General features: G+C 41.5%; 2 protein-coding genes and 1 long non-coding RNA gene across 6 annotated transcripts in view; 1 reads left to right on the top strand and 2 right to left on the bottom strand.

Moving 5' to 3' along the window:
• Positions 1-9,831: 9,831 nt before the first annotated feature.
• LOC115161120 (motile sperm domain-containing protein 2) lies at positions 9,832-35,695 on the bottom strand. Of its 3 annotated transcripts, none has more exons than XM_029711876.1 (16): positions 35,562-35,695; positions 35,247-35,303; positions 35,085-35,148; positions 33,306-33,458; positions 32,464-32,550; positions 31,666-31,820; positions 28,971-29,031; positions 28,224-28,262; positions 27,891-28,015; positions 26,992-27,162; positions 21,127-21,245; positions 13,982-14,075; positions 13,766-13,862; positions 12,849-12,978; positions 10,593-10,695; positions 9,832-10,351 (listed from the first exon to the last, which is right to left on the bottom strand). In XM_029711876.1, exons 2-16 carry the CDS (start codon positions 35,277-35,279, stop codon positions 10,208-10,210), a joined length of 1,575 nt encoding a protein of 524 aa, XP_029567736.1. In that variant the 5' UTR covers positions 35,280-35,303; positions 35,562-35,695; the 3' UTR covers positions 9,832-10,207. The 3 variants fall into 3 exon arrangements, with proteins under 3 accessions (XP_029567736.1, XP_029567735.1, XP_029567737.1); XM_029711875.1 differs by having other exon boundaries at positions 35,247-35,407; positions 35,562-35,602; XM_029711877.1 differs by lacking the exons at positions 9,832-10,351; positions 10,593-10,695; positions 35,562-35,695 and adding an exon at positions 11,917-12,474.
• A 16-nt stretch (positions 35,696-35,711) lies between these two features.
• On the top strand, positions 35,712-38,993 carry LOC115161121 (uncharacterized). Of its 2 annotated transcripts, XR_003869181.1 has the most exons (3): positions 35,712-35,916; positions 37,678-38,488; positions 38,577-38,993. It is a non-coding gene; the product is annotated as an uncharacterized LOC115161121 (long non-coding RNA). The 2 variants fall into 2 exon arrangements; XR_003869180.1 differs by lacking the exon at positions 35,712-35,916 and having other exon boundaries at positions 37,475-38,488.
• A 24,808-nt stretch (positions 38,994-63,801) lies between these two features.
• Positions 63,802-70,370, bottom strand: part of LOC115161119 (glycine receptor subunit alpha-2-like) — a 16,418-nt gene continuing 9,849 nt past the window's right edge. The window contains exons 5-9 of the mRNA XM_029711874.1: positions 68,392-68,474; positions 68,150-68,293; positions 67,726-67,940; positions 66,525-66,674; positions 63,802-65,684 (exon numbers count right to left, since the gene is read on the bottom strand). Coding sequence (XP_029567734.1) covers positions 65,406-65,684; positions 66,525-66,674; positions 67,726-67,940; positions 68,150-68,293; positions 68,392-68,474 — 871 coding nt within the window. The 3' untranslated portion in view covers positions 63,802-65,405. The remainder of the gene's footprint in view (positions 65,685-66,524; positions 66,675-67,725; positions 67,941-68,149; positions 68,294-68,391; positions 68,475-70,370) is intronic.

The raw sequence follows: 70,370 nt of genomic DNA, 5'->3' as shown, positions 1-70,370 counted from the left end.
TAACAGAACTTATATGGCAGGCAAAAACCTGAGAAAAATCCAACCAGGAAGTGGAAAGTCTGAGAATTGTTGTTCTTCTTTTGAATCTCTATCGAAACTACAGTGTCTGTGGGGTCATGTTGCACTTCCTAAGGCTTCCATTGGCTGTCAACAGTCTTCAGAAAGTTCTTTCAGCATTCTCCTGTCACTGGGCAGATAATAGTAGCTTAGTCAATCAGTGGACTGCCTGGGGACAAAGGGATTGGATATACGCGATCCCGCCGTTCCTTCTTTTTCTTCTTGAATGAATATGCTATTGTCCGGTTGGAATATTATCGCATTTTTACGTTAAAAATACCATAAAGATTGATTTTAAACAGCATTTGACATGCTTCTAAGAACGGTAATGGAACATTTAGACTTTTCGTCTCTGGTACCGCACTCGCGCGTTATGCCTTTGGATAGTGCTCTGTACGCACAAACAAAACGGAGGTATTTGGACAGAAATATGGATTATTTCTAACAAAAACAACATTTCTTGTGGAAGTAGCAGTCCTGGGAGTGCATTCTGATGAAGATCAGCATAGGTAAGAGAATATTTATAATAGTAATTCTGAGTTTAGGTGACCCCGAACTTGGCGGGTGTCTGTATAGCTTGCTGTGATGGCGAGCTATGTACTCAGAATATTGAAAAATGTGCTTTCTCCGTAAAGCTATTTTAAAATCTGACACAGCGGTTGCATCCAGGAGTAGTCTATAATTCTTTAAATAATTGTTATATATTTTGTCAACGTTTATAATGAGTATTTTATGTAAATTGATGTGCACATTCACCGGGCGTTTTGGTGGGAATACATTTTCTGAACATCACGCGCCAATGTAAAATGCTGTTTTTGGATATAAATATGAACTTTATCAAACAAAACATACATGTATTGTGTAACATAATGTCCTAGGAGTGTCATCTGGTGAAGATCGTCAAAGGTTAGTGCTTCATTAAGCTGTGTTTTGGGTTTTTGTGACACATGTCCTTGCTTGGAAAATGGCTATGTACTCTCCTAACATAATCTAATGTTTTGCTTTCGCTGTAAAACCTTTTTGAAATCGGACAATGTGGTTACATTTGGGAGAAGTGTATCTTTAAAATGGTGTAAAATAGTCATATGTTTGAGAAATTGAAATTATGATATGTTTGCTGTTTTGTATTTCGCGCCATGCTATTTCACTGGCTGTTGAATAGTGTGGGACGGTCACGTCCCACCTTGCCCAGAGAAGCTAGCTAAGGATAAAACTGTTACGATTTATACTGATAGCAGATACGCGTTTGGGGCGGTACACAATATGGGAACATTGTGGCAGCATTGTGGGTTCCTTACTTCATCTGGTAAGACAATTTCACATTCTAAACTGATCGCAAACCTGGTGGAAGCCATTCTCTTGCCTACATCCATTTCTGTCTGCAAGTGTCAAGCTCACACTAACACATCTGACCCTGTCTCTAAAAGGAATGCTATGGCTGATATGGCTGCAAAAACAGTTGCCTTGTTGATTGTTTCCCAACTCTCCAAATGGTTTCACTTCCTGTTTCTGCTGCAAATATGTTTGCAGATTGACCTGCGAACACATTGTAGCTATCATCCATAGCTTTAAGCACCAGCTGTCAGAGCAGCTCACAGATCACTGCACCTGTACATAGCCCATATATAATTCAGCCCATACAACTACCTCTTCCCCTACTGTATTTATTTATTTTCCTCCTTTGCACCCCATTATTTCTATTTCTAGTTTGCACTTTCTTCCACTACAAATCTATCATTCCAGTGTTTTACTTGATATATTGTATTTACTTTGGTATTTTTTGCCTTTACCTCCCTTATCTCACCTCATTTGCTCACATTGTCTATAGACTTATTTTTCTACTGTATTATTGACTGTATGTTTGTTTCACTCCATGTGTAACTCTGTGTTGTTGTATGTGTCAAACTGCTTTGCTTTATCTTGGCCAGGTCGCAATTGTAAATGAGAACTTGTTCTCAACTTGCCTACCTGGTTAAATGAAGGTAAAATAAAATTAATAAAATAAAAAATAAACTTAACAATGTTGTAAAGTCTATTTTTTCCCAGGTTTTCGGCTTTACCTGAATCAAAGGGAGGACCACTTCACAAACTTTAACCAGGTGATTGGCTGGTCATCAAGGACCTCTGCAGAAGGACTTGGCACCAACAGAGCTGGACTGGTCCATTCCAGGTGCTCCTGATGACTTAAACCTCAGTGAAAGTTGCAGAGAGGTCTATGTGGGTTCATGCCAGCCACTGCAGGAAGGTGCCCCACAACCCAGACGAGGATGTACCAGCTGATGTCCCATCATAGGCAACCCTAGATGCCATGGGAGAACCAGGACCGGTCTCTACGCATCATGTTGGTTGCTTTCGTGGTCAGTCTTCTCATTGCAGCTGTTGTATGGGCCCTAGGAGGAGTTGAACAGTCCAGAGCAAGAAGTGGCCACAATGCAACTGAAGTATACAACACCAGCATAGTCCCACGGCGGGACTGAAATAAAAGCCGCTCCAGCTCGAGCCAACGGCAGGCTCAGGACGGGAGTCCAGCAAACAATAGCTGCCCCGATATCAGAAGAAGCAGGAGGTCAATGCATCCACTTGACGAGCATCCCAGCCGGAATCACGAGGGAAACACTTGGTCACTGTTTAATCATACAGTAAAACCTGAACTGATGGTAGAAAACACCTCATGCTATGTATGTAGTATTTTTCCACACTCAGAGATCTCACAATTCTTACAGCAGTGGTTCTTAACCTTGTTGGAGGTACTGACCCCCACCAGTTTCATATGCGCATTCACCGAACCCTTCTTAATTGGAAAAATGGCTCTCTTCACCTTGAATTCAGCGAGCGTTGTGTTCTTGTATTGTCCATCTCCATGCAGCTTAAGGAAGTGTTCTCTTAGTTTTGCCGGTGCTAGACTAGAATTGCTCAACTTGGCATTGCAAATCATGCAGTTAGGACGCTGACTCTCATCACGTTCCGTTATACATGTGAATCCATATTGTACATATTCGTCCGACCACTTTCTTTTTTTGCTCGACATAGTTAGTATGAAGGGATTAAAATATTAAGAAAGAAATCACACGACGTACCATCACGACAGTCACAATTCGACTACTGAGCGCGCCAAATTCCCTGCAGCACAGATAGGCCAAGCGATGTTGCGTGATCACCTGCAGCCAATGATGGCCAAGCGGGGCGTGTCATCACGAATCATATGAGTCGGGTGTGTGTCTTGACCTCCGCCGAACCCCTGAGACTGACTCACCGAACCCCTGGGGTTCGATCGAACCCAGGTTAAGAACCACTGTCTTACAGTATTCAGTAGAGGTCAGCATTAATGACACTATGTGCACTGGAAGTGCTCTTATCAAATGAAACTTCATGGGGTAAACCTTCAAAGGCTAAACATTTTAGGGAAAAATGCATTAATGGTGATTTGTCAGCAACCAGAACCTATTCTAATCCAACCCCGGCGAACCTCATTCCGAACCTGCCATTGTCATAACCCAAGTAATATCTCCATACCACAATTCAATTAATCCTATCTGGGAATGTCAACATGTCAACACTATCTTCCCAATAGGATGTAGCTGGGAAAATGGAACATGCGCTTCTAGCATTCCCATTAAACTGAATTTGGGGTACACCACAATTCAGACAGAAGCAGACATTCGCTCTCCACATCAATATGGCTCAGCCACGTTTACTGATCATTATTGGATGTGGTGATAAGGCATATCTTTATTTACCAACAAATTGGACAGGGTTCTGTGTTTTCAGTAAACGAAACATCTCCATGATTGTAATGCATAAAACCAACTCCTCCATTACACGCAGATTAAGATGGGTTCGAAGGAGCATTATACAATTGAAAGACGTTCCAATTGAGTCACGACGATCCTCGAAGCGTAAAGTTTTGGCGCAGATGAAGTGGGCCAAATGATAGGTGACTATTGCTGTACATTCATACCCCAGGGTGAGGGTAACTTGACTAATGTAGAGGGAACATCAGAAAGAGCTCAGCGGTGATCTTGAAAAAAAAAACACCAACCAGACAACGATTTGAATCTGTTTGGATGGGTTCAGTCATTACTTGGTGTTATGGGAGCTACAATATTTAATTGGTTGATTCATGGCTTAGTTATCTTTTTTACAATAATGTAAATTATAACTTGTGTTAAGAAATTGTGCAGCAAAGCCGTTGAGACTATTCTCGCCATGCCATTACTGACCCCTGAAGGAGACGCCTAAGAACCATATTTACCTGATTTATTTCCTATGTCTGATTACATGTCTGATGAAGACGATGATAATCCATAACACCATGGTAAAAACATGAGTTAATGGTGCAGCATGTCCGTAGGCCATGCTCACGGTGGGGGCTATGTGAATGGTGCTACCAAGGTAGAGTTAAGGGCCTACCGTCATGGTGACCCTGTGGCAATATGGACAGTCTCAACGAAGCGATTGCCTTGTGTGTGGTGATAAAGTATGTACTGATGTTTGAATTCATATGTTTGTTTCCCCCGTCTGAGAATGTATTGCACTATGTGAAGGGTTGAAATTCAATGACAACAGAGGCCATTTACAATTGTAATACATTAAGTGTAAGAAATCTTTCATTTTCCCTCATGTTAATTACATCATTAGTCATGCTATCCCGTGTTTTACTGCTTAAATAGTAGTCTCTTGTTACATGCTAGTATTTTTCTAACCTGATACAAACTTGTCTTTTTGTGACAGTCATAAGACTGGGCATATGCAGTTGAAGTCGGAAGTTTACATACACCTTAGCCAAATACATTTAAACTCAGTTTTTCACAATTCCTGACATTTAATACAAGTTAAAATTCCCTGTCTTAGGTCATTTAGGATAACCACTTTATTTTAAGAATGTGAAATGTCAGAATAATAGCAGAGAGAATTATTTATTTCAGCTTTTATTTCATCACATTCTCAGTGGGTCAGAAGTTCACATACACTCAATTAGTATTTTGTAGCATTGCCTTTAAATTGTTTAACTTGGGTCAAACGTGTCAGGAAGCCTTCCACAAGCTTCCCACAATAAGTTGGGTGAATTTTGGCCCATTCCTCCTGACAGAGCTGGTGTAACTGATTCAGGTTCGTAGGCCTCCTTGCTCACACACGCTTTTTCAGTTCTGACTTTGTTGTCCTTAAGCCATTTTGCCAAAACTTTGGAAGTATGCTTGGGGTCATTGTCCATTTGGAAGACCCATTTGCGACCAAGCTTTAACTTCCTGACTGACATCTTGAGATGTTGCTTCATAATATCCACATCATTTTCCTCCCTCATGATGCCATCTATTTTGTGAAATGCACCAGTCCCTCCTGCAGCAAAGCACCCCCACAACATGATGCTGCCATCCCCATGCTTCACGGTTGGGATGGTGTTCTTCGCCTGCAAGGCCCCCCTTCTTCCTCCAAACATAACGATGGTCATGATGGCCAAACAGTTCTATTTTTGTTTCATCAGACCAGAGGACATTTCTCCAAAAAGTATGATCTTTGTCCCCATGTGCAGTTGCAAACCGTAGTCTGGCTTTTTTTATGATGGTTTTGGAGCATTGGCTTCTTCCTTGCTGAGCGGCCTTTCAGGTTATGTCGATATAGGACTCGTTTTACTGTGGATATAGATACGTTGGTACCCGTTTCCTCCAGCATCTTCACAAGGTCCTTTGCTGTTGTTCTGGGATTGATTTGCACTTTTTATACTTGCGTACTATTGTTTGTACAGATTAACGTGGTACCTTCAGGCGTTTGGAAATTGCTCCCAAGGATGAACCAGACTTGTGGAGGTCTACAATTTCTTTTCTGAGGTCTTGGCTGATTTCTTTTGATTTTCCCATGATGTCAAGCAAAGAGGCACTGAGTTTGAAGGTAGGCCTTGAAATACATCCACAGGTACACCTCCAATTGACTCAAATTATGTCAATTAGCCTAACAGGATGCTTCTAAAGCCAAAACATAATTTTATGGAATTTTCCAAGCTGTTTAAAGGCACAGTCAACATAGTGTATGTAAACTTCTGACCCACTGGAATTGTTATACAGTGAATTATAAGTGAAATAATTTGTCTGTAAACAATTGTTGGAAAAATGACTTATGTCATGCACAAAGTTGATGTCCTAACCGACTTGCCAAACTATAGTTTGTTAACAAGAAATTTGTGGAGTGGTTAAAAAACGAGTTTTAATGACTCCAATCTAAGTGTATGTAAACTTCCGACTTCAACTGTAGCTAAGATCTGTTAGGTGCGACAGAAGCCTGTGAGACATCCCGTGAGTTTACAATCATTAGGAAGACAGCTGTGTGGAACCTTGCAGAAAGGAGCACATTATAGTGTGAACTGTGACACAAGAAAGTTATACGGTTGAGCCCTCGTGCTATCAACCTTGGGCTATCTTAATCTGCACAGACAAACCAATCGCCTTTTACACTATGTTCCGCCCCTGTTTCCACACATCTGCTAAACTGCCACGTAGACAAAAGAGGTTGTACTTTTTCTAATAAAAGAAGAGACGCGACTATGTTTGTTAAGCTTTCAACTCTGTACCATTCTTGGTAATGGTTGTTCACTTCATTTTCGCAAATCTTATAATAAAGTTGTTGTTTGAGGAATCTACATTCTCTCTCGTCCTATAGAATTGCTACCACATCACACTCTCTGTAGCTGATGTGAGTATGACCTTTAAACAGGTCAACATTCAGACGGATTACCAGGACATGTGCTCAGTGCATGAATAGTTACAGCTGAAGTCAGAAGTTTACATACTCTGATTCAGAGGGGTTGGGTTAAATGCGGAAGACACATTTCAGTTGAATACATTCAGTTGGACAACGACTAGGTATCCCCCTTTCTATTTCCCCATTTTGAATTCAGTCTGTAAAAACCAAATGTGGAATAAGTCAAGGGGTATGAATACTTTCGGAAAGCACTGTATATGTACATATTAGCTCAATTGCCTCGACTAACCTGTACCCCCGCACATTGACTTGGTATCGGTACCCACTTGGCATTCGGGCTCCCGAGTGGCGCAGCGGTGTAAGGCACTGCATCTCAGTGCTAGAGGCGTCACTACAGACCCTAGTTAGATTCCAGGCTGTATCACAACCGGTCGTGATTGGGAGTCCCATAAGGCGGCGCACAAATGGCCCAGCGTCGTCCGGGTTAGGGTTTGGCGCAGGCCGTCATTGTAAATAAGAATTTGTTCTCACCTGCCTAGTTAAATAAAGGTTAAAAAATGGAAAATAATATAGCCTCATTATTTGTATTTTCTTGTAATGTATTTAGTAAATATTTTCTTAACTCTTTTTTTTCCTTAAAACTGCATTGCTGGTGAAGGGCTTGTAAGTAAGCATTTCACAGTAAGGTCTACACCTGTTGTATTCGGTGCATGTGACAAATAAAATTGGATTTGATTTGACTTCAATGACAGATCAAACATATAACCACCAGACAGCACATCGTTTTGAGGGGACAAAAGGCAAATCAGACACCAACAGCAGAACAAACTAGCCTTGGTGTAAGTCAGCGTGTCATTATAAGTGGTGCATGTATTTAATATTCTAAGTGTGATCCCCCTCTGTGCATTGGCTCTGTGGTTGATTGCTCTGCACTGGATCTTGTTATAGATACCCAGCCTTCCCACTGAGCCCCGTGAGTGAGTTCTGCCATCTCCTCATCATCAACAGTAATTGCTTGGTATTTTTAGGTTGCCAGCGTAGGGTAATTAAAACAAATAGAGGAAGATAGCACAGACAGAGATCTCCCTGGGCTCTCCAGGGGTAAGTGGGGAGAGGTCACGCACGCTGCTGTTTTCAATTAGGCACCACTGCACCGATGAGGCTTTTATTGAAGAGGGAGGGGGGTGAGGCTGCTTATGTAAAATAAGGGTTAAGAGACAAAAGAGGTTTCAAGCCTGCTTCAGGAGTGAGATGGTTATCTACTGTATCAGGATAGAGCTGTGCTCATGTTGGTGGTGCCTTGTTCATGCCAGCACACACTGTCTTTCAAAGCTACTTAGTATAACTCTACATGTCCCCCTCATAATATTCTACCATTGCACTGTACACATTAAGAAATAACCCTATTTTTAAAAGCCATTTTCAGATACAACCCATCAATACAACAGTCATGTTCAACAAAAGGAAAATGCTATTTGTTTAAACAACTAATTTGTTAAAGTTTATTCTTAAACACGATATGTTCATATATTTCAAATGAAATGTACATTAGGATCAGAAAAATTAACAACTAAATCTTCTACGTCATGTTACATATTGAAATAAATAGACCTCATATAGAATACCTTCAGAAAGTATTCGCACTCCTTGACTTTTTCCGAATTTTGATGTATTACAACATGAAGTACATTTTTTTTTTTTTATAAATACATTTAATTAATTTTATCACTGGCCTACACACAATACCCCATTATGACAAAGTGGAATTATGTTTTTACAAATTAATAAAAAATGTAACGATGAAATGTCTTGAATCAATAAGTATTCAACCACTTTGTTATGGCAAACCTAAATATGTTCAGGAGTACACGTGCTTAAAAAGTCACATAATAAGTTGCATGGACTCACTGTGTGTGCAATAATAGTGTTTAACATTATGTTTGTATGACAACCTCTTCTCTGTACCCACCCAACACATACATAAAATTGTAAGGTCCATCAGTCGAGTAGTGAATTTCAAACACAGATTCAACCACAAAGACCAAGAAGGTTTACCAATGCCTCGCAAAGAAAGGCACCAAAAACATAAAAGGCAGACATTTTTAATATCCCTTTGAGCATGGTGAAGTTATTAATTGCACTTAGATACAGGCGTCCTTCCTAACTTAGTTGCCGGAGAGGAAGGAAACCGCTCAGGAATTTCACCATGACGCCAACAGCGACTTTAAAACAGTTACAGAGTTTAATAGCTGTGATAGGAGAAAACTGAGGACGGATCAACAACATTGTAGTTACTCCACAATACTAACCTAACTGACAGAGTGAAAAGAAGGAAGCCTGTATACAATAAAAATATTCCAAAACATGCATCCTGTTTGCAACAAGGCACTAAAGTAATACTGAAAAGAATGTGGTAAATCAATTAACTTTTTGTCCTGAATACAAAGTGTTTGGTTTGGGGCAAATCCAATACAACACATTACTGAGTACCACTCTCTATATTTTCAAGCATAGTGGTGACTGCTTCATGTTACGGGTACGCTTGTAATCGTTAGGGCCGGGGAGTTTCAGGATAAAAAAATAAATGCAATAGAGCTAACCACAGGTAATATCCTAGAGGAAATCTTGGTTCAGTCTGGTTTCCACCAGACACTGGGATATGAATTCACCTTTCAGCAGGACAATAACCTAAAACACAAGGCCAAATCTACACTGGAGTTGCTTAACAAGACATTGAAGGTTCCTGAGTTGTTCCAGTTTTGACTTAAATCTACTTCAAAATGTATGTCAAGAACTGAAAATGGTTGTCTAGCAATGATCAACAACCAAGTTGACATTGCTTAAAGGATATTTAAAAGAATAAATGGGCAAACGTTGCAAAATCCAGGTATGGAAAGCTTGAGACTTACCCAGAAAGGTGCATCTACAAAGTATTGACTCAGGGGTGTGAATACTTACGTAAATTATATATTTCTATATTTAATTTACAATAAATGTGCAAAAAATTCTAAAAACATGTTTTCACTTTGTCATTATGGGCTATTGTGTGTAGATGGGTGAGAATGATATATGTTTTAATCCATTTTGAATTCAGGATGTAACACAAAAAAAGGTGGAATAAGTCAAGGGGTATGAATACTTTCTGAAGGCACAGTATAATTCCATGATCAGCAATAAAAATACATTATTGATTTCATTTCACGGTGTCGAGACTCTTTAGGTACGGTACCTTTCACAACACCCAGGAAACTATGAGGAATCTCTCTGGGCAACTCCACAAGCTCACTGCTACGGAACAGAGCAGCCCTCCTTCTCCATGATGACAGCCCTTGTAGAGAAGAGAGTCTACTCTCGTTTTATCACTGAGTCCAACACCAGCCCTCTTCCTGTTGGTTAAGCTTTCAGCTGCTGTAGTCTCTATGTTAGATGGGAGGAGGAGGTAGACCATGTTGTCAGGTCAGGAAGTCCCAGGAAGGTTGTAGAGACACAGAAAGGTGAACATCATGACAACAAGCACCAGACCAATCAGAACCTGCTGGACCCACAGATACTGGTCCAGCTTCTGCTCCAGCCGGGCGTTACACACCATCACACGCATCAGCTGCAGAGGAGAGCATTTGGTAACTTCATCTTACTAATGTATTCACTTTTCAGTTTCCCATATCAATTTGACACCATGAAAATGTATAATGCTTTTAATAGTGTAAAATGGGGGGAAAAAGAATATAAACAAAATAAATCAAAGTTAAAACACAGCTAATACTGTACATTGATAAATATTATATAGGTTAATGTATTCTTGTGGGTGGAGAAGCATCATCCAATAGGAGTGGAGAGCTCACCGTTGTGTGCAGGTCTGGGTGGCCATTGGCTCCTCCTTCAATTGGGCTGTCACTTCCACAGGTCAGGATGGGCTTACTGCTCTCCAGGATGTGACATCGTAATCTACAGGAAGGACAGGACACAGTCACGTCCAATGATGTGTATAAACCCTGGATGACTGACTGTGGGCGCTGTATTGAAGCCACCGCGCAGCCATCTTGGTACTCCTCCTCAATTATAAAAAAAGATTTTGCATTTATTAAATGTCTACATTAGTTTGACACGTTTATTCTATTAAAGACACCTTAATGCACGTGTCAAACTCATTCCACAGAGGGCCGAGTGTCTAAGTCTTAATTGAAAGGAAAAACCCAAAACCAGCAGGCACTCGGCCCTCCGTGAAATGAGTTTGACACCCCTGCCTTAATGCATACTTTTTTATTATATTATGTGAGCTAAACATAAAAATAAAAAAATGAAAAATGATATTTAAAAATGTACTAACGTTACTGTCCCGACTACAATTTCAGTTTATGTGACAAAACAAGCAAGTATAGTGTAGAGAACTACTAGCACAGCACCAGGACAGCAACACAATTAGACCCAACCAAATCATGACAAAACTAGAAGATAATTACTAGACACATTGGAAAGAATACAATTTTAAAAAAAGACCAAACTAGAATGCTATTTGGCCCAAAACAGAGAGAGTACACAGTGGCAGAATACCTGCACTTCCTAACCTCCTGCCAAATGTATGACCATATTAGAGACACATACTTTCCTCAGATTACACAGATACACAAATAATTTGAAAACAAACCCAATTTTGAACTCCCATATCTATTGGGTGGAATACCACAATGTGCCATCGCAGCAGCAAGATTTGTGACCTGTTGCCACAAGAAAAGGGCAACCAGTGAAGAACAAACACCACTCTAAATACATCCCATATTTATGTTTATTTATTTCCCCTTTCATACTTTAACTATTTGCACATGACATTTGAAATGTCTTTAGTCTTTTGGAACATTTGTGAGTGGAATGTTTACTGTTCATTTTATTGTTTATTATCTACTTCACTTGCTTTGGCAATGTTAACATATGTTTCCCATGCCAATAAAGCCCTTACATTGAATCACTGTACCATCTAAACCGCTGTGAAATATCTTTCCAAAGTAAAAAATATAGAATTTTTAGCTGTTTGAAGCTGGAAGTAAAAGATACAAAAAGGAAACTTAGCGCACATCTACCACTTCTTAGACTTGCTTTCAATGAGAATGACAGATCTATAACAAATATTTATATGTGAATTTGGTCAGGGCGCCCAAAAAGTTACATATTGCAGCTTTAAATACATGTAATTTTGCCCTTGAAACATTTGAAATACTGTAGAACTCCATTAATTACTATGGAAGACTGCTCCTACTAGGGATTGCCCATATGGTCAACCGCTGGCTTCAAAACCTCTCAATGGCCAATACATAGCATCAGCAATCCAGGGTTTATTTACGCCATTGGTCACATCAGGGAAGACTGAGGAGAGGGGATAATCAGCCTGCTCGGTCACTGACATACCCCAGCCATGCTGAGGCAATCTGTGCTGTACACTGCAAGACCACGATGGGTTTAGTGAATCAAAGTTATCTTGAGGTCATTATAGATGTTGATGGTGGCATATTAATGACTGCTTGCCCTTTGGCTCAAAAGGAATTGTTTTACTCATTTACATACACTGAGTTTACCAAACATTAGGAACACCTTCCTAATATTGAGTTGCACCACCCCCTTTTGCCCTCAGAACAGCCTCAATTCGTTGGGGAATGGATTGTACACGTTGACTCCAAAGCATCCCACAGTTGTGTCAAGTTGGCTGGATGTCCTTAAGGTGGTGGACAATTCCTGATACAGACGGGAAAAAGTTGAGCTTTAAAACCCCAGCAGTGTTGCAGTTTTTGACACAAACTGGTGTGCCTGGCACCTACTATCATATCAAAGGCACTTAAACATTTTGTCTTGCCTATTCACCCCCTGAATGGCACACGTACACAATCTATGTCTCAATTGTCTCAAGGCTTAAAAATCCTTCTTTAATCTGTCTCCTCCCCTTCATCTACACTGATTGAAGTGGATTTAACAGGGGACATCAATAAGGGACCATAGCTTTCACCTGGATTCATCTGGTCAGTCTATGTCATGGAAAGTGCAGGTGTTCTTAATGCTTTGTACACTCAGTGTATATTCCCATCCATGAGGAGGCATTGATGATGATGTACCTGTGCTCCATGATCTTGGTTTTGGGCACGTCCTTCCAGAAGTGAGCGAGCTCTGGTGATCCAGCATCAGTGTTCTGCTCCATCTCTGCAGCCATAACCAGGAAGCGGTCCTGCAGAGATGCCTGGTAGCCTGCACAAACACATCCATGAACTCATTGAACTCTGAATTATTTTTTTTATCTCAGTATATTGTTCAGTTTATGTATCTAGATTCCTACATTTGGATGGGATCATCTGTACAAAGTATACAGTTTAAACCCCACTGCTGTCAGAATACAATAATCAGAAGATAGATCTGAAAGAGCTAACTCTGTCACAGCTGTGAACAGAAAAAGTGAGGGTTCTTATCCACTAAACTCAAACAAATGAACAAGATATAGGCGATAGACAGTGGCTCCCGAAAAATGAATTAAGTTAAACCCAGAGAGAGAAGGAAACCCTCAAACTTTGGAATAATGCCAGAATTTGATTCTTCAAAAAACCCATATCTAGCACATCAGAAGCCATGACTGACATGTCCATGCTTGAAGGCCTCTGAACGTCTTATCAGCCAAGTCCCTGCATCCCTACTCAATGTTGGTCTCAAGTGATCAAGAGGAAAACATTGACCTTAGGGGTTTCAGCCTTCGACAGAGTACTGAGACTGGCTCAATAAAGTTAATTTACCCGCCGTTAGATTTCTGAAAGGCTCAGCTTAGGGGAAGATAAGAGATTATTATTTTATCACTCTTAAAATATGTATGTCAGGCAAAAGAAAGCTGTACTCTGTCAGCACTTTCCAAAGTTATTAGACTGAGACTGGACCTTTTGATTATTCTGAAGTTTCTTCTGGTGTATCTGGAAACATCCGAAGGAAGTAGATAAGAGGAGTGGGTGGGGAGAAAGAGAGAGTGCGAGAGATAAGTGCAGTACTCTACCTCCATGTAAGGACACCACTATATCCACAGAAGCACCCGGTTCACAGCAGCTGTTGCTGGGCTTCACTCTGTACTTCTCAGGTGCTGTGGTGCGTACCTGTGGAGGGAGACACTGTCAGGTCAGCTTGGAGATTGTTTATTTTCACACACATACACACACAGGTGCACACACAAGCACAGAGTGGCACGCTTGCACACACAGCGGCATGCACATACCTTGAAGGCCACTTGATTCTTGGACACATTATCGAGGATGATAAGACACTTCCTGTCTGACTCTTTGGACCCAAAGCTCAGCTCCTCTGCTGGACTGTAAGTAAGAGAGAAAATACATTACATTTTAGAGGAGAAACAGCACGGGCTGCATGAAGACAAGGCGGCCGGCAATGATTGAATTTGTGACTAACTTAACAAACTAATGTATTTTTCTTTACGAAGGCATTGGCCACAATGGCTATCTGGTGTTCAAAATAAGCCAATACATCTGTTAGAAGTCTTGCTTTACAGCGTGCTTTGTTGTTCCTCTTCGTGATATCTTAGCTTAATCGATCTGTTTGGCAAAGCTTCGTGAGCTTAGATGTTGCTTCCTGAGAGTGATTGCAGTATGATTACCCAGGGACTTGTAGATTCTGTTAGCTTCCATTGCTACACATTTACTAAACAGCTGCTGGATCACCATCTAGCTCAATATTCTAGCTAACACATGGCAGATTATGTCCATCTGTGCTTGCATGTTTTTTCTGCTTTAAATAAACAAAAAGCCTTGTACACTACATGGATACTACGTGTATTTGCCATTTATTAGACTCAATTGATGTCAATATGTTCTTTATTTGTTCTTTAGAATATTTTTCAAGGAGGTGCATTCCAGAGAAATACCCCCTGACTAACTGTATGTTCCCCGGGGCCAAACCCTCAGTCTCTGATGTGCTGTGCTCCTCCTGACCTATATGGAGCTGTCTGTCAGGCCCCTGGGTAGAAGGCAGGCTCAAGCCTAGCAGGCGTAGCTGAACCCATTTATGGGGAAAATGGAGAATTAAACCACATTATTACCCAGGTCTAGGGTGAAAACATCTGTGATCTTGCATTAAAGCTGTGAAATCTGGAGGAGCAGAGGAAAAATCCATGGCCTGAGAAAGTAGCCATGAGACGCTCTAATTCGCTCTCCAACACTCAGCGCACCAAATCCCAGCCCCTAACAGACCCCCCCCCCCCCCCCCCCAACTGCCTCAACAGGCTCAGGTTTAAGGGATAATTCTGTAATTTGATAATTCAGCCTCAGTGAACACTTCTCCACACTGTGCTGTGGACTGCTGCTGGCATGCTTCAGTACCTACTGAAAACTCAGTGAAATGGCCAACACGCTACAAAATTCCTGTGTAGCGTATATAAAAAGTCTAGCTGTACATTCCGTAGGCTACAGAGCTCTAAACAACAGATTGTTTTGTTCTTTGCCCCAGTAAAGCGTTGTGAGGAGCCCAGCGCTCCCCTGAGCCCGGAATGACTCTCTAGACTCCAGGAAACCTTTGACAAACACATTCTGAAGATCAAAGCATCCCCTCTTCCGCCCTTCCAGCTCTGGTTCTGCCTTCCTCGTGGACTCTCTGGAATCAGGGCTAACACAGCTCAGAGACATAATTGCATTTAAGGCTCTTATAAATCTATTTATCACTCTAATATGTAGCCCGTAGCTGTGAAAAATCTCACATCAAAGAGTCTTCTCTCCAAAAAACTGAACTGGACGGAAATGACTCAGGAACATAAGAATGATCTAATTTAACATCGGAATACCCATCAATGGAGGCAGCTCTCAATACTGTACCTTGATGGATTCTGGGTTCTAACTCCTTAACTTGGGATAGGGTTAATTATCAGGTATCCTATTGAAATATTGAGTGCTTAGGTTTAGAGGGTCTACACCAGAAGTTAATGGTTATCTGTAGGAGGAAGGTATATGGTGTGTGCAATTAAGCTTGGAATGGGCTGAGTTCAGGGAAAACGATCATGTGGCAGCATTGATAAGGGGAGAGAGCCATGGACTAGTGATGAAGGGGGTCGAGGATCAGGTCAGGTCACATTAAGGGAAGAGGAACCGTTTAATGCCTGTATCACTTAGTTTCCTGCTAGCAATAAAAATATACAATGTTTAGCGAGAAGGAGAAGACTCCACCCAAAGTGGGGTACAAATACCACCACTATTGTAAACATGTTTTTGTCTGTTCAGCTGTTCAATCCTTTGGGAAGAATAAACTTGGTTTAAGCTTTCACAGTGTCCGTCGAGTTCTTACTCTAACAATTAAAACCTAACAGTTGAAGTTGTCAGCAGGATTCACCACGATTTATAGTCAAACCAGGGAGTCCAGATCAGTGGAGCAGGAGCTGGCAACAAACAAGGTAGGCACAGTCCCTACACCAGTTTCCACTCATTTTGACATATTGGGGAGATGAGAATCGTAGGCTGAACAATTATAGAATACGGCCCTAGAAAGCCTGAGTTTATTCAGTAGGTCCATTGAGTAACGACCGGTCGTATGGTGGGTTCCTTTAGGGATAGGTCCCGAGTAGAGGTTTTCCTCTGTGAGATCCATGTAAAAATATGGTGTAGAGTAGGTTCCTTTAAGGATAGGTCCCAAGTGGAGGTTTTCCTCTACGAGATCCAGGCTGATATAAGGTGTAGGATGGGTTCCTTCAAGGATAGGTCCCAAGTGGAGGTTTTCCTCTACGAGTCCAGGCTGATATAAGGTGTAGGATGGGTTCCTTCAAGGATAGGTCCCAAGTGGAGGTTTTCCTCTACGAGATCCAGGCTGATATAAGGTGTAGGATGGGTTCCTTCAAGGATAGGTCCCAAGTGGAGGTTTTCCTCTGCGAGATCCACGAGTGACAATACAGTGTAGGGTAGGTTCCGTATAGGATAGGTCCCTAGTGGGGGTATTCCCCTGCGAGATCTGTAAGAGGGACGAAAGTCCCAGCTGCAGTGACAGTGAGGAAGTAGAGTATGTGGATAATGATAAGAAGGTTGCCTATAAATTCTGAAGGTAAGCCACATGCATGGTTAAAAGAAAAGCAATAAGATATTCGAACATTGTTTGAGTTACATGTATTAGCAGTAGCAATAAGGAGAGAGGTTGGTTTATGCCCTATGGGGAGGGGGAACCATGACATATTATGTGGAAATAGGAAGACAAGTGTGAATCATTTTGGTAATGTGTGTTATCAACAACAGTGATATTTGAGGCGCAATACTGGAATAAGACAATCAGTCATCAGTATTCTCCAGTAATACATTTGCAGACGCATAGTATTGGTTCTAATACAAGTTATTAAGTGACGTGACCAACTAATAGGGACAAATACCATAACCATTCTCCGGGGAAGTGGGTAGCTCTACCTTGGAAAATAGTTAATGGAAGGTGCGTATTGGAGACGGGAGTGAAGAAATCTAAACACCCTGGACAACATCGGGAGAGGTTTGGGACTAATAACTATTGATATGGCGACAGACGGCCCTGATTCTCTCCTGTAAAGTGGAGTTAGAGGATTTTAATAAAGCTATGGAGGCGCTGAAAGAAGTGCACAAGCATTCTACCAATTTGGCTCGAATATGGGAAAAATTTAGCAAACTGGATAAAATTGGGCAGCACTTCCCTGTTGACGGAAAATTCAAATCAAATAAAGAACTCAGAGATGCTGTTGTGGTATGGCACAAAGACATCAATGAGAAATGGCAAGCTCAATATACAAGTGTTCTGATGTCGGCGTTTTATCAACAGAAGAGTATAACTGAAAAAATGGAATTAGTAGATGTACTCAGCTACAGAAAGACTGGGTATGGGAGTACATTTACATTTACGTCATTTAGCAGACGCTCTTATCCAGAGCGACTTACATTAATAGAATTTGTACTTCGGCTTTGATGGCAGTTTTGAAACCTGTGATCAAAATGCAATTGTGGGGGTAGTGGATGAAATAGAGCAGGATGCTTTGAGAGTGGAAAATAACTCACTTCACAGTCGTGCGAGGGGTTAATACGGCCACAGGGAAAGTCACTAACTATAGTTTCAATTGCCAAGTTAAGACAAAGAAAAGTAGCGGAAAAACATCAAAGTGTAGGGAGACAAAGTCCTGTTTTAGGTGTGGGGCTGTTGGTCATTGGAAAAGGGAGTGTAAAGTAGGAACGGAGCCTGCTGCATTCGGAGGAAATGCTGCCATGCAAGCGTTTGCCTCTTTTTCAAAAGAGCAGCAACAAATCCTCCTGAAAGTAGCAGGACAGGAAACTTACACATAGCGGTGTATGGCCTCGGTACGATCGATAGTGGTTCATAGAGATTACAGTTTCTATGTGAAGAAAGACGTATGAGATCACGTTTAACACAACTTTTTAATAGATGCCAGAGATCAAATGTCGCAGATTCCTTATGATGAGAAATTGTCTAAATTTGCCTCAGTAAAAAAGTATGGATGAGGTAACAAATTTAAATTATCTGGCCAAACACTCCTTGCAACTCAGAAAACCTTGGGGGGGTTTTATTCTCATGAGACATTTTATGTTGTTTTATTATTAAATAGATTTAAATGTTATGTTGTCTTATTCTGAAATAGATTTCAGAATGGCCGAAAGGGTGGAGGGGTCACGAGGAATTAGCAAAGGGGTTACCAAACCTAAAATTAACTTTACTTTTTTTTTGTTCATGAACATGGCGGTGCGGTGGTTATGGAGAATCATGGGGAAAAGAGACCAGTGAATCGTTGGACTCAGTGGCGAGATAAAGTTGCCATGTCTAAGGGTAGTACATGCTAATAAAGGATACATAAACATTGGGGTGGATTAAAACAAACATTTCATGATTGGAGTAAGGACAGTGGATTTACCATGATCATTTTTGCTTTATAATTAATACTTTTGGATTGCTGATTACGATGTAGCATTGTGAATGCTAATGAAATCTACACTTTCTTTTCCAGAAGAGGAGGGGCTTTCATTATCCTGAGAAAGTTCTTCAAATGTAAATAGAGGCCTGAAGAATGCCGGTCTATAATCAACCTCAGGGTGAAGAATGCCGGTCTATAATCAACCTCAGGGTGAAGATTGTCAGTCTATAATCAACCTCAGGGTGAAGAATGCCGGTCTATAATCAACCTCAGGGTGAAGAATGCCGGTCTATAATCAACATCAGGGTGAAGAATGCCGGTCTATAATCAACCTCAGGGTGAAGAATGCCGGTCTATAATCAACCTCAGGGTGAAGAATGCCGGTCTATAATCAACCTCAGGGTGAAGAATGCCGGTCTATAATCAACCTCAGGGTGAAGAATGCCGGTCTATAATCAACCTCAGGGTGAAGAATGCCGGTCTATAATCAACCTCAGGGTGAAGAATGCCGGTCTATAATCAACCTCAGGGTGAAGATTGTCGGTCTATAATCAACCTCAGGGTGAAGAATGCCGGTCTATAATCAACCTCAGGGTGAAGAATGCCGGTCTATAATCAACCTCAGGGTGAAGAATGCCGGTCTATAATCAACCTCAGGGTGAAGAATGCCGGTCTATAATCAACATCAGGGTGAAGAATGCCGGTCTATAATCAACCTCAGGGTGAAGAATGCCGGTCTATAATCAACCTCAGGGTGAAGAAGGCCGGTCTATAATCAACCTCAGGGTGAAGAATGCCGGTCTATAATCAACATCAGGGTGAAGAATGCCGGTCTATAATCAACCTCAGGGTGAAGAATGCCGGTCTATAATCAACCTCAGGGTGAAGAATGCCGGTCTATAATCAACCTCAGGGTGAAGAATGCCGGTCTATAATCAACCTCAGGGTGAAGAATGCCAGTCTATAATCAACCTCAGGGTGAAGAATGCCGGTCTATAATCAACATCAGGGTGAAGAATGCCGGTCTATAATCAACCTCAGGGTGAAGAATGCCGGTCTATAATCAACATCAGGGTGAAGAATGCCGGTCTATAATCAACCTCAGGGTGAAGAATGCCGGTCTATAATCAACCTCAGGGTGAAGAATGCCAGTCTATAATCAACCTCAGGGTGAAGAATGCCGGTCTATAATCAACATCAGGGTGAAGAATGCCGGTCTATAATCAACCTCAGGGTGAAGAATGCCGGTCTATAATCAACATCAGGGTGAAGAATGCCGGTCTATAATCAACCTCAGGGTGAAGAATGCCGGTCTATAATCAACATCAGGGTGAAGAATGCCGGTCTATAATCAACCTCAGGGTGAAGAATGCCGGTCTATAATCAACCTCAGGGTGAAGAATGCCGGTCTATAATCAACATCAGGGTGAAGAATGCCGGTCTATAATCAACCTCAGGGTGAAGAATGCCGGTCTATAATCAACCTCAGGGTGAAGAATGCCGGTCTATAATCAACATCAGGGTGAAGAATGCCGGTCTATAATCAACCTCAGGGTGAAGAATGCCGGTCTATAATCAACCTCAGGGTGAAGAATGCTGGTCTATAATCAACCTCAGGGTGAAGAATGCCGGTCTATAATCAACCTCAGGGTGAAGAATGCTGGTCTATAATCAACATCAGGGTGAAGAATGCCGGTCTATAATCAACCTCAGGGTGAAGAATGCTGGTCTATAATCAACATCAGGGTGAAGAATGCCGGTCTATAATCAACCTCAGGGTGAAGAATGCTGGTCTATAATCAACATCAGGGTGAAGAATGCTGGTCTATAATCAACCTCAGGGTAAATGGATACATCAGCTTCATCACAAAAGAGTACAATTAGCTAACAGAGCAACCTTGAACTATGTTTTGCACAAAAGTGTCGCTTGATCACTACTACAACATTCATTAGGCCATCCAATTTGCATGATGGGACTACAGTCTGTTCCATGGTTAATATGGGCAGTAATCATCAGTGTGATCAATTAATTCCATTGATTATTACTGCAAATTAACTGCACCAACTGATTTCCACTCAATAGCAGACATCCTTTATTTCTGTTTAGATACAAGATTAATCGATCCATCCAGATACAAACGTATCGATATCTGGCTCTGGGCTTGAGTGTCAACAATACATTCACTCTAAGCTCTACAACGCCTTCAAATCCAGCATGTGGACATGGATTAGCTATAGCCTAGTCACTGTGCTACCAGTCGACTATTCTTTAAACCCTAGTCTCTTCCGACTTCCTAGAAACTCTTGTACATCTGCAACTACTGGATAAATAATAAGTTGAAAATTCCACCCAGAAGGCAAGGTGAAAGAACTACACCTATTTGATCCTTTCAGAGATACAGGTGTGCCTACCGAGTAGGGGCTAGGGATTGATTTGATATTCAGGAAGAGATGGCTAAGAGAGGGAGTTCTGAGAAGGTTGGCTTGAATACCTGACGTGTAGCAGAGGGGCCTTGAATGTGGTCAGTGGCTTCCTGGCTCCCTTCGGCCGGCTGTCTCCTTTGTCGTTGTCGTCCAGCTTCAGACTGCTCAGGCTCTCTGAGAAATACACCTGAAACAAGGACAACAGTGGCTTTGTGAGACAATGTTCATCAACACACTGATTAAATGATTCTAAGGTGCTTTGTTTGGAGAGGTGTTCTAAAGATACAAATGATCTTTATTCATTTCTAAATAAACTATTAAAAGCCTAACTATAGTCCATTTCAAATGATGGGGTGATTTTTTTTTTTTTTTTAAATAAGGCACTTTTGTATGACAGTTCACTTAATTTCACAATCAATACATCAATCCCCTTAACAATCCCTGACCCTTGTTCACAGTACAGTGAGGCAACAGGAACACTACAAACACATCCTGTGAGAACACAAAAGTCAGCTCTTTCACTTCAACTGTAAACTTTTGCCCAAATCCAACAGACTCCCTCATACACCCACTTGCACAATGTCACAAGACTATAGAACAGCTGATAAACACATGGTTTGTGCAATGTTAGCAGAAATTTGGGGAAGGACAGATGAAGTTGTGGTGGGACGAGCGTCATTTGGTTTCCATACCATATTGACCAAGGCCAGTCCCACAGCTTGTGTGAGGCAGATGGGAGATGGGGAGTACAGCAGGAGAGAGGATGTGAGAAGATGGGAGAGCTGATAGAGAGGTGACTGGGGTCTGCCTGTGATGCACGTACAAGCACTAATGAGTCAGATGGAGTGTGTCTTCTGCTGTGATAAGCAACATGCACACACACACACACCTCCCCCTTCAGCAGGCTGCTGCGACACACACCACACAGATGACACAATAGACATCAAGAGACTTTGAGCTGCTTCTGAAATGTTTATTTTTATTCAGTGTTCAAATCAAGTGCAATACAGAATTGAGTAAGATATGAGGAGAATGGGGATTCATGAGCTGCTGTTGAAAGATACATGACCATAATTGACTTGAATAGACTGCTTGGTTGATTAAATAAATACAAAATACAGCATTTCTATTGATTATATACACTGTATGAAATAACTACATAAAAGTAAAACTCATAAAATTAACTTTTAATTAAACATTAGTAAGACAACACTGAGTTTATCATTCTGGTTAGTCAAAACCAGGATCAAAATACTCAGTATTGAGATAAATCTTTGGCACTAGAACTACAAACCATGCATGAAGTAACATTAATGAAAACGTCTTAACATTAATATCAACACACCAAAACAGCCCAATCCTACTGGCTAAAATGTGAAAATCACAACAATTACAAATACATAAACTGGAATGAATAAGGCTGATCTAAGCAGGAGATACAATTTAGAAATCCATAGATCCAGAAATGTCTAAGAAATGTAGAGCGTATGAAACACTAGTTTTGATAATATGATTTGTAGGCAGCTTCCCCAACAGACCATGGAGTGACAGTCTGATCCTCTGGAGAGTATTGACAATAAGGCACAACACAGATTCTTTTTAAATAAGTACTCTCTCGTGTGAAAAGGCATCAATACACAGTGGAAGTGCTTACAATTACAGTTATAATATGGCATAAGGTAGTTGAGTATACATTGTATCACTTCAGTGTCAGTGCAAATGTGCTAAAAATAAAGGATTTCATGCTGGTGGTAGTAGAATACTATTTTCTTAGTATTATAAACATTAATACATTCATCATTACAGTACAGTTGATATTAATACAACAGTAATGATAAAATAAAGTGTACTTTTGGGTTAAAAGATCAGTACAATTCAATAAGGCATGTTAAGTATACACTTGGCACACATGCTTTACTTTCTCTACAAAGACATTATTGCCCTAATGTTATATTAAGTAAGGTAAAATACTGAAGTTGGATAAAATATCACCATGTTATAATGCTGGTCACAGGAACAGCAATCAAGGGAGCAAATGTTTCTTCTTCTTTTCTGATAGACTATTGTGAGTTATGTATCTGATAGCCTACTTGATTGGCTATGAATCTCTTCAAAATCATCACATTGTGATAAGTGCAAGACATTGTGGGGGTCATATTTTAAAATGTTTGGTCCAGGTCCATTTTGGGTTCAATCAAAGGCTGAACGTGTCCATGGTGGTGATTAGATGGCGGGGCTGGTACATGAGTAAAACCCTCAGACTGTCCTTTCAGAATGCAGAACCCTCCAGGAATCAGTGCTGCTGGTGAGGCAGAGATCATACAATGCCTTACCAAAACCAGCCCTTGGGTCAAAACAGAGAGAAAGGCAATTAGCTGATCTGGGAAGCTACTGTATCAAGACACTGTTGAGAGCCACAGGTATTCATTCAGTACTGAGACTGGCTTTATGTAGAGAGAGGAGCAGCAGAACATGATCATGACAGTGGAATGTGAGCAGACAGACAAGCTGTAAACAATGGGTATCATGATTGGTGTTAGGACCTTAACGGGATACTTCGGGACTCCACCAGAGTCAGATGAACTTGTGGATAACATTTTTATGTCTCTGTGTCCAGTATGAAAGAAGTTAGAGGTAGTTTCTTAAGTTAGTGTCGTGAGCCAATGCTATCTCTAAATTCTGGACACAGAGACATAAAAACAGTATTCACAAGTTCATCTGAGTCCGGGGAAGTAGATAAAGGGCCTCATTGTCAAAATCCCGAAGTATCCCTTTAAAGCCAGCAAGCCAAGAGATTAGCCTATAGCCTAGGTAGATCATTAGGGACTGGTTACATCAGAGGCACCAAAGGATACATTCTGCTCACAGGCAACGTTCCCTTTAAGCTGCACGCGGGCGCGTAGCTCCCCTCAGACTGCCAAGCAGAATAAATATTCCCCCACGCAGAGAAGCACGAGATTGAACTTCACTCACCTTTCTTGAGTTTTCCCCTTTAGTTAACACTACCACATTTCGCTCTACTGTGAGAAATGTGATCGAGTCAACGCAATATTTGCCACTTTCAAATCAATGTAATAAAACAAAAACAAACTATGCAAGACTTAGTACGCAAAATGAAGTGTGAAAGATAATTTGTTGAAGGCAGAAAGCATTGGAGTAGGATTCTATTGTATTGACAGGCATGACTCAGGCCCGTACTCTACACAGACAGGTGTGCCATAACCAATCAGAGCTGCAGTAGGCCAATGTGCAAATAGCCATTGCCATATATGGATCTGTGCCACTCACTTTGAACTGGACTGTGTATAGGCTACGGTATGAGCGATCTTGAGTAGATGCATTTTTTATTTTTTATCAAAGCGAGGCTGTCATTGTAAATAAGAATTTGTTCTTAACTGACTTACTTAAATAAAAGAGAGGCAAAAGAGAGCTGCATGTAGCCACGTGTGCACATTTGTTCATATTCTTTGCTAGAAAGTTTTTGTAGCTTTTTTTTATGTCTTAAAGGGGCAGTGTTGTATTTTGAGACGGTCTTAAGTAGCCCATAGGCAGTGCGTAGTATAAGTTGTCTGATTCTCTGGAATAATGGTATGGGAATATACAGATATTGTATTTTGTAAAGTGGTTTCTTGAATCAAACAACACATTTTCAGTCACCTCCTCGTCTGAAGGACAAGTAGATAAACGGTTTAATGTCAAGACCTAGATGTTTTTTTTCTCCAAAAGTCTCATTAATGATGGCCTACATTGAACACCACACATTGGCTGCTACTGTAGGTTGAATGATATAACAGCTAATTCCATGTAAACATTTTATGGGATGCATTTTTCTCCATTGTTTTTGATGGTAGGCCACTGATAGCCTACAATAAGATCAAACAGCCAAAGTAGGCTACTTGACCACTGTCTGAAACTGTAACTTAAAGCGGGTACAGCCTCAGTGTTCACAGTAAACGCGTGCTGGAAGTTGCACAGAATTTCACAATGTTAAGGTTTTCGCTCAGAAGACCTGAAATTTGCATAGTGCTGAAAAAAAGTTAGAGGGAACATTGCTCACGTGTATTGATGGATCATTAACATACATTCATCCACTAAATTGCATAGGTCGACACACAAAACCACACACAAACTTGATCAGGCTTAGATTCTGGTTTGCCAAACTGATTTATCATCATTGATAATGAAGAGGCTTAAGAGGCTCATGTGAGCAGCTTTGTGATGTGTAGCTGACAGGGCAACTCTGGAGCGCAAGTTCGTTTGTGTGTGTGTGTGTGTGTGTGTGTGTGTAAACACCTGTGTGTGAGTGTGTACAGAGTCCCCTGTGAGCTATGACAGTGGTGCAGGTTTCCCAGAAGGCTTAAGGGCGCAGGAGGAGTTTGCTTCGACACAGCGCAGTCACACATCCCCCTTGAGTCTGTCACGGCAGAGACAACACACCCAGCGCAGCGACACCCAGCGCAGCAACACCCAGCGCAGCAACACTCAGCGCAGCGACACCCAGAGGCCACATTAACACAATCACTTCACTACCATCCAGTTCACATTACACTGAAGAATATTTATTGAAACAGGTAGGCCTACTCATACAGGCTAGTCTTCATATGACAGAAATGTACCCTACATGCCAGGCTGATATTGATCTATTAGCTACTCACTACAATGTGTTTGTTTTCTGTGTCACAAAGAAGAGGCCAAATATCAACTGTGGATAAATAAATGAAGTCCCCTAGCTAGAGTAAGAGAAAGACAGAGACAGATACATAAATATGTGCCGCATATGCTGACAATGAAGCCCTGACCGTTGCTAGGGTGCAGCAGCCTGACAACAGCAGAGAATACTAGATGGTGTCCGTGAGGAGGTGTGTTAAAGCCAAGAGCTGCAGGGTCTGTGATTGTGCCTGGCTACACGGGGACCGTCCGGGCCGGTGGGGCTGCCAACTAACCAGCTGAGACCATCACACACACAAATAACAGCCTCTGACAAACCACATCACCCCAAAGTCTGTCTCTCTCTCTCATCACCCAGCCTCCAACAAGGTTGAGCCAAAATCATTATTGGCAACACAAAATAAATGAAGTATTCTGGGAAGTGCTTTAAAAACTCCTGTGAAGTTAGGTATGCAGAACGAAGCATGCGGGGGAAAAGCGGTCTCTAGCACAGCTAGGAAGAGCTTCTGTGACGGCAGTCAGACTTGACACATTCTCAGTAGCCAGAGAAGTGCTCAGGAGATGAGAGGAGCCGTGGGGTGAGTGAGGGAGACTGAAGAAGGGACTGTGATGTGTTATGTGGGTACAGTCAGTGGACAGGAAGGATTAAGCTGAAGCTGGAGACATGGGGAGTCACCTTGACCGAGACAATGAGGAAAAACATAACAGCTGCCAAATTAGGACATTACCGCCTCTACAATTCACAGCTCTCTCCACAGAGGAGCCCGATTACATGCTGTAATCTCACACTAAACGTTGAGAAATGAAAGGGTCTGTGAGGAAAATGGCACATCAAAGTGAGGAGGGACTTGACTGAACCTCTAATGTCTTATTTGACTGACAAGTGTGAACGGGGTGTGTTTAATGTTAATTAAGGCTAATGACGAAGAGAAAAGGTCTCTGCTGTTTCTAAGAGAGCCCAATGCAGGGTTAAATCATCAGCAATCAGCTCACTGCAGATACTAACTGTAGTGACTCTACTGTTAATGAGTAATAGCAGCAGCCATCATCAGATTTAACGGTAGGCTACATTAGAAACATGACAACAGACTCATGTACTACTTCTGAAAATCAAGTGGATAAGTAGTAGGCTATTCAAGGCGGAGTATGAGTTTACATGCAGCCACAGCGTGAATATTTCATGCGTTTCTATGCGTTACTGTCCTCCTTACTGTACCTGCATTCAGAGGGAGTTCAGTAAATAAACAAAAGGGGAGGTTTTGTACCTTTTTGGGCTCGATGGCGACCTCAGAGCTGAAGCTCGACTCTAACTCCTTGCTGTCTGATTCGAAGTCCTTGCTTTCGTTGTCGTCCTCGCTGACGATTGGTCCGTTCTCACACATCGGCGTTTGGAAGTCATCGTCAGGAAGGGGAGGATAGCTGTATTTGAAGGGATCCTGGAATGAAGCCAGCGATAGGGTTAATACTATCAGTGCCGAGACCCCAGCAAAAATTAGCTTTTCACTTATCTGCATGTCCAGCCCTTATATTCGGTCTCACAATAAAGTGTTTTACCATTTTCTTTTCAGAACCAGGGCTACAAGTAGAACACAAAACAAGTTGACATAAACAGTTGCATTCATGAACGTCAATTAAATAAATAAGGTGCGCCGAAACCAAAACCTCAAAAAATGTATTTATATCAATGCTTTAAGTACAGATATTGTTTGCTCACTGGGAAATGAATATCCAATTCGTCAGTGACAACTCCACGAATTGGACTCTAAAGATTTAAAAATCCCCAGTCGGGATCCATCCTTCTCACAAAAAACACTCTAGCTCAGCCCGTTAATCACACAGCCGTAGGTACCAACCATTAGTCTGCAGAAGAAATAGATGAATCCAACACAATGTTTAAAAGGGGTTAGAAGTCCAAAATGCACTGGCGTTAAGTGGGACTCATTGGGTTAAGTCAACAATAAATAAATAAATATAAATATTGACTAATCACAGGTTAGTCACATTTTCTCATGACAAGTGAGGGAAGAAATAGAGGCAAAACCTGTCAAATGTTGACATTTGAAAAGGGAATTCATCAGATGATAGTAAGATGAAAATGAATGTAGCCAGGTAGATAGATGGCGTCATTGCCATCTTCAGTGAGTTGAATACTGCGGGTACATACCGTTCCACCCATGTGAGGAGGCAGGTATTCAGGGCCAATAAATGTTTGGATCTCATTTTTAGATGCAAACTTGAGCTTGCTGATGGCTTCTGGACCCAACCATGTCCTCACAATCTTCCATGCAGCTAAAAAAACAAAAACACATGTCCGAACTTGTAATTTGTTGTTTTTGGTTATTGTATTGCTAGATATTACTGCACTGTTGGAGGTAGAAATATAAGCATTTCGCTGAACCTGCAAATCTGTGTACGCGATGAAAAAAACTTTGATTTGAACTACGATGATTAGATTACGTTTCCAATTGCAAATCGTTTTAATAACTACATGACTCACCATTCAAGATCCATGGCATGTCGACAATGATCATTTTGGCTGAAATGACAAGACCATAACCGAGGGGTGAAATACACTGAGTATACAAAACATTAGGAACACCTGCTCTTTCCATGACATAGACTGCCCAGGTGAATCCAGGTGAAAGCTATCATCCCATATTGATGTTACTTGTTAAATCCTCTTCAACTCCTTTTTACTCCGAATTAGTCTTTTTGGAAGTTTTTCTTGGTAAGCCACTCTTATGTATGTGTGAGGGTGAACAAAATATTCAGAGGGTGAACAAAATATTTAAGTGCCTTTGAACGGGATATGCTGGGTTTTTCCACACTCAACAGTTTCCCCGAGTGTATCAAGAATGGTCCACCACCCAAAGAACATCCAGCAAACTTCACACAACTGTAGGAAGCATTGGAGTCAACATGGGCCAGCATCCCTGTGGAACGCTTTCCACACCTTGTGGAGTCCATGCCTGGACAAATTGAGGCTGTTCTGAGGGTAAAAGGGGAGTTGTTGCAACTCAATATTAGGAAGGTGTTCCCAAAGTTCGGTGTAGTAATGTAGCATTGGCCCTAACACAGAATCATATGACGGCATTCCATGTACTTTGTTTCTTATAATACATTTAATAAAACTCATTTTAAACAGGATGTGGGTCAATAATAGGAACAATTACATATATGCGTCATACGTTTATCAATCAACCTGTGAATGAACTCCATATTGTTTCAAGTTTTATATACTTACATAGAAACTTCGGATAATACACTTTGAAGCAATTAATTACATACTTCACAAAATCCATGTCCTGAAAAAAAATGAAAGAGTATAATTAGGACTCAGAAAGTACAGTACTATATACAGCCTCAAAGCAGGCTTTGACTAGCAAAGACGTTTTATGGCCTTTCAATAGGGAACCCGTTCGCTCAGCCGGAGACAGTTACTGCCTCAAGCTAGCTGTGCAATGACCCAATTCATAACCATTTAAACTTTGTCACAAAGCTGAACAAAGCTGTAGTCAATACTTTCAAACACCTTCCTTCAACTCAATCATATTAAATATATTTCAGGGAAAAATGTGTGATACAAAAGTAGTGTGTGTGCAGTGCCCACTACACCCCATGCAACACCACAACTACTTTTACTCTTACGCTGCTCAAATTGGATTATTAACTGTAATCCATTCACAGTATTTGCTGAAACGTTGCAGAGTCTGGTTGTTTACTTTATGATTGCGTAACCTTGATCTTCATAGAAGGTTGAATAAACTTGCTCTACATACAGTATCAAGCCTTGGCTGAGATAACTACAGACAGCTTTGAAACTCAAATGTTTCTCTTTGTCTGTGCAAACGTGTTCTCTAAACCAGGGTTTCCCAAACTCGGTCCTGGGGCCCCCTCTGGGTACACGTTTTGGTTTTTGCCCGAGCACTAAACAGGTGATTCAAATAACCAACTCATCATCAAGCTTTGATTATTTGAATCAGCTGTGTAGTGCTAGGGTAAAAAAAAAACCTGCTCCGGAGGGCAGGACAGAGTGTTGGAAACCCTGCTCTAAACAACCCAATACTATCTGCCCTGAGGCCTCAAAAAAAGACAGGTGGGTTTTTATACAATCCCACAAGACTAACATTATCTAAAATGTTTCACAGTCAGTTTAATGGATTACAACTAAACATGAAATGCCTCCTTCATGAGAATTTACTCAGCAGGGCTCTACGCTGACCTTTTTCACAAGGAGCATGTGTGCTCCTAAGAAGAAAAATGCAGACGCACACAAAGAAATGTAGGAGCACAACATTTTTTTTTTGAGATATTAAAGCTAGAATCCTTAATTTTTCTATGTGCACTGGTGGTCCTAAATTAAAATTCCAGGTCGCACAACATATTTAGGCGCATATTCAAGTATAATGGTCACACTGTAGACCCCGGCTCAGTCAAAGGTACCACACGTTTTCATTACCATAATGGCCATATTATCATCAGACAACAGAACTACCAATATTCTAGTCAGACCCTTAGGAAGAGGAGCCTATCAGCCTGGCTACATCCTATGTCCTACAGAGACTCATTGCCATGCACTAGACCAATGTTTCCCAACTCTGGTCCTCGAGTACCCCAAACAGTACACAGGTGTGCTTGTCCAGGGTTACAATAAAAATGTGTACTGTTGGGGGCACTTGAGGACCAGGGTTGGGAAACACTGCACTAGGTCAATGGTTACCAACCTTTTTCGATTACTGTCCCACCTACTGAATGTTGGTCTGCCCAGAGTACCCCTGATTTACCCTCTCATGTGCATTTTACCAGTAGCCCTATGGTCTCATGAGATTTCTCAAGTACTCCCTGTGGATAGGCCAAGTACATTTTACATTTTAGTCATTTAGCAGACGCTCTTATCCAGAGCGACTTACAGTAGTGAATGCATACATTTCATACATTTTTTTTCTGTGCTGGCCCCCCGTGGGAATCGAACCCACAACCCTGGTGTTGCAAACACCATGCTCTACCAACTGAGCTACAGGGAAGGCCAGGGGTCCTAGTATCCCTTGTTGGGGACCACTGCACTAGACTCACTAAGAAAGTTAGAGATAACACTAGCCAGGCCTGTTCCAGCCCACACAGTGCCTATTTCAGCAAACTTCATTAAGACTACTCCCCAAACTGATCTACTAATACACTAATTTCATATTAGGGTTTCGTGAAGTTATTTATTCTCTCTCTGGCTCGTGTGTATTTAATTAGGGCATTTCTCCAGAAGAGAGTTTGGCCTGTGAAGCGAGCTGGCTGACAGAAAGGAGAGTGCCTGCTGGGAAGCTCCGATGGAGACAAAGTCAGTCTATGAATTAGGCAGTCAGTCGACTTGGAATGACCAAACTCATTTAAAGGTCACTTTCAATGTGCTAAACCATTGAAGAGCATCAATCCCTCCAAGTCCCCGGCTCAAACATCAAGCAAAATTAGAAAGCTCAACAGGACTTCAATGACACTCATAACCACACACAGACAGACGTAGGCTACTTCTTTTTGAAAATGGGGAAAACATGTTTAATTATGAGGACAGAAATTGACCAATAAAGCCCTCCTTAAATCTATGTAGAGTGGATCAACAGTGACATTGGTAGAAATCAGAGCTATTGACGTACTGTAGCCCTGGTTTGATTCTTCAAACATTATGAAATAGCCTAGTGGTTAGAGCATTGGGCCAGTAACTGAAAGGTTGCTGGATCGAATCCCCGAGCTGACAAGGTAAAAATCTGTCGTTCTGCCCCTGAACAAGGCAGTTAACCCCCTTCCCCCCAGTAGGCCGTCGTTGTAAATAAGAATTTGTTCTTAACTGACTTGCCTAGCTAAATAAAGGTTACATTTTAAAATAATAAGGGAAGGTGACAAATACAAAAAAAAGACTACAATGTTAATCAAAAAGGTAAGTGTTCACTTACGATATTGCTAATCCCTGAATCGGCCATGTCGAACACAACAGTGAGTGGCATCCCTGGCTCTCTCTTAGCATAGCGCTCCAGCCAGAAGGCAACATACTTCTTCTTGTCCATGCTGGTCTTTGCATCCTTGGTATGGAGCTTGACTTTGAACCAGACTGAAAACACAGACAAAAGTATTGCATTCAATAACCTCAACATGCAGTACCAGTCAAAAGTTTGGACACACCTACTCATTCAAGGGTTTTTCTTTATATTTACTATTTTCTACATCAGATGACCTGGCCTCCACAATCACCCGACCTCAGCCCAATTGAGATGGTTTGGGATGAGTTGGACCGAACAGTGAAGGAAAAGCAGCCAACAAGTGCTCAGAATATGTGGGATCTCATTCAAGACTGTTGGAAAAGCATTCCAGGTGAAGCTGGTTGAGAGAATGCCAAGAGTGTGCAAAGCTGTCATCAAGGCAAAGGGTGGCTATTTTGAATAAACTAAAATATAAAATATATTTTTATTTGTTTAATACTTTTTTGGTTACTACATGATCCCGTATGTGTTATTTCATAGTTGCGATGTCTTCACTATTATTCTACAATGTAGAAAATAGCAAAAAATAAAACCTGGAATGAGTAAGTATGTCCAAACTTTTGACTGGTACTTTATGTCTTAAACATATTACAAAACAATAGCTTACAATTTTTGGTAACCTTTTGTAAGGGGTAATAATTGTTTCTGTGAGTAATTATTAGAGAGAAATCAATTATACATATAGTGCAGTATGAGCATCATTAATCAACATACAGAGCTTGTTGCCTTCCTTGTCGTAGCCGTGGAGGAAGACAGCCCCCGTCTCAAACATCCACTTTGGAATGCTGCTCTCAGTGAGGTCTGAAACAACACAAAACATAATCAGCCAACAATATAAAACAGCATTCAATAAGAATGTTTTATAACAAGAACAATTATTGGCCAAAATAATTATCATAAAAACCAAACTATTCCTAACTCCTCGCCACCATACAAGACAGACAAATCTTGTCAACAAGTGACAATAAGGCATTGTCAATATCAGAAGTTAGGCAATTGGAAGAGATAACGTTTGCAAATCTAATTTCTGCATGACACCGATTTAACAAACTGAAGGTTGTCTAGCTTGAAAGCCCTGTATTTGTATGAGTAAAATGTAGCAATTTAAAAGTGAAACGTAAGAAAAATTGAGAGGATTGTCTCCATGCGGAACAGATGGAAATATTACCACACAGCACACAATAAGCCTTTATCTGAGAGAAGGTCAAGAATCTATAACACATCGACAGCTACTGATGAATCATCCCAGTGTGGTGATACTGATAGGCCCAAATAAAACTGCACTGTATAACTTGCCTGTATTTGAATACAGTTAAGATTCTAGTTTAGCAGGGAATGAGAATGTGTGCTGTTCCTGTTTTCTACACTCAACCCTAAACTAGGCCAAAGTCACATGTTGTAGGGTACAAATACAGCCACATGCTTCTCAGATCGAGATGAATCACTTGAAGAGTGATTAATTGATGACCGACACTGACACCTTCTTCATTCTCTGAAAACAAGTATACGTGCAGTGCAGTTTTACGAGAGGTTAAATATGTGCCCAGACCGCTCACCATTCAAACCAAATTCTTTCCTCCACAGGAAACTGTCGTCAATCATCTTCAGGGCATCGTCTACAGAGTATAGTCGCCATGTCAGGTATGCCTCCACCAGAGCATCATCCTTTTGTAGCCTGTCCACATCTCTGGAGTCATATTTGTCAGATTCTGTGAGGGAGAAAAGTAAAAAACCTACATTACTGACATGAAACTGAATTCCTACTCCAACGTCTGACCTACAACCACAACACCTACAGCACCTATGAGTTTGTTGCTTATAACCTTTTATGACAAGAACCAACCATAGAGTGAAGACAGCACTTAGCTTCCTATACAAAACAAGGCTGCCTTCAGCTACCTCATTTACTAAAATGCTGACATGTATCTACCAATATAAAAATTGTTTAGGAAACAAGTGTTTTTTGAAAGATGGATTGGTCTCTCAACAATGCTTAACAGGGAACTGAAAGGCATACCGACAACGATGAGACAGCCTATAGGGAGGAGGTCAGAGACCTGACCGTGTGGTGCAAGGACAACAACCTCTCCCTCAACGAGATCAAGACAAAAGAGATGATTGTAGATAACAGGAAAAGGAGGACCGAGCACGCCCCCCTTCTCATCGACGGGGCTGTAGTGGAGCAGGTTGAGAGCTTCAAGTTCCCTGACGTCCACATCACCAACAAACTAACATGGTCCAAGCACACCAAGACAGTCGTGAAGAGGGCACGACAAAACCTATTCCTCCTCAGGAGACTGAAAAGATTTGGCATGGGTCCTCAGATCCTCAAAAGGTTTTACAGCTGCACCATCGAGAGCATCCTGACGGGTTGCATCACTGCCTGGTATGGCAACTGCTCGGCCTCCGACCGCAAGGCACTACAGAGGGTAGTGCGTACGGCCCAGTACATCACCGGGGCCAAGCTTCCTGCCATCCAGGACCTCTATACCAGGCGGTGTCAGAGGAAGACCCTAAAAATTGTCAAAGACTCCAGCCACCCTAGTCATAGACTGTTCTCTCTGCTACCACATGGCAAGCGGTACCGGAGCACCACGTTTAGGTCCAAGAGGCTCCTAAATAGCTTCTACCCCCAAGCCATAAGACTCCTGAACAGCTAATCAAATGGCTACCCAGACTATTTGCATGCCCCCCCTCTGGAACACTGCTGCTACTCTGTTATTATCTATGCATAGTCAATTTAGTGCCCCAGCACATTAACATTGACTCTGTACCGGTACCCCCTGTATATAGCCCCGCTATTGTTATTTACTGCTGCTCTTTAATTATTTGTTATTCTTATCTCGTACTTTTTTGGGGGGGTATTTTCTTAAAACTGCATTGTTGGTTAAGGGCTGTTGTATTTGGCGCATGTGACAAATGAAACTTGATTTGATATAGTATGGCTTTAAAGTCTACACCTCAAGTAGGCTACTCAATATAACTGTATTTTCTATTACAAAAAACGAGTTTAAATCATAATTATGGTGTTAATACAGACATATGTCATGTCACTGCCAGTAGCCAAAGTAATAATCATTACTCATCCATTAATTAATGTATCAGAACAATCTGTCAGACAACTGACTGGTAAAGTAGCTATGATGACAATTTGTTGCGCTAGCTAAGTAAAATAGCTAGATGGATGGAATGAAATCGAACAACCCATGATATCTGGCTTTTAGCTAACAGCTAGCTAACTGTTACAGTAGCTAATGTTAATTAGCTAGATTATGGGGGTGTTGTTGTAAAATGATATTTTGCTAACTAACGTTAGCCTGTTAGCATGAACTTACCTTGTCCTTGGACGTACTCATTATTGAACTTCTGTCTCGTCTCCTCAATCTTCTTCTCAATGTCCTGTTGTATAAGAAAGATTAGTTAGCCATGTGTAATGAATGCATTACAAATTGCCTAGCAAAATGTACGTATTATTGCAAATTAAACTGGTAAGCTACCTGCTCTGGTTCGAACTTCCCAACTTCCGCCATGTTCAAGTGACTCTGCTGTTCTGGCTAGTGTGGGTACATTGAAGTTGAGGAATAAATCAGTTCTAGCGTATGAAACTGTTGCCCTTGTATTGCCATTTTAGCTCTTGGCTAGATCATCAAAGTGATACCTAAAAAATAAGATATCTCAGGTCCATTCAATCAAATGTAATGAACATTGCATGGATTATTTAAATATTTATCAACGTAAGCATTGATGACAACAATATTTATTGTCTGTTGCCGGAGACAATACTGGCTAACCCACAATGCAAAGTTTCTTACTTCATTTGCGTTATGTGCTGCCCCGGATACACGGATGAGCGGCCAATACTGAGCAAAAGTAGTTGCATATCGGATTTAAAGCCTTGTATGATACTTATATGAGCGTATAACTTTTTATAATATCATATTTATAGCTTAATAACAATTTAAACGTATATGAACCATTTTGGATGGAGCCCATCAAAATAACTCCACGTCTTCCACGCGAGCGACATGAATCGAGCCACCCCGTCTGCTGGCGCGATGTTTTGACTTTTGAGCAGTGACGTTTGATAGATAAGTATTCGAGAAACTGTTGCCCAATAACTCTGATAGATAAGTATTCGGCAAACTATTGCCAAATAACCCTGTGTAGGTAAGCATCATCTGTTATCATTTGTATATCTAAATCATGTATGCATTATGTAACGTTAGTTAACGTCAGCAGCTGCGTAGTTCAGCCTGGGTTCACGTGCTACTCTACAAGTAAACTCGAAAATGTTCGACATGTTAAATGGTTGAACGCGGCACCTGTGTTAATGTTAATTTTCACAAAGTCTGCTGCCTCAGTATGTATGGTAATTTGCATATACTCCAGAATGTTATGAAGAGTGATCAGATGAATTGCAATTAATTGCTAAGTCCCTCTTTGCCATGCAAATGAACTGAATCCCCCCAAAAACATTTCCATTGCATTTCAGTCCTGCCACAAAAGGATCAGCTGACATCATGTCAGTGATTCTCTCTTTAACACAGGTGTGACTGTTGACGAGGACAAGGCTGGAGATCACTCTGTCATGCTGATTGAGTTCGAATAACAGACTGGAAGCTTCAAAAGGAGGGTGGTGCTTGGAATCATTGTTCTTCCTCTGTCAATCCTGGTTACCTGCAAGGAAACATGTGCCATCATCATTGCTTTGCACAAAAAGGGCTTCACAGGCAAGGATATTGCTGCCAGTAAGAATGCACCTAAATCAACCATTTATTGGATCATCAAGAACTTCAAGGAGAGCGGTTAAATTGTTGTGAAGAAGGCTTCAGGGCGCCCAAGAAAGCCCAGCAAGCTCCAGGACCGTCTCCTAAAGTTGATTCAGCTGCGGGATCGGGGCACCACCAGTACATAGCTTGCTCAGGAATGGCAGCAGGCAGTAAGGTGAAGACTTTTGGAGGATGGCCTGGTGTCAAGAAGGGCAGCAAAGAAGCCACTTCTCTCCAGGAAAAACATCAGGGACAGACTGATATTCTGCAAAAGGTACAGGTATTGGACTGCTGAGGACTGGGTTAAAGTCATTTTCTCTGATGAATCCCCTTTCCGATTGTTTGGGGCATCTGGAAAAAAGCTTGTCCAGAGAAGACAAGGTGAGCTCTACCATCAGTCCTGTGTCATGCCAACAGAAAAGCATCCAGAGACCATTCATGTGTGGGGTTGCTTCTCAGCCAAGGGATTGGGCTCACTCACAATTTTGCCTAAGAACACAGCCATGCATAAAGAATGGTACCAACACTTCCTCCGAGAGCATCTTCTCCCAACCATCCAGGAACAGTTTGGTGACGAACAATGCCTTTTCCAGCATGACGGAGCACCTTGCCATAAGGCAAAAGTGATAACTAAGTGGCTCGGGGAACAAAACATCAATATTTTGGGTCCATGGCCAGGAAACTCCCCAGATCTTAATCCCATTGAGAACTTGTGGTCAATCCTCAAGAGGTGGGTGGACAAACAAAAACCCACACATTCTGACAAACACCAAGACCTCTGCAGAGTGCAGAGGTCTTGAAAAAGAAGGGTCAACAGTGCAAATATTGACTCTTTGCATCAACTTCATGTAATTGTCAATAAAAGCCTTTGACACTTATGAAATGCTTGTAATTATACTTCAGTATTCCATAGTAACATCTGACAAAAATATCTAAAGACACTGAAGCAGCAAACTTTGAAAATAAAAATTTGTGTCATTCTCAAAACTTTTGGCCACGACTGTACAACCTTTAACAAGTCAAACATTTCCGAGTTTCCTTGTTCTGACTATCACTTGAACGCAGCAATAATGACACAAGACTGTCCCAGCCAACACATGAAACTACTTTCCTTCCGTGGTGACATTCTCACATTTCAATACTAACGCTCCATTCCCAGAGATGGCGAAAGGCGAAGAGGTCTGGCTTTCAGCAGACTGACATTTCAACAGATGGCTGCACTTTCTCAAACGGGAATGGTGGTAATATGGCTTTTATCAACATAAAGAGTTAATCTGATGTTGATATGGTGGCATGCATCTTTGCCCTACATGTGGGAAACAGTGACTTCACCATGCATTTTATTGATAGGTAGGGGGATGTCTTCAAGTACAGGCTTCTCACTCTGAGCAGGTCAAATAGATAAGAGCTACATATGGAGTTTAAACTACCATACCGGATGAAAGATAATGTTACTGTCTTGCAGGACCCTACTGTAATATGGAGCCATGAAGGTGTTGTCTTTTACATTACTCTACAAGCAGGTGAAGTTAGACAAATGCCTATCAAGCTCTCTCTGAACTTTATTGGTAAGGATCCCCTCAACAAAGGAAAATATTCATACTAGATTCCCAAACACTATCCAAAGAATGCCTGAATGATCAGTCGGACTCTCCAGGGAGGAGCAAAACCCTGGGGTATTTTGTAGAGGAAGGACGAGTATTTAACGGTGCTCTGATCTTACCTCATGCCTATAGTTCCATCACACCGTGTATATTTGTGATCTCAGCTGAAGAGGTGAACAGTGTGTCGAAATCAACTGTAGTGGCAGCGACCAGTAAAAAGCAGTTGATGTATTTGAAAGGTATGCCAGGTTTCCTTTTGAAGAACCTCACCACATTCAGATGGTCAACACTGGACGGAATGGATGTCTGTTTGCCATCTCTTTCAACCATGGACATGTCTGTGCGGTATGGAAAGATACTTTTCAGGTATTGGAATGCTATTTTGTGAGATCATCATGCTCATTGCTTACTGTGTAAAACTATAATTCTCATGGCCTTGCTCTGTCTCCCTCAGATGTGAGCTCCCTCCATGTGGATGACGTTGTGGGCTGTGGAACAGATCAGATACTGCTGGTCTTTGGAAGCCAGAGCCCTCCTGTGGGTCCAGTGGATCAATACCTCATCACAGATCTCTGCGGGACAACCTATTCTGAGAGACGCTGTACTATTTTGCTCTTCTTTACCAGTCTTATAACACCCTACTTATAACCCAGTTCTGATGTGTGAAGATTGTTGTATGTTTCAGCATGGACAGGAGAGCAGTGAAGGACGGAACACATCTGACACAGCTCAGGAGAACTACCTCCTAACTGTCAAAACTCTACAGGCCAGACTACAAGTACATTGTTACATTAAAGAGAGCAGCATCAAAGCTGTTATTAGTATTTGGGTACTAATGAGAACGTGCCAATTATTAAACGGTTGCAATGTTTGGCGTCTATTGTCCAGATGCAACGATATTCCAGTTTATCCAACATGTTGTTGATACACCCCCCCCCCCCCCGATGTGTTTCAATAGAGTGGCCTGACCTTGCTCCAGGTTCTTCAGAGAGATGTAAGTGTGAAAGAGAGGGTTCTACGCCAGTCAGTCCAAGCCCTTACATTTAGATGTACAGTTGAAGACGGAAGTTTACATACACTTAGGTTGGAGTCATTAAAACTCATTTTTCAACCACTCCACAAATTTCTTGTTAACAAACTATAGCTTTGGCAAGTCGGTTAGGACATCTATTTTGGGCATGACACAAGTCATTTTTCCAACAATTGTTTACAGACAGATTATTTCACTTATAATTCACTGTATCACAATCCCAGTGGGTCAGAAGTTTACATACACTAAGTTGACTGTGCCTTTAAACAGCTTGGAAAAGTCCAGAAATTGATGTCATGGCTTTAGAAGTTTCTGATAGGCTAATTGACATCATTTGAGTCAATTGGAGGTGTACCTGTGTATGTATTTCAAGGCCTACCTTCAAACTCAGTGCCTCTTTGCTTGACATCATGGGAAAATCAAAAGAAATCAGCCAAGACCTCAGAAAAACAATTGTAGACCTCCACAAGTCTGGTTCATCCTTGGGAGCAATTTCCAAATGCCTGAAGGTACCATGTTCATCTGTACAAACAACAGTACGCAAGTATAAACACCATGGGACCACACAGCCATCGTACCGCTCAGGAAGGAGACGCGTTCTATCTCCTAGAGATGAACGTACTTTGGTGCGAAAAGTGCAAATCAATCCCAGAACAACAGCAAAGAACCTTGTGAAGATGCTGGAGGAAACAGGTACAAAGTATCAATATCCACAGCAAAATGTGTCCTATATCGACATCACCTGAAGGCCGCTCAGCAAGGAAGAAGCCACTGCTCCAAAACCGCCATAAAAAAGCCAGACTATGGTTTGCAACTGCACATGGGGACAAAGATTGTACTTTTTGGAGAAATGTCCTCTGGTCTGATGAAACAAAAATAAAACTGTTTGGCCATAATGACCATCATTATGTTTTTGAGGAAAAAGGGGGAGGCTTGCAAGCCGAAGAAGACCATCCCAACCGTGAAGCACGGGGGTGGCAGCATCATGTTGTGGGGGTGCTTTGCTGTAGGGGGGACAGGTGCACTTCACAAAATAGATGGCATCATGAGGGAGGAAAATTATATGGATATATTGAAGCAACATCTCAAGACATCAGTCAGGAAGTTAAAGCTTGGTCGCAAATGGGTCTTCCAAATGGACAATTACCCCAAACATACTTCCAAAGTTGTGGCAAAATGGCTTAAGGACAACAAAGTCAAGGTATTGGAGTGACCTGACCTCAAACCTATAGAACATTTGTGGCCAGAACTGAAAAACCAGACTCAGTTACACCAGCTCTGTCAGGAGGAAATGGCCAAAATTCACCAAACTTATTGTTGGAAGCTTGTGGAAGGCTACCCAAAACGTTTGACCCAAGTTAAACAATTTAAAGGCAATGCTACCAAATACTATTTTGAGTGCATGTAAACTTCTGACCCACTGGGAATGTGATGAAAGAAATAAAAGCTGAAGTAAATCATTCTCTCTACTATTATTCTGACATTTCACATTCTTAAAATGAAGTGGTGATCCCAACTGACCTAAGACAGGGAATTGTTACTAGGATTAAATGTCAGGAATTGTGAAAAACTGAGATTAAATGTATTTGGCTAAGGTGTATGTAAACTTCTGACTTCAACTGTAAGTAACTGTTATCATATTGGTGTTGATGGTAGTCTCTGATCCTCTCTAACAGGAAGGACTTGTTTCTCTATGGGATGAGGATGGCAAGTCAGAGGCTGAGGTAACAGATGAGAAGATGCAGGTTATACCTTCAATTAGGGCTATTGCGGTGACTGTATTACTGCCACACCCGCGTTCACGAGTCATGAAGGCAGTCAAATTCCAGGTGACCGTTTAGTCATGGTAATTAGGCTTTTCCAATCTCTGATGCTGCTGCTGGTCATTATTAGCCTACCAAACTTGATAACTGTCTGATACTCAGCACTCTATTGTCCCTCTAATCACTCTGACATTAATGCAAATGTAATTGAAAATCTAATCAAACACTTCATGAGCTAATGTTGTGCAACATTTCTATAGGCAATGCATTTGCGTGAGAAAACAGGGTGATGGCTAAAAGAAGGAGGATCCCATCAGCTTTCTATAGACTAAGCCTAATATATTTATTTCTCAACTTTCCTAATATTAAGCACATTGTTTATCTTTACAACAGGAGTATAGCCTACCTGGCTTGTTTGAAAATGAACCACAGGAAACGCATCCTCCATTCGCTATTTAAGTGCATAGATGACTTTTTTTTCTGCTGCCCCTGTTTCGAGAAAGGTGCATGATAATGGTCCATTCTAAAGCAAAACAAATTTCACACATATTATTTAGCTTATGTAAAGAAAATATTAAATCAAGAATAGTCTGATGGGTGACAATATTAGCCTATCACTTGTGAATTATATATTATCACTTGTGAGTTATTATTATATTTTTATTTCACCTTTATTTAACCAGGTAGGCTAGTTGAGAAGAAGTTCTCATTTACAACTGCGACCTGGCTAAGATAAAGCAAAGCAGTGCGACACAAACACCAACACAGAGTTACACATGGAATTAACAAAACATACAGTCAATAACACAATAGAGGAAAAAAGGATATATACAGGCAATAAATAGGTCATAGTGGCGAAATAATTACAATTTAGCAATTAAACGCTGGAGTGATAGAGACTGGAGTGATAGATGTGCAGAAGATGAATATGCAAGTAGAGATACTGGGGTGCAAAGGAGCAAAAATAAATAAATAACACTATGGGGATGAGGTAGTTGGATGGGCTATTTACAGATGGGCTATGTACAGGTGCAGTGATCTGTGAGCTGCTCTGGCAGCTGGTGCTTAAAGCTAGTGAGGGAGATATGGGTCTCCAGCTTCAGTGATTTTTGCAATTCGTTCCAGTCATTGGCAGCAGAGAACTGGAAGGAAAGGCAGCCAAAGGAGGAATTGGCTTTGGGGGTGACCAGTTAAATATGTACCTGCTGGAGCGTGTGCTACGGGTGGGTGCTGCTACCAGTGAGCTGAGATAAGGCAGGCTTTACCTAGCAAAGACTTATAGATGACCTGGAGCCAGTGGGTTTGGCGACGAATATGAAGCGAGGGCCAGCCAACGAGAGCATACAGATCGCAGTGGTGGGTAGTATAGGGGGCTTTGGTGACAAAACGGATGGCACTGTGATAGACTGCATCCAATTTGCTGAGTAGAGTGTTGGAAGCTATGTTGTATATTATATCGCCAAAGTCAAGGATTGGTAGGATAGTCAGTTTTACGAGGGTATGTTTGGAAGCATGAGTGAAGGATGCTTTGTTGCGAAATAGGAAGCCGATTCATTTAAGAAACCAAGGCTGTTGAGTCTGCCGATAAGAATGTGGTGATTGACAGAGTCGAAAGCCTTGGCCAAGTCTATGAATACGGCTGCCCAGTATTATCTGTTATCGATGGAGGTTATGATATCGTTAATGACCTTGAGCGTGGCTGAGGTGCACCCATGACCAGCTCGGAAACCAGATTGCAGAGCGGAGAGGATAAAGTGGGATTAGAAATGGTCGGTGATCTGTTTGTTAACTTGGCTTTCGAAGACCTTTGAAAAGCAGGGTAGGATAGATATAGGTCTGTAGCGGTTTGGATCTAGAGTGTCTCCCCCTTTTGAAGAGGGGGAAGACTGCGGCAGCTTTCCAGTCTTTGGGGATCTCAGACGATACAAATGAGAGGTTTGACAGGCTAGTAATAGGGGTTGCAACAATTTCTCTCTGATAATTTTAGAAAGAGAGGGTCCAGATTGTCTAGTCCTGCTGATTAGTAAGGGTCCAGATTTTGCAGCTCTTTCAGAACATCAGCAATCTGGATTTGGGTGAAGGAGAAATGGGGGAGGCTTGGGCAAGTTGCTGTGGGGTGTGCAGGGCTGTAGGGGTGGCCAGGTGGAAAGCGTGGCCAGCCGTAGAAAAATGCTTATTGAAATTCTCAATTATCGTGGATTTATCGGTGGTGACAGTATTTCCTAGCCTCAGTGCAGTGGGCAGCTGGGAGGAGGTGCATTTATTCTCCATGGACTTTACAGTGTCCCAGAACGTTTTGGAATTTGTGATGCAGGCACAATGATGAATGATGCACCGCATAAGAAACTGCCTTTCTTTCTTTGCGACATTTTCTAATCATTGTCGCACACCTCATGTAGCCTAGACCATAGACCTATATGTTTTGGTAAGGTTTGTATCACAACTAAAGTGTCCAAATAACTTATTAAAATTAAGCACATTAATCCGCTTTACAAGGGTTTTAGAGCCTAACATGGCATACATAAGCAGTGCGTGAGTTTCAAGTTTGGGGAAGAAAATTTTCACCATAAAAATGCACCTTTATAATAAAAGCATTACATGCATAATCGCATTTGCAGTCACTTTTGATAATGGTGTTTTCCCACTAATGGAACATTCATGCTTATAGCCTACTGCCATGTGAACATTGCTGCGTGAAGAAATAGCCTAATAGTTTATCAACATTTTAAGATAAACTTTCTGATCTGTTGCGTCATCCATATTGGGTCAAAAACTTTTTTTTGATGCTAGTGTTTGTATTAAATTGTGATCTATTGCACCCCACAAGTGTCCCAGACTACATTTGGAATATTTATTTATTGCACAGAATAGATCGACTTTTGTACTATGGGGGATGGTAGATTGACATAGGCTAGGGCTTTTGCTGTTCGTTAGGCCTACTCATCTTGTTGGCTGACGAAAAGTAAATGTGGACAGTTCTTCCAGTATCTTCAATATGCACCTCGAAATTGGATAAGGACGCGCGCTGTTGCGTCCCCGATGTGTCTGTCTTCACTTGTAGCCTTAGGGTCTTTCTCAATCACGTGATGGAGAGACATGAGTGAGAGGCGCTTCGGATTGCGCAGCACTCAGGGAGAAGGGCACAACGCAGCACTCTGGGCCGCAAAAGGCATGGATTTTTTTAGGGTGCATTACGGCCACAAAGGGGATGCCGCCATGAAATTTGAGGCATTATCAAGTGCTTGTCAAATTGTGAATGAGGCAATTGAAGTGTGTATAGCCTGCGCAAAAAACTAATTAGAGCGCATGCCTTTCAAGACTTTTTTCAAATCATCTTTAGTCTCATCATGTAGCCTTACAATGTATTAGAAATCAAAACATATAGCCCAATGTTTGTAGAACAACTAAAGTTACATGAATAACTCTAAATTAAGCAAAAAGGAGTACCTATTTCTTTGTTAACCGCTCAACACAGAATAGCCGCATGTGCGCACTCCCTCAAATCGTTTGGAGAAAATATTAATATTTTTTCAGCTTTGTTCAATTGTATTCTTCATACTGTAAAATAATATAAAATAATGCCACGGAATTCTAAGCAAATCTTGTCTGCTAAATGAACTAGTGTAGCCCACATTCATTTGGCATAGCCACATCAGGACCTAACATAAGGACAACTCAGACTATGCTATTCTTCTGAAATAGACTGCATTTTCTTTATATCATGCTTCTATAGAACTGTCTAAAATAAGTAATTGATTTATTGTGAAGGTGTAGGCTATATTACGTGTATTTATTAGACTTTTAAAATGTAGATGTTCCAAAGGTCTGCATCAGTGGCTTGTAGGCTGTGTGTGGAAGCCAGGAAATATCTTATTTTCCTCAGTTACACTTCATTTTTATTTAACCTTTATTTAACAAGGCAAGTCAGTTAAGAACAAATTCTTATTTACAATTATTGCCTAGAAACAGTGGGTTAACTGCCATACTCAGGGGCAGAATGACAGATTTGTACCTTTTCAACTTGGGGATTCGATCCGCCAACCTTTCGGTTACTGGCCCAACACTCTAACCACTAGGCTACTAGTGAATTGTAACGCTTCAAATCTTCATGATATCTTGTTAATGTTAGGGAGCTGAGGGAATGTCTATGGTAATGATAGTGGCAGTGTTAATATAATGATTGTATGTGTTAATGGGGTTCAGTCAACCATGGTTCCTGCCTGGTGAGCGCCACTTACCAGCTGTTAGATCCCACAACTGGTGTCTGACCAGATTTCTTTATCTACCAACGAGAGCAATTCCCCAAACCAAAAGCCAGAAAAAAAAGCCTGAATACTAATCTTCAAAACCACTCACTTAAATCACACCTGAAAGAGAATGTTTCCCCTCCGGACATTTGTCTCAACATCACGACTTTGATCATTGCATTGATGAGGATATATAGCAAACAAACCTAACATCAAACGCTGTTTATCCCTGTGAAGTGGTCTCAAAGCAAGACGTCAATAACATCTCACCTTCCACAGCCTAAAGTGTAGAAGAGCTACAGTTAAGCGCCAGTCTCTCTCAGGCGATAACTACAGGCTTTCTGAGAAATTACTCCACAGCAGCCACATGCCTGTCTGGTCACCATGGCAACATGCTCTCCAATAGCCCTGGAGCTGTTTCTGTGGAAGCGCAGACCAATCAAGAGTCCAAGTTGCTCCAGTTGTCTGGAGAGCATCATCCTTATGATGGAATTGCTGGTACAGCTCAAGTAGCACATAGGCTCTCCAGGCACTTTGAGACTTCTTTAATTTACTCATATCCCTTATTTTACCAGGTAAGTTGACTGAGAAGACATTCTCATTTACAGCAACAATCTGAAGAATAGTTACAGGGGATGAATGAGACAATTGAAAGCTGGGGATGATTAGGTGGTCATAATGATATGAGGGCCAGATTGGAAGCTGGGGATGATTAGGTGGTCATAATAGTATGGGGGCCAGATTGGGAATTTAGCACCCCATGGGATCTCTAGTGATCACACTGTCAGGACACCCGTTTAACATCCCATCCAAAAGACGGCACCCTACACAGGGCATATATATATATGTTTAGACCAGAGGAAAGAGTGCCTCCTGGCTGGTCCTCCAACATCACTTCCAGCAGCATCGGGTCCCCCGTCCAGGGACTGACCAGGACCAACCCTGCTGAGTTTCAGAGGCAAGCCAGCAGTGGGATGCACGGTGGTATGCTGCTGGCACTCACTAGCTCACTCACTTCATGAATGCTAAATGTAATTGATTCCCTGTGCAGCAACCTACCGTGTCCAAGTGATTGTTCCTGACGTGTTATATATTTTTGTTCCAACTTAGCGGAGTGTGACTTTATCCATCCTGACAGAGGCAGGCCAGTGCCAGGTGCTTGCGGTCATTCAGACCCACAGCCAAGTGTCCTGGTTCCCCACACCCAGCCCCCCCACACAAAGACCCCATCTCCATGCTCTCACCCAGAGCCTGCGGCCAAGATAAGCAGGCGAGATGGTGTCAGTGGAGCCTGTGACACAGACACACACAGACTGGCAGTGACCGCTGTGACTGACCTGACCCCACTGCTGACCTCTGGCAGTGTCAAATGTGCTGTCATGCTCCATTACGTCCACAGACAGGGATCTTCTGGCTCCCCGACCGCCCTAGTTGAAGTCGCCCAGTACGAAGATCGTCTCTGCTCCTTGGCGAGGAAGAGGGGGAGACTGAGAAGGAGGGGAGGAAGGGCAGCGGAATGAGAAAGATGGAGTCCCCTGATCCAGGCTCTGCATAGCGACTCAAGAGGTGCAGGGAGGCGTGGCAGAGGAACAGAGAGAGGAGCAGGAGGAGGTTTAGCCCCCTGGTGGACGTGGAACGCTATCGCAGGCTGACCCAGATTCTGGCCCAGGTACAGTTGGAGGGAGATATAGCCGCCCTCATAGAGTCAGTCACTCATTCAGCTCTGCACTGCATTGACATGTATAGTAGTTCCTTTTATTTATATGCTTTCATGAGTACCAATGTATTGTATGGTTCCGTTCGTTTGCTTTTCTAATATTCTGTAAGTGTCCATTATTCAATGAAATGTTTAGTTTCAGTCCAGATGATGCTGCTCTTATGTCATTTTGAAGTGAGTGCTACCCAATGCATTGGTAATGAGAAGTTTCAAACCAGAGATCGATATGGTTCACCGGGTATGCTACTGTAGTTGGTAGGTTTACATATCTGTTACTGTAAACCTGTCTACCAATAGTGTGTGTGAATGCGTGTCTCCCTTGGACCACCTCCTGCTCTTCACACCTCATCTCTGTGTGATCGCTACTCCTCTCTCCCACTCTTCTCCCCTCAGACCGGCAGCCTGTGAAACACTCTTTAATGTGTGCTGCTGTGCATTGCACACTGGGAGAGGCCGGCTTCTTACTCTGTTCTGAAGTGGGAAACGCTGTGTGTGTTCACAATGAAATGTTAGGAGGTAACTGGATGGCATAAAGGAGGTAACTGGAAGGTCTAAATCTCCCTCCCGGGTTGGTAGCTGGATTTGGCTGCAAAACCTTTTAGTAGCAAGTCTGCCCTTCATGGTTCAGTTATGTTCTCTGTAACATGCTATAAAATAAATCCCTCTTGGATGCTGTCTCGTAATGGCCACATGTAGTACAGTTACTATTGTGTCCTTCCTCCAAGGGAATCAACAACAGCCCTCTTATGAGTCATCATCCCAAGCGCTTAGATCAGTTAGTTCTGACTAAAGGTATCTGTTATTTACAAAATACTTAAATAAAATCAATTCAGCTTTAAACCTGTTTTCTGAGAATTGAGTCATATGGTGATACCTGCCATTGCGTTTTGCTCCTCTCTGTCATTTTCACAACACTCACACTATTTTACTCTCACTTCCACTCTACACTGCGTGCACAATTATTAGGCAAGTGAGTATTCTGATCTTATCATTGTTTCTATTCACATTTTCGAACTCCAAACCATATAAACTTCAATGCTTATTGGATTTAATCATTTTCAGGTGATATGTATTTGTGTAATGAGGGAGGGTGTGGCGAAAGTGAATAACACCTTATATCAAGGTGTGCATAAGTATTAGGCAGCCTCATTACCTAAAATGGGCCAAAAAAGAAATTTAACTGACACTGAAAAGCCAAAAAATGTAAAATGCCTTTCAGATGGATGCGGCACTCTTTAAATAGCTAAACTATTGAGGTGTGACCACCGGACATTCAAACGTTTGTTGCGAATAGTCAACTGGGGCGCAAAAAAACGCATTGGGAAGAAAAGGCGCAAATTAACTGCAAAAGACTTGAGAAGAATTAAACGTCAAACTACCAGGAACCCATTTTCCTCCAGTGCCACCATATTCCAGAACTGCAACCTACCTGGAGTGTTCAGAAGTACAAGGTGTCAAGTGCTCAGAGACATGGCCAACGTCAAGAAGACTGAAACAAGACCACCACTGAATAAGATTCACAAGTTGAAGCGTCAAGATTGGGCAAAGAAATATCTGAAGACAGATTTTTCAAAGGTTTTATGGACAGATGAAATGAAAGTGACTCTTGATGGACCAAATGGATGGGCCCGTGGCTGGATCAGTAATGGACACAGGGCACCACCACTTTGAGTCAGGTGCCAGCAAGGTGAAGGAGGGGTACTGGTATGGGCTGCTATCATTGAGGATGAGGTAGTTGGACCTTTTCGGGTTGAAGATGGACTGAAACTCAACTCCCAAACCTACTGCCAGTTTCTGGAAGATTCTTTCATCAAACAGTGGTACAGGAAGAAGTCCTCAGCATTCTAGAAGGCCATGATCTTTATGCAGGACAATGCTCCATCACATGCATCCAAGTACTCCACTGCTTGGCTAGCCAGCAAGGGCCTCAAAGATGCCTGAATAATGACCTGGCCCCCTTCCTCACCTGACTTAAATCCTATTGAGAACTTGTGGGCCCTTCTCAAACTTGAGATTCACAGTGATGGAAGACAATACACCTTTTTGAACAGCATTTGGGAGGCTGTGATTGCTGCTTCAGCGAAAATTGATCGTGAACAGATCAAGAAACTGACAGACTCCATGGATGGAAGGCTCATGGCAGTTATTGAAAATAAGGGTGGCTATATTGGTCACAGAATATTTTTGAAAGGCCAAAAATGTTATATAATTGTCATTTTGTGTTACTTATCTGTTACACTTAATCTAAAAATTGAGAATAAACAAGTGAGTTGAGAGAAATTATTTTTGTAATTTGTAATTTAGTCTAATAATTCTGCACACTAATAGTTGCCTAATAATTGTGCACACTCATATATTTCCCTGAGAAAGACAAAACTCACTTTTCCTTTGTTAAACATTCAGGTTTGAGGTTCAATAACATTTTGGATTGACTGAGAGCATTGTGTTTGTTCAACAATAAAATTAATCCAGAGGAATACAATTTGCAGTGTAGTTTAGCAGTGTAGTTTAGCGCCTTCACCTCTGGCCTCTCTTTTTCTCTCTCTCTCTCTCTCTCTCTCTCTCTCTCTCTCTCTCTCTCTCTCTCTATCTATATCTATCTCTATCTATCTCTCTATCTATCTATCTCTATATCTATCTCTATATCTATCTCTATATCTATATCTATCTCTATATCTATCTCTATATCTATCTCTCTATCTCTCTATCTCTCTATCTCTATCTCTATCTCTATCTATATATACACACACACACAGAGAGAGACAGAGGTTTCAGGTTTACCTCTGTGGGCAGGTATACAGAGCCTGCACTAAGGCACCTGCTCGATTTGTTATGGTGTCAGCTGGGGATGGTTTTCTGCCTGGAGCCCTCTTCAAACCTCACTGCCTGGCAGGCTGAGGAGAATGTATAGGGATTTGTTTTGTCATCCCATTATTGCATGCTAACTTTCATTAAGTTTGAGAAGGATGACTGCAGGGCTCCTGCTGCCTTCCATCTGCAGAAGTGCTTCCATCACAATGAAGAATGTGGTTTCTGACAGAGGATGTCATCAGGCACCATTGCAGAAGAGGACCAGACATGAAGCTTGCAGGATTGCATCTTTCTTCTCCAGAGCCAAAATAGTTTATGTAGGTTGTTATTAAGACATGAAGGCAATTGACCAGTCATTCCAGATTTAAATCTGTTGACAAGACAAAGTCATGTACACTGTAGCCTAGTTTCCATCTTGTACAATTTATTGGAATCCTTATGTTACTGTTATGTTAATAATTTAATAGTCTATTAAAGGGATTCTTCTGTACTTTTGTATACTTTTTAGCCAGTAGTTCTAAAAGTAGCGCCCAAAAGTGGTCCCTGAAATTGTGTAATACATCACGTGTACCACATCATTGCTCTCGCTCTGCTGTGGGTGCATTTTGCTAGCTGTCAGTCATATGGCGAGGGGCTGAAGCTCATTGGTTGAACTCAACTTACTAGGGTTCTGGCCCACATGGGGGAACATGTAGGGAAAAATGGCACAGCACAGCTTCCAAAAAAAAACTTACATTCAAACTAGGGATTTCACAGCTAATTGAGGCAAGACTGTAATTCTGTCCTTAGATTATGCATGTATGAACTACACATTGACACATCCAGCCCAAAGCGGGAAGTAAAAAAAAATCTTATTAGTCGCCAAAGTTCCGGAGCATGTCTTTAAGGGACAAACAAGCTCCAGATACTTGATTGACTGTTTCCAAAGGCATCATTGCGGTAATGTTGACACTAACAATGATGAGTGATGTTGGTGGAGAGGAGTGGAGCCATTGTTTATGTTGATGCTGAGTGACAGGAGGTCTTCCATGTCAACCTTGATCGCTCTGCCCCTGGTCTGCTTGCTATAGCTACAGTGGCTTGCGAAAGTACCCCCCCCCCCTTGGTATTTTTCCTATATTGTTGCCTTACATCCTGGAATTTAAATTGATTTTTGGGGGGGTTGTATCATTTGATTTACACAACATGCCTACCACTTTGAAGATACAAAATATATTTTATTGTGAAACGAACACAAAATAAGACAAACGAACAGAAAACTTGAGCGTGCATAACTATTCACTCCCCCAAAGTCAATACTTTGTAGAGACACCTTTTGCAGCAATTACAGCGGCAAGTCTCTTGGGGTATGTCTCTATAAGCTTGGCACATCTAGCCACTGGGATTTTTTTAAGGAGCTGGAGCAAAACTGCTCCAGCTCCTTCATGTTGGATGGGTTCCGCTGGTGTACAGCAACATTTAAGTCATACCACAGATTCTCAATTGGATTGAGGTCTGGGCTTTGACTAGGCCATCCCAAGACATTTAAATGTTTCCTCTTAAACCACTCGAGTGTTGCTTTAGCAGTATGCTGAGGGTCATTGTCCTGCTGGAAGGTGAACCAGTCTCAAATCTCTGGAAGACTGAAACATTTTTCCCTCAATAATTTCCCTGTATTTAGCGCCGTTGATCATTCCTTCAATTCTGACCAGTTTCCCAGTCCCTGCCGATGAAAAACATTCCCACAGCATGATGCTGCCACCACCATGCTTCACTGTGGGGATGGTGTCCTCAGGGTGATGAAAGGTGTTGGGTTTGCGCCAGACATAGCGTTTTCTTTGATGACCAAAAAGCTACTTTTTAGTCTCATCTGACCAGTGTACCTTCTTCCATATGTTTGGGGAGTCTCCCACATGCCTTTTTGCGAACACCAAACGTGTTTGCTTATTTTTTTCTTTCAGCAATGGCTTTTTTCTGACCACTCTTCCGTAAAGCCCAGCTCTGTGGAGTGTATGGCCTAAAGTGGTCCAATGGACAGATAATCCAATCTCTGCTGTGGAGCTTTGCAGCTCCTTCAGGGTTATCTTTGATCTCTTTGTTGCCTCTCTGATTAATGCCCTCCTTGCCTGGTCCGAGAAATTTGGTGGGCGGCCCTCTCTTGGCAGGTTTGTTGTAGTGCCATATTCTTTCCATTTTTTAATAACGGATTTAATGGTGATCCGTGGGATGTTCAAAGTTTCAGATATTTTTTTATAACCCAATCCTCATCTGTACTTTTCCACAACTTTTCATGGTGCCGCTCACTTGGTGGTGCCCCTTGCTTAGTGGTGTTGCAGACTCTGGGGCCTTTCATAACAGGTGTGTATTTACTGAGATCATGTGACACTTAGATTGTACACAGGTGGACTTTATTTAACAAATTATGTGACTTCTGAAGGTAATTGGTTGCACCACATCTTATTTAGGGGCTTCATAGCAAAGGGGGTGAATACATATGCACGCACCACTTTTCCGTTTTACATTTTTATTTATTTTTTGAAACAAGTAATTTTTTTCATTTCACTTCACCAATTTGGACTATTTTGTGTATGTCCATTACATGAAATCCAAATGAAAATACATTTAAAATACAGGTTGTGAAGCAAAAAAATAGCAAAAACGCCAAGGGGGATGAATACTTTTGCAAGGAAATGTATTGACTAAGGTTACAGGTAACTCTCACTGCAGGACTATGCAGCGTTTCCCCTATATTGATTTAGCAGCAGTGTCCCACCGCTGCTAAATTGTTGCAACTGCCGCCAAATATATATACCGGAAGTTTACATACACCTTAGCCAAAGCTGGAAGTTTACATACAACTTAGCCAAATACATTTAAACTCAGTTTTTCACAATTCCTGACATTTAATTCTTGTAAAAAGTCCCTGTCTTTGGTCAGTTAGTATCACCACTTTATTTTAAGAATGTGAAATGTCAGAATAATAGTAGAGAGAATGATTTATTTCAGCTTTTATTTCTTTCATCACATTCCCAGTGGGTCAGAATTTTACATACACTCAATTAGTATTTGGTTGCATTGCCTTTACATTGTTTAACTTGTGTCAAACGTTTTGGGTAGCCTTCCACAAGCTTCCCACAATAAGTTGGGTGAATTTTGGCCCATTCCTCCTGACAGAGCTGGTGTAACTGAGTCTGGTTTGTAGGCCTCCTTGCTCGCACATGCTTTTTTAGTTCTGACCACAAATCTTTGTTGTCATTTTGCCAAAACTTTGGAAGTATGCTTGCGGTCATTGTCCATTTGGAAGACCCATTTGTGACCAAGCTTTAACTTCCTGACTGATGTCTTGAGATGTTGCTTCAATATATCCACATAATTTTCGTCGCTCATGATGCCATCTATTTTGTGAAGTGCACCAGTTTCTCCTGCCGCAAAGCACCCCCACAACATGATGCTGCCACCCCCGTGCTTCACGGTTGGGATGGTGTTCTTCGGCTTGCAAGCCTCCCCCTTTTTCCTCCAAACATAACGATGGTCATTATGGCCAAACAGTTCTATTTTTGTTTCATCAGACCAGAGGACATTTCTCCATGTGCAGTTGCAATCCATAGTCTGGCTTTTTTTATGGCGGTTTTGGATCAGTGGCTTCTTCCTTGCTGAGCGGCCTTTCAGGTTATGTCGATATAAGACTCGTTTTACTGTGGATATAGATACTTTTGGACCTGTTTCTTCCAGCATCTTCACAAGGTCCTTTGCTGTTGTTCTGGAATTGATTTGCACTTTTCGCACCAAAGTACGTTCATCTCTAGGAGACAGAACGCGTCTCCTTCCTGAGCGGTATGACGGCTGCGTGGTCCCATGGTGTTTATACTTGCGTACTATTGTTTGTACAGATGAACGTGGTACCTTCAGGCGTTTGGAAATTGCTCCCAAGGATGAACCAGACTTGTGGAGGTCTACAATTTCTTTTCTGAGGACTTGGCTGATTTTTTTTTATTTTCCCATGATGTCAAGCAAAGAGGCACTGAGTTTGAAGGTAAGCCTTGAAATACATCCACAGGTACTCCTCCAATTGACTCAAATGGTGTCAATTATCCTAACAAGAACCTTCCAAAGCCATGACATCATTTTCTGGACTTTTCCAAGCTGTTTAAAGGCACCGTCAACTTAGTGTATACTATGACTAGGGTGGCTGGAGTCTTCTGACCCACTGGAATTGTGATACAGTGAGTTATAAGTGAAATAATCTGTCTGTAAACAATTGTTGGAAAAATTACTTGTGTCATGCACAAAGTATATGTCCTAACCGACTTGCCAAAACTATAGTTTTTAACAAGAAATTTGTGGAGTGGTTGAAAAACGAATTTTAATGACTCCAACCTAAGTGTATGTAAACCTTTGACTTCAACTGTATTTTTTGTATATACATTTCTGCCGAGATGCGCTTATAAATGGATAGTCGATGGATCAATGTCTGGAAGTCTGTGGGAAAATCTAGCATGTCATTGCGCTAACATTAGTAGCTATGCTCTCTATCAAATCAAATTTTATTAGTCACATGCGCCGAACACAACAGGTGAAATGCAGTGAAATGTTACAGTGAAATGCTTACTTACAAGCCCCTAATCAACAATGTAGTTTTAAAAATACAGATAAGAAATAAAAGTAACATGTAATTAAAGAGCAACAGTAAAATAACAATAGCGAGACTATATACTGGGGGGTACCAGTACAGGGTCAATGTGCGGGGGCACAGGTTAATTGAGATAATATGTACATTTAGGCAGAGATATTAAAGTGACTATGATAACAACAGAGAGTAGCAGCGGTGTAAAAGAGGGGGGGCAATGCAAAGAGTCTGGGTAGCCATTTGATTAGGTGTTCAGGAGTCTTATGGCATGGGGGGTAGAAGCTGTTTAGAAGCCTCATAGACCTAGACTTGGCACTCTGGTACCACTTGCCCTGCGGTAGCAGAGAGAACATTCTATGACTAGGGTGGCTGGAGTCTTTGACAATTTTGCCATACCAGGCAGTGAAGCAACCAGTTTGGATGCTCTCGATGGTGCAACTGTAGAGACTTTTGAGGATCTGAGAACCCATACCAAATATTTTCTGTCTGCTGAGGGGGAATAGGTTTGGTCATGCCCTCTTCACCACTGTCTTGGTGTGCTTAGACCATGTTAGTTTGTTGGTGATGTGGACACAAAGGAACTTGAAGCTCTCAACCTTCTCCACTGCAGCCCCATCAATGAGAATGGGGCATGCTCAGTGCTATTTTTCCTGTAGTCCACAATCATCTCATTTGTCTTGATTTACATTTTAGTAATTTAGCAGACACTTTTATCCAGAGCAACTTACAGTAGTGAATGCATACATTTCATACATTTGTTCTCCATACTGGTCCCCCGTGGGAATCGAACCCACAACCCTGGCATTGCAAACACCATGCTCTACCAACTGAGCCACACAGGACCTTGATCATGTTGAGGGAGAGGTTGTTGTCCTGGCACCACACGGCCAGGTCTCTGACCTCCTCCCTATAGGCTGTCTCATCATTGTCGGTGATCAGGCCTACCACTGTTGTGTCATCGGCAAACTTAATGATGGTGTTGGAGTCGTGCCTGGCCATGCAGTCATGAGTGAACAGAGAGTACAGGAGGGGACTGAGCACGCATCCCTGAGGGGCCCCTGTGTTGAGGATCAGCATGACCGATGTGTTGTTACCTACCCTTACCACCTGGGCATGGCCCGTCATCAAGTCCAGGATCCAGTTGCAGAGTGAGGTGTTTAGTCCCAGGGTCCTTAGCTTATTGATGAGCTTTGAGGGCACTATGGTGTTGAACGCTGAGCTGTAGTCAATGAATAGCATTCTCACATAGGTGTTCCTTTTGTCCAGGTGGGAAAGGGCAGTATGGAGTGCAATAGAGATTGCATCATCTGCGGAATTTGTTAGGTTCTAATTCTCAGAGTAAAAAACTCTTTATTCTTCCCAGAGAATCAATAAGGCTGCATTAGACAAAAACATTTTCATACAAGCACTGATATTGATATAACCGTTCCTCAAGGCTGAGTCTCCTCCTACACATCTGTACAAACATCGTTCTTTACTGCTAGGCAGGACACTAGTGATACGGGCCATAAACTTTTATTTCTCCCTTAAGGTGACCTGACCTCAACCCCACTCCATCACTAATCCATGGCTCTCTCCCCTTATCAATGCCTGCCACATGTAATCGCTTCCCTGCACCCAACACATTCCAAGCTTAATTGCACACACTATATACCTTCCTCCTATAACAATGCACCTCTGGTGTAGACCCTCTAAACTTCAGCACTCCCTCAGTAACATGAATAAGTATATTTCATATTCTCAGAACCTGTTGGGGTGGTATGCAAATTGGAGTGGGTCTAGGGTTTCTGGTGATTGGTATGCACTTTACCCTTGCCAACGCTGCTGAAAAAAATCTGAGGGGAAACAATGGCTTTTCAGTGAAATGTATGTGAAAATACATAGGCTTATTTATCAAATAAGAGAAGTAGGCGCAACTCTACCTAGCTTTTCTACAAAGAAGATTTATTTTGGCAATGCATCAACTCGTAGTCGATGGAAATAATGTCTCACCCTGTGTTTATTGACCACAATTCCAAGTGGCAGACTTGCAGTATTCCAAATTCAACATTTCCTATGCAGAATTTTTTTTGTTAGCTTAAAAGCTATTCCCAGTAATGTGTTTGAATGGAACCATCACAGCTCCTTTTAAAGTAGTCCTCAGATGTAAATCGCAAGTGGAGGACTCTATCAAATATCAATAATGCATTCTGATATTTCTTCAACTTAGCGATTTCCCTGCGTTCTGTCCTTATCACATTCTACCACTTACATTTAAGTTATTTAGCAGACGCTCGTATCCAGAGCGACTTATAGTAACTGCATTCATCTTAAGATAGCTAGGTGGGACAACCACATATCACAGTAAGTACATGTTTCCTCAATAGAGTAGCTATCTGCAAAGTCAGATCTAGGAAGAGGGGAAAGAGTCAAGTGAGAGTAATATTTCACGAAAGGCTTCTTTTTTTTAACCACATTATTTTTAGTTTCTGATTTAACTTCTTGGGCTTCTGAATAGTGGAACTTTCCAGATACAGTCAGAAAGTGTGGGGTTGCTCCGTCTAATTCCTATAATTGTCCCATCAGGAGCATAAACAGTGTTTATCAGCTTTCGTTAGTAACCATATCTCTGAGCAGTAAAACTCAGAGATTATAAAGGGATATTTATTTATGCCCTTTGGACTAGAGATTTAGAATGATATAATGATTGTAATTTGAAACTATTCCCAAGACAGCAGGGAAACCAGTCTTGGCAGGACTCAAGGGGGATCAAAGCAGTCCAGTCTCATTGATTATAGACTAGCTACCTTGAGCCATGACAAAGGAGCTGAGGTCAATATGACCAGACCATCCTCACACACTAACATCAGTAGGACCCCACATAAGTTCACATCTAGTAGCGCATGAAGTCTGTGTCCAACCTCTAAAAGGTGGAAATTAAATTGACATGTGTTTATTTTTACCTTTATTTAACTAGGCAAGTCAGTTTGGAACAAATTCTTATTTACAATGACATGCTCCACCAGCCAAACACAGACAATGCTGGGCAAATTGTGCACCACTCTATGCGACTCCCAATCGCAGCCAGTTGCAATATAGCCTGGATTCGAACCAGAGTGTCTGTAGTGACATCACTAGCACTGAGATGAAGTGCCTTAGACCACTGCGCCACTCGGGAGCCCATTGGGTGGTTTTGTTAGTTAGTTAGTTAGTTAGTTAGTTAGTTAGTTAGTTAGTTAGTTAGTTAGTTAGTTAGTTAGTTAGTTAGTTAGTTAGTTAGTTAGTTAGTTAGTTAGTTAGTTAGTTAGTTAGTTAGTTAGTTAGTGTAGACTTGGCGGCCTGTTTTGCAGTTCCAGGCAGTATAATAAGTAAACATTAGTTTTAATTGGATGATAATGATAAAAGCTTTGCTGTGATCATCCATATAAAGCTGGTTTAATCCCAAGAATAACGTAAAACAGTTTGTTTGTTAACATATTAATCTCCCAAGTTGTTAAAGAGGAGAAAGACCAAAAATATATTCTGTGAACTAAAGGATCCACCAGTTTCCAAATTCAATCAATCCCCACATGCTGGCCTTTCCATTTCTGTGCAGTTGCTATGGAAACCCTGTAATTTCTTGTTTCTACGTCCCAGAACGTCTTGAAGCCTAATGAAAGTCGTGTTTTCTCTATCTGAGACAATTAAGATGCTGTCTATTTTTACTTTTTATGCTGAAAATAATTGTATTTTTATAAGTTGTCATGATTAAACTTGATTGGATGTTTCTATAAGACTGCCTTTTAGACCAATAATGAACAGTGATGTAAAGTGGTATTATTTGTAGAGTATTAACATTATGGATCACTGCATAATCCTTATGTGAAGCACTATCACCTGCAGTTGTATGCAATATTCTGCGACATACACTACATCACTTTGGCGACTAGTAAGTATTTTTTTAACCCATAAATCCTGTTTAAGCCGAGGGAGGGGGGTTCTACTAGGCAATATGGAATTGTTTTAAGAAGGTCATACCAAGGACCATTTAGCTGTTTGATTTTGAATTTTAAGACCCCTTGAAGTATAAAGGGGGGGTTAAATGTCTTGCTTTGGTATTTTATTAGGATCCCCATTAACTGTTGCAAAAGCAGCAGCTACATATCAATACCAATACATACACACAAACAACCTAGGTCAAGTAGGGGATAGGCGTTGTGCCGTGAGGTGTTGCTTTATCTGTTTTTTGAAACCAACTTTACTGTTAATTTGAGCAATATGAGATGGAACGGAGTTACTGTACACTTTCTTTAATTTGTTCTTGATTTAGGGATTGTGAAAAGACCCCTGGTGCCATGTCTGGTGGGGTAAGTGTGTGTGTGTCAGAGCTGTGTGTAAGTTGACTATGCAAACAATTTGGGATTTTCAACACATTTAATGTTTTTTATAAAAAGAATAAGTGATGCAGTCAGTCTCTCCTCAAGCCAAAAGAGACTGGCATGCATAGTATTTCCATAAGCCCTCTGATTACGATGAAGAGCAAGACGTGCTGCTCTGTTCTGGGCCAGCTGCAGCTTAACGAGGTTTTTCCTTTCAGCACTCAACCACAAGACTGGACAAGAATCAAGATAAGACAAAACTAGAGCCTCCAGGACTTGCTTTTTGGAATGTGGTGTCAAAAAAAAGCAGAGCATCTCTTTATTACGGACAGACCTCTCTCCATCTTTACAACCATTTAATCTATATGTTTTGACCATGACAGGTTACAATCTAAGGCATCGCCAAGTAATGTAGTTTCCTCAACTTGTTCAACAGCAACACCATTCATTACCAGATTCAGCTGAGGTCTAGAACTTAAGAAATGATTTGTACCAAATACAATGCTCTTAGTTTTAGAGATGTTCAGGACACGTTTATTACTGACCACCCATTCCAAAACAGACTGCAACTCTTTTTTAAGTGTTTCAGTGACTTCATTAGTTGTGGTTGCTAATGCGTATCTGGTTGAATCATCAGCATACTTGGACACAATGCTTTGTTTAATGCCAGTGGCCGGCAATTGGTAAAAATAGAAAAGAGTAGAGGGCCTAGAGAGCTACCCTGCGGTACACCACACTTTACATGTTTGACATTAGAAAAGCTTCCATTAAAGAAAACCCTCTTTCTATTAGATAGATAGCTAAGGAATCCACGAGGTTGAAAAACCAGAACTCATACATTGTTGGTCAATTATGGTCAATAATATCAAAGGCTGCACTGAAATCTGACAGTACAGCTCCCACAATCTTCTTACTTTCAATTTCTTTCAACCAATCAGCAGTCATTTGTGTCAGTGCAGTACATGTTGAGTGCCCTTCTCTACAAGCATGCTGAAAGTCTGTTGTTAATTTGTTTACAGAGAAATAGCATTGTATTTGGTCAAACACAATTTTTTGTAACAGTTTGCTAAGAGCTGGCAGCAAGCTGATCGGTCTTCTGTTAGAACCAGTAAAGGCCGCTTTACCACTCTTGGTTAGCGGAATTATTTTGGCTTCCCTCCAGGCCTAAGGACAAAGACATTCCTCTAGGCTCAGATTAAAGATATGATAGATAGGAGTGGCTATAGAGTCAGCTACCATCCTCAGTAGCTTTCCATCTAAGTTGTCAATGCCAGGAGGTTTGTCATTATTGAGCGATAACAATAATTTTTCCCAAAATCACTTTACAAAATTCTATCTTGCGATGCTTGTCTTTCATTAGTTGTTTTTTTATGCATGAGTACGATGGCTCACTGCTTGTTGTTTGCATGTCCTGCCTTAGTTTGCCCGCTTTGCCAATGAAGTAATCCTTTAAATAATTGGCAACATCCAATGGTTTTGTGATGAATAAGCCATCTGATTCGATGAAAGATGGAGTTGAATTTGTCTTTCTGCCCATAATTTCATTTAAAGTACTCCAAAGTGTTTTTTCTATCATTCTTTCTATCATTGATCTTGGCTTCATAATACAGTTTTTTTCTTATTTTGTTGAGTTTAGTCACATCATTTCTCAATTTCCAGTAAGTCAGCCAGTCAGATGTGCAGCCAGATGTATTAGCCACTTCTTTTGCCCCATCTCTTTCAACCATACAGTTTTTCAATTCCTCATCAATCCATGGAGCCTTAACTATTCTAAAAAAACAGTTTCTTAACAGGTGCCTGTTTATCAATAATTGGAAAAAGCAATTTAATAAATTCATCAAGTGCAGTGTCTGGATGCTCCTTACTAATCACATCAGACCAACAAATATTTTTAACATCATCCACATAAGAGTCACAGTAAAATATTTTGCATGATCTCTTATATACTATTTTAGGCTCAGATTTTGGAACCTTGGCTTTCCTGGATGTAGCCACACTATTGTGATATTTGCATCCAATGGGTATGGATACAGTATTAGTAAAAATTTGATTGATACATGTAGATGATCTTGTTCCTATAGTGTTTGTAAACACCCTGTTAGATTGATTAATAACCTAAACCAGATTACAGCCACTGGTTACAGTGAGAAGCTTCCTCTTGAGCGGACAGCTTATAGAAAAACAGTCAATATTCAGGTCCCCAAGTAAGTAGACCTCTCTGTTTACATCACATACACTATCAAGCATTTCACACATAATATGTAGATACTGACTGCACTTGGTGGCCTGTAGCAACACCCAAAAAGAAAAGGCTTTAGATGTGCCAAGAGAACCTGCAACTACAACACTTCAATAACACTTGACATAAGATCTTCTCTAGGTGTTACAGGAATATGGCTCTGAATATATACAGCAACACCTCCCCAATAAGCATTTCTGTCTCTTCTATAGATTTTATGTCCTTGTATTGCTACTGCTGTATCATCATATAAATTATCTGAGTCTCAGAAATGGCTAATATATGAACGTTATCTGATGTTAGCAAGTTATTTATTTCAGGAACCTTATTTCTAAGGCTACAAATATTAATATGGGCTATTTTCAGCCCTTTCCTGGGTAGCTTCTCAGAGATAGACATAATATGGAAAAGAGCAAACAAACCAAGAGAAATAAATATACATTCAGAAGTCCATTAATCAATTAGTGTGTGCTCCGGGGTTGAAGCTACGAACCCATAGGCTGGGCTCTCTCATCCCTTCCAGGCTTCTGGGAGGAAGGGTGGACAATGAGCTTGTCATAGCAAATGTAAGCAATGTCCCCACGCGCTCTGGCAGGTTTCATGGCTGGGATCAGTTCTTCCCTCTTCTGGCGCACAGCTTCAGGATAGTCCTCGTTGAGGAAGATATACGTCCCTCTCTAGTTCTTGGCTCTTTCCAGAACAGCCACCTTGTCCTTGAACATCAGGAACTTAACCACTATCGGCCTGAGCCTGTCACCTGGGCCGGTGGTGGGTTTTCCAGTCCTGTGGGCACGTACCATCTCAATCTTCCGGTGTTCCATCTTCAATTTCTCAGAGATCATTTCCCTCACTTTGTCCTCAGCCTTTGTCCAGGTCTCGTGGAGATTTTGCAATTCCGTCCACAACCATGTTCTTCCGCCTTGATTGTCCCTCGAGTCTGATTTATCCGTCATTGTTATCATGGATTCACACACAACTGATGTCCTCTCTCAATGACTTACAGATTGTTGTCATCTTGCTATTCTCCTGTTTCACCTCATTGAGCTGACCCTGGAAGAACTGCAAACTGTTCTTCAGGTCCTGAACCCCTCTGGTCAGGTTGTCCATTAGTTGAATCGACCAGTATTTAGACAAAACACTTGAAGCTATTTTCTTGTTGTTGTAACAACTGCTTGTAGAACAATTTTTATTCGTTTAAAAGATCCTTTACCTGTGATAGAGAGACACCAATGTTCTCAATGGTACTCCCGCCGGCTTTGGTCTTTGTCATGGTAGCTAGCAACGTAGGTTACGCTGTTACTCCTTGCAGTTCCACACAGGGCAGGTCACAGGGAAGATTGAACACAACAAACAGCAGGGATCTAGACAGCCACAAACCCAGGACAATCCGCGGTCCCTGCCACAATGGCTAACCACGTTGCGGGCTGCGTTCAAGCCCTCAGTAAACCCCAGTAGCTTGATATGCAGCTAGCTAACAGCTAGGCTAACTGCTATGCTAAATATCTTCTCAGATCCAGCCTTGGTCGGCAGGATTACTGGACAGAGAGTTTCAGTCCTAGCAACTTATGCCAAATGCGTCCTGGGATCCAAACTAAAAGGTTAGCTAGCTACTAAGAAACTTTGCAATACACTTTCAAAACAACTAACTTTTCAAAACAACTAACTGAGCTCTCCCTTGTTTCGCATTCAACAGGAAGTGTTCAAAAGAACCTAGATTTTAACCTTTTATTTTAAAGATGCAATATGTTTTTGGGCGACCTGACAAAATTCACATAGAAATGTGAGTTATAGATCTGTCATTCGCATTGGGCTGAATGTGTCAATGCGTAGTTCATACATACATCATCTGTGAGCAGAATTACTCTTACCTCAATTAGCCACGAAATCCCTAGTTTGAAAGCGACTGTTTACTGGAAGCTGTACGGTGCCATTTTCCCCCCACGTGGCCCAGCACCCTAGCAATTAGAGTTTTAGGCAATGAGCTTCAGCCCCTCGCCATTTGAGTGACAGCTAGCAAGATGCACACACAGCAGAGTGAGAGAGACCACTTTTGGCTCATGAGTGCTACTTTTTAGAACTACTGGCTAGAAAGTACACAAAAGTACAGGAAAATCTCTTTAATCCCCAACATCACACTTTTTCTTGGATATGGCTCAATATTGATCTCTCTCATTAATTTCCAGCATAATAATAATAAGGTCCAGTGAATTGACTGGTGGAAAAGGTAAGTCCTATATACAGTAGAGCAATGTTATCTTTTCTGTCTAATTCAAAATGATTCACATGGTAATTTGGTGTCAGGGAGCATAACATGATGCCTTTCTGGGCAGCAGTAATTTGCATGGCTCTCACATTAAACAACTTCAGAGACAATTGCACTGAGTGGAGACCGTTTAATATGTGCTACCACTTATCCCCGGGTGTGTGTCTAATAGAATTGTCCTGCAGTGTCGTTGAAGCCACCCTAGCGTTTTCTATTCAGCTGGTGTCCACATAGGTAAATGTCACCTGCTGTGATGTCTCGCCAACGCACCGTGAGGCCCATTATCCCACATTAACGGAAGCCCGCTGTCGCCCCGGGTCTGTGTCACACGGTGAGACCTGGAGAGAGAGAGAGCCCAGCCAGGCTTCAGCAGTCACCCTGAGTCATTGGCCAGGTAAGAAGAAAGGACAGTTGTTGATTTTTCTCTCCTCTAACCTTCTCTCTTCCCAAGTTAATATAGTAATGTCTGCTCTTGGTTTGCCTGTAATCATTATTCATCAGTATTGATTCCTTGTTGCCATCACTCTAGAAATATTCAACTCTGTAGTCTGCATCATAATCATTCTTCTAAAATGTGGTCAGCTAGTTCCAAAAAGACAGTACACATCATCTAAAGATATGACAACCTGTTTGAAGATGGGACAATACAGTAACACATGACCATGATGAGGGAGAGCGTATGTGTGGTGCACACTCAACTTTATTCATGTACAGTTTAATAAACAACCTTTTTCAGAAACACCATTCAAGAAAAAACTTTCCTCATATTATGTCAGAAGTGCAAGGATCAATAACTGCTCTATACTATTATGTGTTATGAGAAGTGCTCTGTGTTTTTGGCTATCATGTCACATGACCTAGATTTTAATCTTTTATTTTAAAGATGCAATATGTTTTGGGGCGACCTGATAAAATTCACATAGAAATGTGAGTTATACATCTGTCATTTTCATTGAAAGCAAGTCTAAGAAGCGGTGGATATGTTCTATGTACGCTATTTCTATGCGTCCCGTTTTTAAGTAGAGTTTTTTTAGTCTTTTACTTTCGGCTTGAAACAGCTGAAAATACAATATTCTTGGTTATGGAAAATATATTTTACAGCAGTTTAGATGGTACAATGATTATCAACACTATACTTGCTTGTTTGTCACTTAATAGGAAATTAGGCAAACAATTCATAATTTTGGAACCAGGAAATGGCGGAGTGATTTCGGCATAATGCACCTTTAAGCCTTTTCCAGAAATGTGAATTTCACACAAAAATGAAAGCAATTGTCTAAACAATGTGCTGTACCATCTGACATAAAACGAAAAGGGGACCGTTTGTTGAAAAAGCTTTAAATAAAGGTTCAAATCTAGGTCATGTGACATGATTTACCAAAACACAAGGCCCTAGTTATGAAGATCTACTTCATAGTTGCAATACTGTATAGTATACAATGTCAACTGTAATACGTACTGCCCAAAGAGGGCACTGCAGTGTGGAAGTGAGGGGATGCATTCAACAGTCCTCAGAGGAATCTTTAGAAGTAGAAATCTTTGTTTTAGAAACATGTCATCTGCCTTCATTACAATAAACATTTCATTACAGTTAAATTTACAAAACTTACACTCAACTGTAAAACCATATCGACCTGGAAAATTCATCTGTAATATAAACAGATGTAGGCCTTATATGGTGTGTGTGTGTGTGTGTGTATTGTGTTCGCTGCCTAATAAACTGAAGAATTGCTGCTTGTAGAAACAGTGAGGAACTGCAGTACAATTGTATAAAACTGCTCTAATCAACCTTTTTATTAAACTTTTGTTTTCACCACACAAACGTCCAACCTTAACTATAAAGCCCAGACTACTGCACATACAAATCCATGGAATGTTGCTCCATTGCAAGGTTGTACAAATGCAAAGTCAGAATTGTCTCATAAAATTTGGTCCACCTTTTTACATCATTGTTCTGTGCCTTGAGTAAAAACCCATTAGAATCTCCAGGAGGCATTAGCTCACAGGAACACATCGAAAACATACATCTGTTACTCACTAATTGTTCAATTGTTAATCTTAAACATGTGCATTAGTATTTTAGATTTTGCATGAACACCTATCAATTTTCCCTGAAAGAACACCAACACCATCAACATCCCTGTGCCTCTCCTCCATGTATAGTCCCATAAGATACATTAGTCTCACTGTGCTGTCCTAGCGTTTCTCATTTAGAGAAATGATAGAGAAAGAGAGAGAGTTCCATAGGTAAAACCTGCAGGGCAGAGCGACTACCCTGACTGCATGCCAATGTCCTCATGCCTGATGACCTTGTATGTTATCCAATAGAAGATGTTGAAGAGGAGGAAGGCCATAGGGAAGGCTGCTCGGGACACAGTGTCAATCCTCTTGGCCCTGTCCACAAACCTTTTCCTTATCACCTCTTTTTCTTTAGAGGTTGGTGGTGCTGGGCCGGGGTTTGGGACAGCGTTTTTAACAGCTGACCCATCCTTCAGACACTGAGTCATGCCGTAACCCGAGTAATTGAAGCCATCACTCATGTCGTCATCCTGGTGAAACAAAACAAAGACAGACCCACAGTGAGTATGCCTCTGTTCAATGGAGAGAAAGACTTTCAGACACAATCCCATGTGCACACACACTATGACATTGTAGTGTATGACCAGTAGCCATGTTCTTGCGTCCTTTTCTTGGGCTGTGACTCAGGTGTTGTACCCTTTACCTGAGGATGCCTCCAGGCGACATCTACAGCGGCTTCATTAACACAGGGGACACAGCTGAATCTCCCAGATATTACACCCTCCGTTCCTGCGCTGCAGCAACAACAAGCTGACACCTAGATAGCCTCAAATAACCTGACACACATTTCCTTAAAAATGGCCAACTTAATATCAGTCTCTGACTGCCCTACTGTAAATGTTCATTCAACGCAGTTCCTTCATGTCACACTCCCTTTTAAGACACCGTTCATATGTTCAGTCATGAGGCTCTGGGATTTGGTCTAAAAGTTTCTGGCACCACCTTTGGTGCATGTAAGTCTGTGTGAGTGTGGGATCGGTTGAATCCCGGTCCCATATCGCATTTTTAACACATTTTCTCCATCTTTCCTGTTTCTCCACTATCTCTTCTATAGCAATGAAAAATTACTAGAGTGGAACTCCCACTCCTTACAAATGGTTCAGTCATGAGCACAGGAGGCTGCTGAGGGGAGGACGGCTCATAATAATAGCCGGAACAGAGCGAATTGAATGTATTTGATACCATTCCACTTATTCTCACGAGCCCGTCCTCCCCAATTAAGGTGCCACGAAACTCCTGTGGTCATGAGTCTGGGCTTTGCAGTGACTGTTTTATAGGGAATTATCCTCAAGCCTAGAGTGTTTATTTACCCTGTGAGTCCGCCTCTGTCTTCGCCTCAAGCGAAGGAACTCCTTCTGTTGCCTGGAGACAAAGTTAACCCCAGCGTATTCCAGTAGGGCAGCAAATACAAACAGAAGACACACGGCCATCCAGATATCAATGGCCTTCACATAGGAGACCTGTGACAAGAACCAAACAAACAGTAATTTACTGGGAATGAATAATCCTTTCATGTGCTGTCTTCACAATGCCTCGTTCAATTAACATTTCAATGGGAATATAATATTCTCTCAATGACATCCTTTTTTATGTTAATCAGAGTTGCTGTAAATTCTAAATCACCATAATTAAGGGGGTGGTATTTGTTAACGAGTGCTTTAAACTCTCAAAACTCATGTTGATATCAGCGATTTTCAGCGATAACGCTGGAAGGAAATAATTGTTGCTTTAATTACCAAAGTAACACAATCGAAACAGTAGCAGCTCGACCGGAGCCTTTATCGGTCTATTTAATCTATGTCCATGCCGGAGATGAGATGAAGGGTAGACTCTAAAGGATGTCCTCTTATTCCTCATACAGTGACCTCGTCTCTGTCTCTAAATGACAGGTCATTTGCATGGAGAGAAAACAACTTTACATTGTCGAGTGCTCTTAAGGTATATTGAGCTCTTGTTGTTCTGAGTTGGGCCTCTCAAAGACCTCTCTCTAAATATTTATTAGTGTGTGTCTCTTTCATGTGGGCCTCTGATGTGGTCATGGGCCAAAGTGTGAGAGAATGATTGATTTTCAAGAGATGACTCACGCTGAAGCACTCTTGCTAGCGTAAGTGTGAATACTAATTTTGTATATTTGACCATGTACAGTCGTAGTGTATTCACTACTGTTTGATTTAGTAACATTATATCATGTTAAATAGTATTCTCTGTTTTTACAACTTATTGATTAAAAATGAAATCATTTACATTGTTATTCTCTTGATATACTGTAAATCCATTGATTGCTTATGTATCCATAGGATACTTAAATCTGAGTCAGAATTCAGTGATGCACGGAGACTTCAATCATAGGCATATTTACATTTCATGAACAGTATCTGATTACAGTATGTATGACTTCTAACATGGGTGGAAAATGAAAGGTTGATTGATCTGAACATGGCCCATTGACCCTCCTCTCTCCTCCATCAGATTGTCTGCTCATCCTGTTACTGCTTGGATTAACAGGCTTACCTTAGGAAGGGAGGCTCGGGAGCCGGAGCTCTGGGTTGTCATGGTGAGCACGGTGGTGATGCCCAGTGCCACCCTGGCGGGCGCGGCGTCCATGTTGATCCAGAAGGAGACCCAGGACAGGATGACGATGAGGAGGCTGGGGATGTACATCTGGATCAGGTAGTAACCCATCTGTCTCTCCAAGTGGAACTTCACCTCAATGCAGGTGAATTTACCTGGAGAACAAAACACACTGACACCTCAGATCAGGGACGGTGTGGTGAGAGATGTGGTGTGTGTGTGTGTCCATATGTGAGTGGTTGCGTGTGTGTGTGTGTGTGTGTGTGTGTGTGTGTGTGTGTGTGTGTGTGTGTGTGTGTGTGTGTGTGTGTGTGTGTGTGTGTGTGTGTGTGTGTGTGTGTGTGTGTGTGTGTGGCTCTCTGACCTGTGTTGTAGCTTTTGGTACAGTAGCCAAGCTCCTTCTCATCTCTCATGATGAACTGGGGGAGGGTCAGCCCAGTCGCCACCTGTACAGGATTTTTGTCCTTGCTCTCCCACTCAAAGATCAAATCATTCATGGTGTAGCCAACTGAATGAACACAGCAAATATGTTTGATATGTTATTGCATTTTCACAAACCATATTGCATGTGCTTTACCATGTGAGTTGTAAGGAGCAGACACTTACAGCTCTCCAGTTGCATGGTACAGATCTGCATGTCCATGGGAAAGTTCTTCAGATCCATCGGACAAGATAGAATGAGAGTCAACCTTTGAGGAAGAGGTGTGTAAAAGTCATGAAACAACCGTGCAATGTACAAATAAAGCCTATGAAAATGTTACAGTAATGTACTGTTAAACCAAGGTATCTTAGGAATGTACGGTAACATACTGTACCTTTTTTTACAGTAACTTACAGGTAACTGGCCGCCAGTAAGTTACTGTAAAAACAACAGGATTTATTTTTCATTGTAGTTATTAGATTAGCATGCTCTATACCTCACTCAACAGATAAATTTACTGTTAAATAAAAAAATCTTACACGGAACACATATTTCTTCTGCATTTTTTTCTAATTGTTTACTGTTTCAAGTGAGACTAAAATACATGCTCCCTACAATGTATACCTACTGTGTGACTGTATAAAGTACAGTTGAAGTCAGAAGTTTACATACACCTTAGTCAAATACATTTAAACTCAGTTTTTCACAATTCCTGACATTTAATCCTAGTAAAAATTCCCTGTCTTTGGTCAGTTAGGATCACCACTTTATTTTAAAAATGTGACATGTCAGAATAATAGTAGAGAGAATGATTTATTTCAGCTTTTATTTCTTTCATCACATTCCCAGTGGGTCAGAAGTTTACATATACTCAATTAGTATTTAGTAGCATTGCCTTTAAATTGTTTAACTTGGGTCAAATGTTTCGGGTAGCCTTCCACAAGCTTCCCACAAAAAGTTGGGTGAATTTTGGCCCATTCCTCCTGACAGAGCTGGTGTAACTGAGTCTGGTTTGTAGGCCTCCTTGCTCGCACACTCTTTTTCAGTTCTGCCCACACATTTCCTATAGGGTTGAGGTCAGGGCTTTGTGATGGCCACTCCAAAACCTTGATTTTGTTGTCCTTAAGCCATTTTGCCACAACTTTGGAAATATGCTTGGGGTCATTGTCCATTTGGAAGACCCATTTGCGACCAAGCTTTAACTTCCTGACTGATGTCTTGAGATGTTGCTTCAATATATCCACATCATTTTCCTCCCTCATGATGCCATCTATTTTGTGAAGTGCACCAGTCCCTCCTGCAGCAAAGCACCCCCACAACATGATGCTACCACCCCAATGCTTTACGGTTGGGATGGTGTTCTTCGGCTTGCAAGCCTCCCCCTTTTTCCTCCAAACATAACGATGGTCATTATGGCCAAACAGTTCTATTTTTGTTTCATCAGACCAGAGGACATTTTCCAAAAATTAGGATCTTTGTCCCCATGTGCAGTTGCAATCTGTAGTCTGGCTTTTTTATGGCAATTTTGGAGCAGTGGCTTCTTCCTTGCTGAGCAGCCTTTCAGGTTATGTCGATATAGGACTCGTTTTACTGTAGATATAGATACTTTTGTACCGGTTTCCTCCAGCATCTTCACAGGGTCATTCGCTGTTGTTCTGGGATTGATTTTCACTTTTCGCACCAAAGTACGGTCATCTCTAAGAAACAGAACGCGTCTCCTTCCTGAGCGGTATGACGGCTGTGTGGTCTCATGGTGTTTATACTTGCATACTATTGTTTGTACAGATGAACGTGGTACCTTCAGGCGTTTGGAAATTGCTCCCAAGGATGAACCAGACTTGTGGAGGTCGACAATTTTTTTTCTGTGGTCTTGGCTGATTTCTTTTGATTTTCCTATGTCAAGCAAAGGGGCACTGAGTTTGAAAGGTAAGCCCTGAAATACATCCACAGGTACACCTCGAATTGACTCAAATGATGTCAATAAGCTTATCAGACGCTTCTAAAGCCATGACATCATTTTCTGGAATTTTCCAAGCTGTTTAAAGGCACAGTCAACTTAGTGTATGTAAACTTCTGACCCACTGGAATTGTGATACAGTGAGTTATAAGTGAGTTATAGCCTTCCCTGTAGCTCAGTTGGTAGAGCATGGTGTTTGCAACACCA

The sequence above is a fragment of the Salmo trutta genome, chromosome 24 (assembly GCF_901001165.1).
Source record: "Salmo trutta chromosome 24, fSalTru1.1, whole genome shotgun sequence".
Lineage (NCBI taxonomy): Eukaryota > Metazoa > Chordata > Actinopteri > Salmoniformes > Salmonidae > Salmo > Salmo trutta.
This window is presented reverse-complemented; position numbering and strand designations above follow the sequence as displayed.

What these genes read in the sequence shown, in the direction of transcription:
- LOC115161120 (XM_029711876.1), bottom strand. Translation starts at nt 35,279, where the DNA reads ATGGCGGAAGTTGGGAAGTTCGAACCAGAGCAG. An exon ending in GAAAGAATTTGGTTTGAATG is followed by an intron (nt 32,551 to 33,305) that starts GTGAGCGGTCTG and finishes GTGTTGTTTCAG; the next exon opens with ACCTCACTGAGAGCAGCATT. An exon ending in CAAGGAAGGCAACAAGCTCT is followed by an intron (nt 31,821 to 32,463) that starts GTATGTTGATTA and finishes CTGTGTTTTCAG; the next exon opens with TCTGGTTCAAAGTCAAGCTC.